Genomic DNA, 60,948 nt, shown 5'->3' on the forward strand with positions numbered 1-60,948 from the left:
ACAACATTCAAACACCAAAACAAATATATCACAAGAGTATGGAGTTTCTTGAAGTCACTTCTAACTTCTGATGTCTTGTCCAATAGGAATTGAGATGCAAAAACAAGGTTTGTATAACAATATATTTAACTTTAAGAAAAAAAATACAAGACTAAAAAAAGAAGAATTAGTATGTATATGTGGTGGGTGAAATGTGAAAAAAAAAAAAATGTTGTCACGGCAGGGTTGTTTCACCTTTCTTCTTTCTTTAAGTTGTGTTATGGTAATGTGAAATATGGTGGGATGAGTAATAAAATTTTGAAAAACAAAATGGTTAGGTGGAGATATATGGTTGTTTATATATTAATTAATTAACAATTAAAAACCCCACACACAACACCCTAGTGCCTGTGAAGCCTTCTACGCCCTAGCGCCCCTCCATGCCCCCTTGTTGCGGTGTGCCATGCCCAGCCACACCTATGCGGCCTTCTTCCGCGCCCCTGCTTTCTTCCACAACATATACTCTTATGAAGTAGCAAGAAAGAGGAAATAGATAACTAAAAGCAACAATTATGAAATTACCAATTGACTTGAACCCAAGAGGACTCAGGCTGAATATAATAAACCTTATCTGGTCCCCAACTATTGATCTCAACTTCCTTATAAACTCTTCCCGGCTCATTTTCTTTCCCTACAAAATCACCACAGAAAAGTAAGCAACACATTTAAAGTATAACACAAACTGGTACAAATGATGTGCCTATATACCTAAACGACTCATGCAAACTGAGGTATGTTGCCATTCAAATCCAAACCTATTTTCTCCTTATTTGTTCTTGATAATATAAGGAATCTGATCATAGATGAAAGTAGAGCTGATTTGTCATCAAGGGCAGCAATCCAAGATCGTCGCAGACCATTTCAGATACTCCTCCCCTAATAAAACCGGTGTGTTCTTTCTCTTGTGATAATACATTTAAAAGTTGAGTGTATCTTGCAGGTGGTATAAGTATTTGACCCGAAATAGCGTCAAACAACGTTGATAAAGGGCATTCCTGGTGATCTAGAGGTGCTTGATCCAATGCTCAGATCCTTTGTTCATGGACATGTTCCTCTCAGATGGATCGGTAATAATAAAAAAATGATTAATAACCAGAAAAAGCTACAAGTTCAAATACCACCTACAAGATCTACTCACTTCTTTAAATGTATTATCACAAGAGAAAAAACACAGCAGTTTTATGTTTTACTAGTAGAGGAGTATCTGAAAAGTTCCCGACGATCTTGGGTTGCAACCATTGATGACGCATAAACCCTACTTGATCAGATTTTCCCTAGGGTGATGTTATGGAACTGTGGCTAGATCTTTCTGAGAAGCAAATTGAAATTACATAAGTTAAGATTCTAGCAGATAGATAATAATCAAAGCCAAGAACCAAGAACCCGACCGATTTGCTCTAAACACATGAGCAACTCATTCTTATTGATTAGAACTTACAAAGAAAAGAGTAACTGAAAAACGAAACCTACAAGGGTTTATATACCACCCTTTTAACTTGCTACCTAAGCAATGAACTTAAAATTCAAACTAACTTGTTTGAATACATATACAATAAATTCGAAATACAAACAATTAAGTGATCAAGTATTGCAATCTTTTAATAGATTCCACAGCTAATCTATTAATGATATTTGGCTAACTAAATGAAGTGATGTCCCTAATAATAATATTAGACTGCGGATGAGCTTCCGGTGCATTGGCAGCCCCATGACATACCAAAGTGGAGTTCGAGTCTCACCTGGAGCAAAATGCTCTAGGTTGAACCAGAGGTTTTATCACAGTGGGTCATCGGGCGATAATTAGTTTCCTCTGGAATAGTGGCGGACCATGTCACCAGCGTCGTCTACCTCCGTAGACGTGGGTGGCCTTTTGCTATTAGATTTACTTGAGTGATTAGGCTTTTGTTGCTCGTTAAATAAAATATATTAGAGTGATTGGCCAATTAATGTCCTTTATACCTTGACTCAGGGCGTACCCACCCTAAGCCAAGGGTGGGTGGGCGCACCCCGTGAAAAAATATTTTTTAGTGTTATTTTTCGCCGGAAATTCTGACCGCACCCCTTGGAATTTTTCACCCGCACCCCTTGATAATTTTCAACCGCCCCAATTAGAAAAAAAATATAACTATTAACCACTTATTCACTTAATTATTTAATCCAATCAAAGCTCAATCTGCAATCAATTTTTACTAACACAAGCCCAAACCCAACCTAAAGAAATTTGAACTAAATAAAATAACCCAAACCCATCCACCCATTCCATTTCCAAATCCCGCCCCCAAAAAAACTCCCAGCGACTTGACGCCACTGCTCACGACCTGGTGACTTTTTTTACTAGAAAAACCAAAATTCCGGTTGGACCAACCCATCTTACGTCAGAATTCCAATATAGAACTAGTATGGTTTATTTATTTATTTATTTATTTTGTTTTATGTGATGATTAGGAGAAAATATAGATGTGTAATGGTTTAATCTTTTTATATTTTTTTGTTGTTCTAGACTTGTAGTTAAATGATTTTGTTGTTTTATTTATAGCTTTGTTTGTTTAAATGATTAGTTACAAGTAATCAACATTTAATATTAGGGCTTGAATGTTTAAAAATATAATTGAAAGTTATGGGCTATGGTTGAACATGATTATTTATTTTGTTTAAGTGTTTAGTGTTGTTTTATAAACTTATGGAGCAAATTATATTTGTTAGGAACAATGAGTAAGAATGTAATGAACTTATGGTGTGTTTAGTATCTTTAGATGATATTTTGGATATATTTCAAAAAAAACTTGTAGGGTACAATTTTAAATACGTTTGTAATTTGTAATGACGTTTGACGTGTTTTTGATGATTTATAAATTTTAGTTTGATGTTCTTTTGTCTTACATGATCCGATCCGACCCGTTATGAACCGATATTTTTACACAGCTAGGGGCCTAAAATCTTTGAAAATATTCCACACCCCCAGAAAAAAATTCATGGGTCCGCCACTGCATTCACTTCCACGAGAAAGAGAACCTTTATGTTTCCTAGGGGTCTTTTTTTTTTCTTTCCGGAATGACAAACTTGCAAACCCATTAAATCTCTCGTAAGCATTATACATGTTGGATATAAGATGTTCAAGTCACGTTTAATTAACGTTGCTAACAAGTTACGATCCATATACATTTTGACGACGAAAAAAGAATAATATGTATTAGAAATATACTATATAATTCACAAATACACAGTATTTAACGGTAATGCATATTAAACGTTCGGTGATACATTTATGAAATTATTAATTATATATTTAGTTGTTTATTTAATCAATAGTTAATTAAAAATAATAATTGAATATGGTGGAATAATATTATTTATGAGATATGTATACATATAATAAAGTAAATCAATATTGGGGGACACATGTCACTCGTTGTAGCTATCTATTTTGTTGTTTTCCCGCCTTTTTCTTCTCTTTAATTATCTCCCACTTAATTATAAATACATATTTTTATATAATTAAAGATATTCATTATCACCTCCTTAATTATCTCCTACTTAATTATAAATACTTATTTTTTATAAAGAAAAATATTAATTATATATAGATATTAATAAATGATAAAACTAAAATGCAAAGATATATAAAAGTAATCTATTCACTTCATAAAAAATTATCTTTAAATTATATAAATAAAATATTAACACATTCGAGTTTCATTATATAAATATTTACTTATAAAAAATAAATAGATTTTATGTTAATTATGAGATATAATAAAAAGATGAAAATAAAAAAATAGATTTTGTAAAATTGATTTAGACTTAAATAAAATTAGGTGTTAGCACCTAAAAATGTTACATTGATAAAATTAAAAAGAATGCAAGGGTACTTTAGTCATTATATTAATAATTTTGGTGTTAGAAACCAAAGGTGTTACAAAATTGAAACCATAAAACCTAAACCTGTTAAAAAAGTTAGTACCTAAAGGCGAAACTATGTATAAATCACAGGACCCATTTGTTTAATTAACTCTTTTTCCTTTTTATTTATTTTGTTTTTACGAGATTTTCCGGTGTTGTTGGTCGCTGATAGTTGTGTAGCATTAGTGCTACTTGGCACGGTCTATGCCCCCCGCCATAATACGGGAGCCCTTAATACTAGTTATAATCAATTTACAATATACGAAATCCAATATAAATATAAAATGTTCAACCAAATTAAACAAAATTATCATAACACATTTTGCTTGACAAAATTAGTAAAGATGTATGGCCTTGCATATAAAAAAAACTAGTATTATAACCCGCAAGCGATGCACCACGAGCCCGTTATAAACATCGAATGGATTGGTCTAAACATTATGTAATGCGTTAATCAAATGAAAACGTGCATTTCGACGTATCCAATTTAACTTAATGTAACCTATATAAGCATTGCGATTGGATTAAAACATAAAGTAAATCGAATTTATATAATTGCATAACGTATTTATATGTATTTATATGTGACCCGACTCATACATAGGAAACATACCTAGAAAAGGAAGCATAGAAACGTGTATAAAGAAAAAATTGGCACGTATAATCAAAAGGGATAAATTAGAGCTTATAAAAAACCCACAAAAGAAAAACATTCATATTAATGAGTAAACATGAGTGTTTTACAAAGTGAAACTTTTCCATCACGCATTTCAGCGGAGTCGAAATGTATAATAACTCGAATTTATACCTTCGAATGAAAACGTATTATATTTGAACCCTCTCGGTTTGGAAAAAAATTTATGTCGGTACGTAGATCAACTCGAGAATACATAAGATAACCACGAAAATGTATTATATTTTTACCTAACTCGTTTTGAGAAAAAAATCGTCGGAACGTATACCAACTTGAATTTTTACCGACACGTACATAAAAATATGCACGTAAATAATAGTATTTTATGTAAATGAACGAAAGGGGTAAACTTAATCAAAATGATATTTTACAAAGTTTTTAAACACATTGTCAGATAAGTTTAAAAACAAAGAAATTAGCGAACGGAAGTTATAAATAAAAAATTAAATTAGTACAAAATTTAATAGGTTAAAATGGTTTATTATATATGGCACTAGGTTATAACCCGTGAATACTCACGGGTTGTTAATCTATCTTTGTAAAAAAAATACATACATATATATTAATAAATGAAAAATTGCATGATGAATAAGGTGGATGAATAAATGATAAGAACGTCTATATGAGTAAAAATTAATAAAATGTAATACTGAGAACAACAAACTTCTCTTTTATTCGTTCATAATCATAGCATAAAGAACACTAAACAATTTAAGCAGCACCTTCTTCATTAAGTTCTTTTTTAACTTCTACTTTAACACGTCCAAGATGTCGTTCAGGAATACGGACCAAAGCTTCTGTCCCTCTAAAAACCATCATATCAAATTTTGACTTAGAAATCATATCGAAGATAATAAAATGTTCATCTTCAATTTTCATGTCTTCTTTAATGCGATCTCATCCGGTAGTCATATAAAAATTGTCACCATGTTTTTCCATAACAACCAACCATGTACGGTTAGGAAAAGAGGTTATAGTAACATGTTTCGTAGGTAGTATGTTCTTCAACTTATGATGAACAAAAAATCTATCGATAAGCTGCAAGTACAAAAAAAATATTTTATATTAAAGAAAGTTTTGTAAAATTTGTCAAATACCACTATAGTACAAACATAAAAAAAATAAAATAATTACCAAATGATCTTTATGTTCAGAGAATTGTGATGTTTGGCAATGTAAGAAATCACCTTGAGCAAGTGCAAAATGTTGATAGAAGTATATCAATCTAAAAGTTAGACTACCTTCGTACTGAAACATAAGCAATGAATTCTTTGGTAATAGTAGTGACTGAATCATATTGAACCATCCGTCGTGAAAAAAGTATGAAGAACCTGCTTTTCTAATTTTGACATTAAAAATTCTTTCATCAAGTGTAATGATTTGAACTATACCATCAGTAGCTAACTTGAAATCAGCTACCCAGTTGTGGTAACTCCTCGGTAAAATCTATATGCAAAGTAAGAATTAATACAAAGATATAATAAAGAAATAAAAATAACTATAACATCATCATACCCAAGAATTCATCTTGTTGTTTGATAGAAAACGTAAAAAATAGTTAAACATCTTCACTGATAATAAAACTTTGAATTGGATGAAGATGCTTTAGGTATTATTTATATTTATAAGAAAAAGTTATTTAAGGACAAATAATATGTAAAAACATGGTTATTCTATTTTCCATATATAAAATGGAGTAAAACTTGTAAAATGGAGTAGTATTCCACGTATTAAAATTGCCATTTGCAAAAGTTAAGGCAGTTTAAATGGAGTAGTAGTCTAAGGTTAGAATTGCCATTTACAAAAGTTAAGGGGGTTTGGTGGGAAATCCAATCAAAATCTGTCTTTAAGATAGTATACAATAGAGTAAGCAACCTTAAAACTAAGCCCATGACACACAATATATCTTATCTATATATATTAATAAATGAGATGATTTGGGCCATGTGTCGTTGGATGGTGAAGCAATTTTGCTTAGGTGGCATCCTATGGTGGAGTAGAAGGTGATTTTGAGAGGGAATTCATCTCAATTCTCTATGCACAAAACAAATTTCTCAAAACACAAACCAAAAACTATGACGCGGGATCCGGGAAAGTTCGGGTAGGAATATCCAATTCGGGTCACTCAAAATGGATCTTATATATATGATTTTCCAAAACCCTAGAAAGCTGAAAGCCTTCACATGCGTTCTCCCTCTGATCCATACTCCATTTTGGCTCCTGTTCGAACAAGCATCAGGTATATTCAATCTTCCTACTACCAAATCTTCTTTCAATTCGATTCATTCTTTCTAATAGTTGTCTACTTCGTTTTCGTGGTGCGTTTCTTGGTTCAGATTTGGTGGCCACGATGATCGGAATTGAATTGATGGTGGTGGTGGTCACCTGAAAAATCGGATATGATGTTATGGTGGTTTCACACCACCGTATCACTGCCACTTCTTTGTCAATTGATCGGCTTGAACCCTAATCTCTTCTTTAGTCGGCTTCAAGGTTTCTTTTTCCATCAATTTCTCACTTATTGCCATTGATTTCAAGGTATTTGGTTTATCATTGATTTGTTGCATATGGTGAACTATTTTTATATTGCGTGAGGTATAATTTACGTTTATTACTTCAGTAAGCTTTTTCATTTTTGTTTGTATCTAGGTTAGAAGTTCAAGAATAGAATATGATTTACTTTGAATCATATGATTTATGTTTCAGATTTATTCATTTCTTCATCGTTTAGGGTCTAAAAAAATCGCGATACAAGAAACAAACTGAACTTTTTGATGTTTACCGACGTGAAATTGCGATTCGTATTTCAAATATGTGAGACGAACACAGGTGACGGTGCTGGGTATTTGTCGGTTCGATTTGGTGAGGGTTTTTTATTTATTTTGGTTCAGTTTGGCGATGTTTTATTTATTTATTTATTTTGGTTCGATTTGGTGAGTTACTTTTTGGGAGTACACACTCTGTCTTCATTGATATTGAAATTGTTGATAGGTTTTGTTTTTGCATCTGGTGATTATTTTGGAGCTTTAGGTTTTCAGAACTATGAATTAGCATAACAAATGATCTATTTAATGGTGCTCTTTTGTCATCTCAACTAACATGGATTTATTTTTCATTAATGGTGATTGATTTCATCCTTATAACTGGAGAAGGTATGCTTTCATTTAAAATATCCAAATACCGTATCTGAAAAGGTTAGATTCAAGTTCATGGACCTTTATATTATTATATTAATTAGTATGTTTTCTGATCGGTTCTCCACAAATGAATTGAAATTCATGCAAACTTATTATCGTTGTTTTTATCATGATATGTTCGCCAGCCTTATCCTCACACCAACCCGTGTCCTTCAGTATTGAGGCTGCCGGAAAAAATGGACTTCCATTATTGCTTTCCCAAGATGAAGGTGTAAAGACATTCGTCATAAAATCTGAATACACACCTTGCGCTTTCTGGTAACCTAATATTATATTATTATTATTAAATATATAATGGGTGAAGTTATTGTTGTGTTTTGCTGTCACTTTTGAATTTAGGGATTATGTAAAGAATGGCTAGAAGCTGGGAAATTGAAGAAAGAGGATTGTCTTTGCAGAGGATTGTCCTTGCAAACAAGATTTCACTACTTCGCTATTAAAGAAAGATTAGCCATTTTTCCATAGTAAAACTGAAGAAAAAAAGGTTCATCGAATCCGAAGTTAAAGATTTTTTAATGTTAATCCCTGGTTGTTTTCATAAATTATATGAATTTATGATGTTGGTGTGTTTAGGTGAGCAAATTCTTGAAGCTTCTAGGGTTGATGTGGAACCCACTATCATGGGTTATGGAATTGCAAGTGGAGGAGTAAGAACTAAGAACCCTAATTGAATCCAATACCAGTTAAAACATGTTGAAAAGAGGTGCATCCATTTTTTTTACAAACACATATGAAAACATGTCAAGCTCATGCACACATGAATGCTCACACTTAAAACATGTTGATGGTTCATAGAGTGGTGGTTGATTATTAGATAGAGAGACAATTGGGAGAGTTGTTGCTGGTGTTGTTGCTAAGAAAATTATCAAGGCATATTTAGGAGTTGAGGTGTGTTATTTTGTTTGTCTAAATCTGTTGTATATGTTCTATATTTGCAGTGTGTACCATAAAATTATATCTTTGTGATGGGAGATAACCGTAATAACAGCTACGATTGACACATTTGCTAAGATATGTTGTATAATTTAGAGCTGGTAATTGTGGCCCATTTACTTTGATTTGTATGAGATCTTATAGTTTGATTCATGTCTTTTTGTAATCAATATTCATGTAAGTTTGGTGCTTCCTGTAAATTTCACCATCCTAGACACAAGGCTGAATCTTTGAGTAATGTGCCACTATTATTTAAGAAAGGGTATTTGTAACTTTGAATTTTTGTTTTCTTTTGCTTCTGTTACATTGAAGTTCTATCATTTTCACAGATAACTTTGCCATATGATGTCCAACAACTTTCTTACAAAGATAAAGAGGTCCTTATTTGGCATGTGGCGTGGACACCTCAAAGGTCTTTTGCGTCTTATACTCTCTTCTACATTTGTATGTTATAAACTGAATTTTGATTCGACATATAGGCTTCTATCTTGGTGCAATTTCATGTCTGTGCTCATGTAGAATTAATGGTGCTGTTGAGCTCTGCTGCAGCAATTGGTTGCTAAATCAGAATAATTGTATGCTGCTCAAACTCTATTCTTTAAATTGTTTTCTATTCATTAATATGTACAGGTGTTGGCATTTGAAGCTAGGAGAAAACATGGAATCTAAAGGTATTGCGCACCGGATCACGGCAACCGACGATATCCAGGTTAGATCGAAGTAGCATCTCCTGTTCCGGGTTAGAAACAATGTTTGGTATGGACTGCTAAATATTTATTTTTGAACTGTTTAAGATTTATTTTTTGAACTTTTAAATATCATATAATGCCAAGAACAAAGCTACTATAGTATGATTAATAGTCTAAAAAGCAAGATAGTCAAACTCTACAATTGAATGAAAAGCATGTTCTTAAGCAAATTGACATATCAACTGCATGGCTAAACTTGAGATTGTGACTTCACCAATTGATCACGCATGACTTTTTACTGAAAATTTTAATTTGTTAGTGACACTTTTGAAATATGTTGTGTGAAATTTTCTAAGAGTGAAAGTGAGAGTTATTGCATGTGGGCTGATGGATTATTTTGGGTCTTTGGGAAACAAAGGGTCTGCGCTAACCAAGCTCTTGCTTTATTTTTGCTCATTTGGCTATCAGTTTGTATTACTTTTTTGTGAATTTTGTTAATTATATAGAAGTTAGTGGAAGTATGTATCTTGCGGACACAACCGGTGTTGGTGATACTTTTGTAGCTAGAGTACTATCAAAACTAATTGGTGCTGATGATGCTTTTGAAGTTACATGGTTTAATTTGAATCAAACTGACTGATGTTAAAATCGGTTCCCATACTGAAAATGATTTGTTTTAGGAACTAATTTCTATCAAAGTGAGTGATGTTAAATTTGAAATGAAGTGATTGGAATAAAAACCTGTTTGGTTAGATACAAGAACATTGATTTTTTTGGTCAAAAATTATTTATATAATTTAAAAGATTGATTTTTTGGTTGAACCATTCAGAGGGTATCCTACAAAGTCAGAAACTTTTTTCCCACTAATCAACAAAACCTTGGATTGAACCAGATTTAAATGCCATGTTAGATATGTCAAGTGATATAAGTCGCCTCCTTAATAAGAGAATGATTTGATCGGAAATAACATCTCCTGTTTACGGAAATAGTATTGGCATACGTCATGACCTTAACTTCGAATTATTTTGTAAAGCTTTGATGATTTATAGATTCTGAGTTTGTTTTATGTATCAGATTGGATCCTTCTATGCTGTATAAAATGCACTGTCACCAAAAGAGGTCAATTATAGATCACCAGCAACAACAAACATGTACTACTTTTTAATTTAACTGTTTTTGCGTAAATATTTTAGGACAATCTGGTAAGTTCTTTACTTTAAATTTATCTTATGTAGGTGTATGTTAGATGCAGCTTATCGAAACTATTCTAATGCAATTTTATTGCTTTCTTATCCTACAAAAATTTTCACTTTGTGAGTTATCTACTAACTAATATATGTAAATATCATTGTCTGGTTTGGTTTAGGGGAGGTGTGGCACGCAGACATGCTCAGATTTATGGAAAAAAAAATCATGATTAAGTAAGCCTTTAGACTTCCATTAACATATTGTTAAACTGGAAATTGATTCCCATTAGTTTATTGGTAGTTTGGCACTCCAGTTTCTCATGATTAGAATTTAAATCACCACCAATTCTATTTTTCTTCCCATCATTGTTACCAAATTAGCTAATTTTCACTTGACCTGTGTCTTTTTTTCTGGTAGATTTTTTTATTCAACCCGTATCTTTTTTCTAATCATTTTTTCTTGGTTTTTTTGTAAATTTTATGACACCATGTGATTAAGCCAAAATAAGTGACATTTTTTTGGCAAATATTTAATTCGTTACTTATGTTTATAAAACCTGTATCTTCATCACAGTGATCCAACTATTTGAAAAAAAAATGATTTATAGATTTATAGTAACATTTTTGAACTTTAAATTGAAATAATAAAAGTTTGTGTCTAAGGCTGTTCCGGGATGTTATACAGCCACAGAAAGCTGAGAAATATAGTCGTAAATTGCAGCGAAAAATGGTTGTACAGGGCTGGGGATTACATCCGTGCAGGGTTAGAATATCAATATTTATGTAAGTTTGGTGCAAGCATGTAGGGCTGGAATATGAATACTAATATGAAGTATTAATGGATTTGTATGAGATCTTATAGAAACCATATGTTATGATTATCGATGGCCATGTTTGAAAATGTCTATGACTTTATGTGGGTTTGGCGTATAAAATGGATAAAAATTAAATCACGTATGGTACTTTCATTTTACATCACATATTTATCGTTCGACATTTCTAATGTCCTATTTTCAAGATGCAATTTATGGTAAATCTTTCTTCAACGTCTTGCTTAAGCCATCATGTTGTGATATGGTATGCATGTTCTTTTGTACATGGCATTTTTTTGTTCATATATGTTTTTTTGTGGTTCTAATTATACATTTTTAATGGCATTTTGTTAGTAGTAGCTGAATGATTTTGTCGATATCTATCTTCTTAGCAAAGTTACTAAAGTCTGAGCCACACTATTTTTTGGTACACGTTCTTGAAAGGTGAAAATGTCAAAAGCAGTGGTCAACACTTTTAAAGTTAGCATTGTTCTTCCAAAATGGCATTCAACTCAGCGTGCCAAAGAATGAACATCACAAACAGTTTGAAGATATTACACACTATTTTGTTTTCATTAACAAGGAAACCTTTAAATTATTTCAATTTTTATGTTGGTTTAAGTTTTTTATTTTCTCATTTAATTAACATCATTATGACAGTTATATGTTTTTTCTACATTTTAGTTTGAAAATGAAGGAGTGTAATAGATGTCTGCAAATGATGTTAATCAAATGGATGAAGATAATGTAACCTCCTTCACTTCCACTGTTACAAGAACGTTTTGTAAGATCTATAATCTTTTTCAAATAGATATTTTTAATCAATAATGTTTGTTTTACACTTTTATACCTATTAACATTTATACTTGCACGATTTTTTTTTTTTGTGTTCCGGCTAAAATTGCTAAGATGGCTGGACTTGATGAACGAATGGTTTTGAATGTCTACTAAATACTAAAGGTATTCTCATTCTTTCTCGTCGAAGTTAATATTATTTGTATGATGATTTCAATGTCAATATTTATAAATTCCAACCTAGATTCAACTTTTGTTTATGCATATTGTTTATATTCATGTTGTTTTGTTTTACCATAGGTATCTGTTAACTAGATGGGTTCACTTCAGTGATGTTTGTGTGTTGAAGTATATGGAGCACGAAAATATGTTGGTCATTTATAAGTAGGTTGGTGTGTAGATTGACATTTTGGCGTTCAACTTCTTTTTAACCGATTGTTATTTTTGAAGTCATGGATATTATCTTTTAATATTATGAATATGTGTATGGTAGTTCAGTTTATAAAACCCATTATTTGTTCGGTTCTTTTTTATGATATGATTGGATATAGCCCATATTTTGTAATAATAGCTTTCTGTTTAAAAAAATATATATATGCATAAACATAATTTTGTTCTCAAATGTAGAAGTTTTTAATTTTAATAGATTTAAAATTTATACATTTGTAAATTGTAAATGTTAATCTTACATTACTACATATGTTATTTTTTATTAAAAATAATTTTAATAATATAACTATAGTTTTTGTATAACACCTATTATTTATGTAATATGTCAACAAGGAAAAAAGTTCGGTTGCAAAGGTTCCATAAGCTACAGTAATAAGTTAAGAAAGTTTTAATCAATTTTTAGAGTGTAGAGTGAATGAGGTATTGTCTATATGTGTATATAAATTTTTAAAAAATAAACCATTATACTAAAAAAATATACATCATTAATATACATTCTTGCTTTTTTATGTTTTTATGGCTCTTTACAACAAGAAAAAGTTTAAGAAACCGAATTAAAAATTTATGGTGGAGAAAAGAGAAAGATGATACTTTGGATGTTAAAAGTGTTAGTTTTATACTTTTATTTGTTGTAAATTAAATTTTCCTACCCGGAAAATTTCCGGGTTATAACCTAGTTAACTTACATTGGAAATCCTAGCCTGCCATGTCCTATACTACCCTAGTAATCTTCTCCAAATCTCCAAGCTCTGTTGCAAGTTCTCCATCGGGAAAAATTACGATTAACATCAGTTTCATTTTTTAACTTTAGTTAAATACTCTTCGTTTTAACTATTCATTCTTTTATGGAGGCGGTGTTAAAATTTCATGAAGGGCGATAAGATTTTCACGTACGTATAACCCTAAATATTTTTTCAACAAGGGTGCATGCCCCTCACCCCACCTTTGGGTCCGACTCTAACAACCACCATCTTTTGTTAAAAAAAATAAATAAATAAAAAAAGTGTGATATACTGGAAAATATAATTTTTTAAACGAACTTGAAAATATTAAAAAGTTAAACAATCAATATATATAATATACTGGAAAATATATATATGTTTTTTTTCAAACGAACTCCGTTTTTAATAAAATTTATATCTTAATGTTCACAAATTTATTTTAGGAAATACGGTGTATTTAGTTTTGTTATTAAGTTTAAATATTAAAAATTATTTGAATAATTAAATTATTGGGGGAATTGATAGTTAGAAAATAAAATAAAAAAAGAAAATTAGAAGATGGAACCAATCAAATTTTGACAAGTGGCAAAAGAATATGAGCAACCTCTTGCAACCTTGGATTGCTTGGCCAACCAGGTTGTGGAGAAAAATAGATTTTTTTTTTCTTTAATTTATTTGGGCTAATTAGGTTGAGAGAAAGTCACTAATGGTGATAGTCTTATAAAAGAGGTCGGTGTCATGGGGCTAAAGGCATTAGTAGTCACTTCTAATCTTCTTTTCCTTCGCCACTGGGGCTGTTCAGCACCCGGAGTTATCTTGAAACTGATCACTGCATATTCAAAATACATACGGATACTCATATTCATGTTCTAAACGTATTTCACATTTGCGTTACCACGAATCTTTTTAAAAGCTACTATAATTGATGTCAATATGTGTAAAAAGATTGGTAGTAACTAGTAATCCAAATGTGAGATATACTTAGAACATGAATACGTATATCCACATCTATCCTGAATATGCAGTCATTGCACCTTCTAAAGTGCATCTTCCCCGCTGACACCTCTACTCGATTGATGCTGCAATCCTCCATATAAATGAATATAATATAATATATCATACCCGATTGCATACCTAAAAACTCGCCTAATTGTGTTCAGTTTTCTACAAATAAGTTGATAAGTAATTGATGTCTAGGACTTTAAAAGATAATGTTTATTCAAATATATAACAATGATATGATCGCAATACCATGTTTAAAACCGTCCGGAATTCTAGTAGATAAAATAATCATGTTGAGTTTTCACAAGTGAAATCAACAATCAAGAACACGATTTGTTCTAAACATACGAGAGCTAGTAATCTTCCTATACCAATAAACAAAAATCTTTTTGTACACATGTCACTCTCTGGTGCCTCTCCACTTTTAATAATAATATTACATATTAATTTTTTATACACAAATTATTATAATATTAATTAACATAGTTAGAGATAAACGTATAAATTCAAATTTAATTAATAATTATTATCTATAACTAATATAAAGGATATAAACGAATATGGAGAAATTAAGATAATGTATGTAAGTAAATTTAGATTAGGATACTTATTTGTATGATTTATTTTATTATTAATTTATATATTTTTAATTTTTTTATATTTAAAGATTCCAAGATCACATTTATTTATTTATTTTTCCTTTTATAACTTTATAACAACTTCAATAAAATTCTGAATATAGTGTTACAACATATTTATTTTAGTATATGTTTGATATAAGTTTTATTAAAAATTTTACTTTTAATTACACATGGTTATAAACTTGTGTATTACACGGGTTTGAGGATTAAATTTATAGAATTTAATAATAATGTATGCACAAATTTACATAAATAAATTATTCTCAACCATGCAACTTGAGGGGCAATGGAGATAGTAAATCATGAAACTTTATTTCTGGTCGTGACTTCGTCTAAATCTTAATAAATGGTCAATTGCAATTTAATAATTAACCACTTTGATGTTATGGTTTTTATATCTGAGAAAAAATAAAATATACTTATAAAAAAAGTTATAACAATATGTAAACGTTATATATAACGAAAATATAACCAGAATCAAATCAAATCAAATCATAACAAAGCCAAGTTGTGTAAAAAAAATAGTAGTAGTAGCATAAAGCAAACATGTATCTACATTGGCTTAGCAACTCCATAATAGACTGGATAGTAAGATGAGAACATAATTATTATATTATGGATGACTTATTAATAATGATTGGATATAATTATAAGAATGTTTCGTGAGTTAAAAAATTAGAAATGTGCAAAATTGTTTAGAAAAGCCAATAAAATCACGTAATTAAGGAAACGAAATAGTTACCGTAGTAAATATGGTATGGTTACCGTATATTTGCGATATTTGATTAAAAAAGTAAATCTGACACCTATATCGGTCATGTATATGAGCATTGCTAAAAAAAATTATGTATCATTATTAAGTTATAAAATTTTATCCTCAAACCCATGTAATACACGGGGTCTATAATCTAGTTGAAATTAAAACGAAAACCTACAAGGTTTATATATTACATTTAAAGGTTTAATGAGCCACTTAAGCAATTCAATTCAATTCAATTCATTCAAATTCAATTCAAATTCAATTCAATTCAATTCAATTCAATTCAATCCATTCATTCAAATTCAATTCAATTCAAATTCAATTCATTCAATTCAAATTCAATTCATTCAATTCATTCAATTCAATTCATTCAATTCAATTCAATTCAATTCAATTCAAATTCAATTCAATTCAAATTCAATTCAAATTCAATTCAATTCAAATTCAAATTCATTCATTCATTCAATTCAATTCAATTCAATTCATTCAATTCAAATATGATAATTGAGAAACTGAATGAACAGTGGAGCAAAAGTGATGTCACCTTCCACGTTTTTAGAAGCCACGTGTATGACTTCTTCAACCCTACTTGCCACGCATCAAAAAACCACCGCGTGAAAAAAGGGGTTTGCTAGCCAGAGATCAGAGAAGAGATGGAGGCAGAAACGGAGTAGCTCTCCGGCGTCGACTTAGGGGATCCACCGCACATCGCTCTTCGGCGTCGATGGTTCTCTGTCGGTGATGGTGGCAGAGGGTGTCGGCGACCGGACGATATTTTTTCCAGAACTCCATCGGGGTTTGAAACCCTAACCTGTGCTCCATCGCCGTTGTCGTGCGGGTTTTCTCTTTCTTCATCTACATGTGAGTCGTTTGGCCGCCTGCCCTCCCGCCTCAGGCGAAGGTTCGTTACTTTGTTTTTGAAATCTATATGAAGAGTGCTAAGTTATCTTGGTTAGTAAAAAGGTATAATGAAGATTTCATTTTATTTGGCCTTTTTTGTATAGTACTACTGTTGGATGATTACTTATAACCATCATCAACAAATAAGAGGCTCACTTTTGATGGGATTTTGAAAGTCCTAATTGGCGCATACACAGAGTATGGAATGGGTTTGATAATTAGAAATTAACCACTTGATGGCACCAAACTTGACGGTACATTTAGTCTCCCATGATGGTGTCCTTTGGTTCCTCTGAGACACTCTTCAATCCATGAGTCTTGCTGCTAGAGACTTATCTAAGAGTTGTTATATTGTGCTGCTCCAGTTACCTTAAACTCCGAAATTCGGAAACTGTGATGATGCAAATTGTATTTTCTCGGTTCATTGTTTTGGCGAGGCAATCGTGTTGGTTGCAGTCGCAATGACCTTGCATTTTGAGCCGTCATATTATTATATGCGAAACTGCAAGCATGAAAAGTTCAATTCTGTAAAACTGAATGCATTACAAGTTATAAAAGGGTTATTACTCAACCCTTTTGTAGTTTTAGCTGCTGTAATGCTGCCCTATTTAACTATGTTTGGCTGCATTGTAGTTGTTTTACGGCTGTAATGCAGCCCTATCTAAAGAAGGTTGGTCGCATTTTTCAGTTGTTGTATTGCAGTCTGTTTAGAGTCCGTATTGTGCATATTAGTTGGTTAATGCGCATAGAGTTGTCTTGAACACGAGGCTATGATGAGTGGATAGATTTAATTGGAAATTTTTTGAAGCTCAAACTTTGGCGTGGCAAAATTACAGGATGGTAGGTTCTCACTTGCAACCTAATTTGCAGCCATGATAGTTTGATCCTTTCAACTCTGAGCCTCATAGTGTATTAATCTTGGTTGTCCACTTAGATCGATTTTATCTCCCTTTTTACCAGGTGGTGCTCATTTCTCACCTCCGCCGCGTACATTCTTTCGTGCATGTTTTCCTTTGCTTCTCTGGTTTCTCGATGCTTTTTGGGCGTCGATGAACCTCCATCATTTGTCACCGGCTTCGTCGTCGGGTTAGAGGTGGTTTTAAGGGTTCTCTGCCCAAACCTGATGCCCTTAAACATTGGGTGGCAATGGTGTGGTGGTGGCCTTCGGTTTGAGCTACCACCAGTTTTGTCGCAAGGTTAGCTCTTTGCCAAAATCACGAACCCTAAGTGGTGATGGTGTGGTGGTGGCCGTTGGGTTGGACCTTACTCCGAGGCGTTGTTGGTTGCGTCTACTCTGGTGACCTGTAGTAATACTATACTATATCTTACTGATTGTTTTTGTTGTTTAGTGTTTCTGGTATGCCTGTTTCATATGAGGCTGTGATGAGTTAGTATCTGATTGTTAAATTGATGATGCACTCGCCTTTGCGTGGCGGGGATAAAGCATGGCAGTCCCTTATTTGCAACATTCTATGTCGCCATGGTGGTATCATTGCCTACTAGAGTCTGAGCATGAGGAAAGCACCAGCACCCTTTAATCCTAGGTAGTCAAGGCTCAAGGTGCAAAGGGTGAGCTTTTCGCCTAAGCGCAAGGTACTTAAAAAGTGAGGGCCAGACAAGCAAGTGGCACGTGTATTCCAGGCCATTTTTTAGCTGGTTTAGGGTGGTTTTGATAGATTACAGGCCATTTTTAGCTCGCTCGGACCAATTTAGGCTATTTCTGACCGGTTTTTCTCCAGTTCAACTAGGTTATCAGACCGGTTCATTGAGCGCCTAGGTGCTCTCAAGGCTGTTTGGCTAAGCTTCACCTCACCTAGGCCCCTCGCCACACGCCATTAGTGCCTTTACCTACTGTGCTTTAAACTACTCTAGACCGAGTTTATGTTGTATGATTGTTGTACATGTTTTAGGAACACCTACGCGAAAAGAGATAAAAAGTATGAACCCAAATTATACTGAATTCAGGTTCCAATGAATAAAGCCTCATCCATGGCACAAGGTAAGCTTCTTTTATGATGCACTGCTGTAAGTTCTAAGTTAGCATCTCTAAACCAAAAAATTAAAACATTAAAAATTAAAAATAGTAAATTTAGAATTAAGAGGGACAGTGGTGAAGTAATGATTTTTTTTTTAACTTTGAACTGCAGGTAGAAGCTTGTGTGCATCCGTTCTTTGATGAACTAAGAGATCCCACTACGGTCACCCGCTTCCTCCGTTCTTCAATTTTAAACTCCAAGGTAAGTTGATTAGCTAACCGGTAGAAATAGATTAGTGCCAAAAAGGGTCATCTTTGTTATTGGTGAAAACGGTTCAGATTGGGTTGACTCACTAACACGTTTTTATACGGTTCTATTCAATTAAAAAACTAGATTATTAGTTTATTACAACAATCTAAATCCATGGAACATAGCTGTTCATGATATGGTTTGGATGACATTTATAGGCCAAAAATAAAACAAACCAAAATGTACATTCTTTCTTCAAATTAACATTACCATTATGCCCTTGCAGTACCGGTTCATCCAGCCCACTTTGATCATGTTGACAGAGATGTCAAATATTTCTTTCTTGAAATTTGAAAGATGCCTTTTTAACTATTCTATTATTTGATGTTCAATAATAAAATTGGGCCAGCTTGGTAGTGGGCTGAGTATCGAGATGGAGCAGGCTGATTTAAGTAGAGGTAGAGGTGTAAATAACGGTTTTGTATCGAAGAACAGATTCCTGACCCAGACTGTTATCACACATGAACCGGTTTCGCCCAAACCAGTTTGGGCTCAACCCCGACTCGGCGGTATGGTATAGGATTGTGTTTTATGTGTCAAAATGGTGGTGCCTAACAGGTTTTGAACCTGACCTAACATTCCATCTTTTTTGCTTTGGGCATTCTACAAGTAGAGCCATCATTCGTAAGGTATGTTGAAAGATTTCTTTTTTTTTAACACCAGATATCTTGATGGATACATGCATGTTTGTATAACATGTTTTAATGAACCAACATACAGGTAGATATTGCTGACTGCGCATTAATATTTATGACGTACTCCACTACTGACCTCATAATCTGCTAACATATATTGCATTACAATTATTGCGGATGACACAACCACTTTTAATGTTCTGAATGACCCACCATAACCCAACAACATGAGCGGTCACCCCAATAACTGGAATGGCCCTCCACCGTCGCAAAACACTATAGCAATACTGCTATACCAGCAACATGGGCAGTGTGGACAAATAATGGAGGCAAGAATCTGAAATGGAACTGATTTGATATTTATCTTGTACTAAACGTTACTCTGTCCAATTCAATACAGTTTGTGTGTGTATGTACATCGTATAAAGTCCAATTCACACGTATTAGAGAGTCGAATACATCATATACGGAACACGGCAAAAAACATATCGTAAATCGCGCAACGCGCGACGATGAATAACACTAGTTAATTTTAAATTCAAACTGACCTATTATTGTATATGTATACTCATACAATAAATTCTAAATTCAAACAAGTAAACAAATAAAACAAATCAAGCAGGGCCGGCCCAAGCCTAATCCAAATGAGGCTAGGGCTTTAGGCCCCAAAATCTATTGGGCCTTAATTTTCAAAAAAAAAAAAAGTTAAGTGTAATATTGGGTTGTTGTACTTTTCTACTTGAGGTTGTGATATAAGCCCTTTGCCTAATTGAGGTTTGTGAATTGTGATTTACTTTTCTACTTGTGATATAGTAAGCTAAAAGACATTAACTGAAATTAATTTGCTAGTTGATTAATTCAAAGAAAGTGTAACATTATATTCGGCTGCAAGTCTACAACAGGTTTGTGTGGCTTTTTTTTTAATCCAGAGAAAGACCCCGAATTTGTAACAAGCTTTGAGCCACCAAAATGGTTGAGTCGGTTAATCAAGTGTTGCAATATTTAAAGGGGTGCTAAACGGGTTGTGTATGTGGGTTAGTGGGTTCAATCCGACCCGAACCTAAAAAACATACACGAACCCGAATACGATCTGAACCCGAAAATCGTGACAGACATATGAATCCGAACACGACACGCATAATAGTGAGTTGACGGGCTCATTTAACCCGGTATTATTTAATAAATTGCGCATATTAATATTTTAAAAATAAAAATTTTACATCAAAAATACAAATGTATATAAAACAGTTACATTTTTAAAGATAAAATCTTCTATCATTTTATGTGTAAGTTATAACTAGTAATTTTATCCTTTGGACATTGTGTCAACATCGAAACGTACAGTAACTTGAATTTAAATCGTCTAATGAAAACGTATTATATTGACTTGACTTGTTTTCGAACAAAATTTACGTCAAAACGTAGAACAACTGTAAATGTATCTAAAAATAAGCATGAAAACGTATTACATTTGACCCGACTCGTTTCCGAAATAACATTTGGTTGAAACATAAACCAACTTATTTTATACCGACACGTACATTATTGATGTTGAAACATAAACCAACTTGAAGAGTTATAAATGTCATTATAAAAAGTTGATGAGACAAAGTCGGTGAGAGAATTTTCCACGGACTTTGGTTTTTAGTATTATTTTATGACTCGTGTGTTGCATGAGAGTTGTTAAACTGAACCAAAAAAATAGACATAAAAACGTTAAACGGTGCACGCGTGTTGCGGGGTATTAACTCGCCAAAGTTAGACTGAAATGTAAAACATTAGCAGAATATAATAACTAATTCAAAACGATAACAAAACCTATCAAACTATTAATAACAAAATAACGAATAATTATAAATATATATATATATATATAGGGTAGGGATATGGTAAAAAGTGTCTAAAATGTAAGAAGGGTAAGAAGTGTTTTAAACCATTGGATATTTGATCTAATGGTTGAGATCAATAGGGTATAAAATGTAAATTGTGTTTTAATTAGAAGGACCTTATGTAAAAATTGAAGGGCAATAGTGACTTTTCCAACGTTTCCAATATGGTAACCGTTTCAAAACTTCCATCAACTTCCTAAAGATCAGCGAATTATATGGTAACCGTCATCAATCTCCAAAAAATCAATGAATTTCTTCATACTTTATCATAAATAGATCTATAATCAGATTCATGGCGTGGTGTTTTAAAACAACTGGATAAATTGACTATGATTCAGGTCATGGTGTTTTATCTGGAGACATTGTTCATGTCGTGGTGTTTTAAACGCTTATGATTCAACTCATGGTGTTTTATCTGGAGACATTGTTCATGGCGTAGTGTTTTATCATTAGAAAACATTCCCAGATTTTAAAACACCATGACTATGATTCAAGTCATGGTGTTTTATCTGGAGACATTGTTCATGTCGTAGTGTTTTAAAACATCTATGATTCAAGTCATGGTGTTTTATCAGGAGACATTATTCATGGCGTGGTGTTTTATCAATACAAAAACATTCCCAGATTTTAAAACACCATGACTATGATTCAAGTCATGGTGTTTTATCTGTAGACATTGTTCATGGTGTGGTGTTTTAAACATCTATGATTCAAGTCATGGTGTTTTATATGGAGACATTGTATAATCAGATTCATGGCGTGGTGTTTTAAAATAACTGGATAAATTGACTATGATTCAAGATGGTCGGAGAAGATGATCTGAATCGGAGATGGAGATGAAACGATCAATCCCTAAAATTTCTCATCGCCAGTTTTTTTTTCAGTTATATTTGTAAATCAATTAAATGACAAAAATGTACAATTACTAATCTACCCTTTTGAATTAATTAAGAGGAGGGACACTTGTCATTCCAAGATTATTTCTTACACTTCTTACAAAAGATGGACTTTTTACAGGATCCTTTACCTATATATATATATATATATAAGAAAAACCCATTTTGGTAGAAATTGGAAGGTAAATTAAGTTTTAATAATTCAAATATAACAAGTGACACCTTTAACTTCCAGGGTGATGAGAGCATAATAATCATAGATTTATCCTTGGTCTATACTTGATTTCCACTCAAAATCGCTCATGAGGAAGGTATGTTTCCCTATCACGCATAATTCATTCATGTGAGTGAAATCGAGTAGTTGCAGCATGAATCACAAAACTGTTTCATGTTTGTTGGCCAGACACCCCTAAGAAAGCCTTAATCGATGGCTTTGGTTATGAAAAATGGCCCGATGTTGATGATCTTGGAGCACCTTTGAGGTTTACGATGCTAAACCCTAAATCGGTGGCTTTGATTGGCGATAACTAAGGGACTTTAGGGTTTACGATACTAAGCCCTAAATCAGTTGTTTTGGGGCATACCCAAATATTGATTCTCGTATTTTGTAAGTTAAGGTTTTCAATACTAAACCCTAAATTGGTCCCTGATACACATGTTAATTGATTAGATTAAAAGTCAAGTCAATATATCGCCAAAGCGTGACAGCTATAGAGGATGGCATGTGCTTACCTGCAACCCTATTGCAGCCATGATGGCTTGGTCCTTTTACATTCCCTGAGCCTCATGAATCTCCTTTGAGGTTAGAATTTGATTTTGCCATGGTGGCATGGTCCTTTTGATCACTAAAATCTGTATGAACTTTTACTTTTAATCTTTCCATGTTTTTTTTTCAACTTTTTATTTCTTTAAGACCATTCATATTGAATTACTTATGATAATTACATTAAAAATCACTATTTTTTCTTTATTCTTTTCAATTAATAATATTTTTATACTTTTTTCATTATCTTTTCTCTCCTCCACTCATAACCACTTTCAAAAATATTAAAAATTTATGAGAATGGACAATGTTTCCCGTGTATTTACAAATGAACACCAACATTTTCTCTTCTCCACTTACAAGTTACAACCATTCCTTATAAGTAACTTACTCACAAACAAAGGGGAACCATTGTGAACGCTCTAATAGATGTTAAATCTAATGTGGGTTATGGAACTCTTTACTTTTTAATCGATCCCTATTGTTTGTAGATTTATGTGAATCCGGTGTGCCAAGCTACACGGTTGTTCATGATACTTCAATTTGTTGTTCACGAGGCTATTCTTTCTTATATCATAAGGTCTCCTTGATTTGTCAGTTGGGCTGTCATGGGTCATGCAGGTGACTAAAAATTAGCTGATGATGGTGTAAGGGTTGGAGGATGGTTGTTTATTAGCCGGCAACCCCCTGCATTCATGGCTAGCTCATTGATTTTCATACTCTGACTTACTATCCGAAACTACGACCATTAAAAAGAGAGATTCAAACAAGGTTTGGGTTTTATTTCTTTTGCTACGCGCTTTTAATCTAGAGATATGTGATTAACATCAAATTTCTATTAAAGTCGAATACCAACATGTGCAGTGGTGGTAAATCAAGAGATATGCGATTACCATCAAATTTCTATTACAGGTTTATCCTAAACTAAACACAAGCAAAAGCAAAATACCAAAATCTAATTCGACAAATGCAAACACCAAAAGTAAAAAACTGTATCAAGAATATGGAATTTCCACCTCAAATTCTTTAAGTCCTGTATCGTCAAATAGAAATGCTGCTGCAAAAAAAAATGTAGCAATAAATTTCAAATTCAGGAAAAAAAAAATATTTATTTAGAACAATCACATAGCTTTCTATTTAATTATTTATACATAATGAAATATAAAGAAAATACATCACTTAACTTTCTTCCAGCATTAATATTGCAGGCCCATAAACTAGTATATAAAAAAACAACAAAACATGAGATTACCATATAGCTTAAGCCATGGCGGACTGAAGGCTGGATATTGTAGACCTTAATATCTGATCCCCAACTATTAACCTCAACTTCCTAATAAACTCTTCCCGACTCGTCTTCTTTCCCTACAAAATCATCAAAGAAACGTAAGCAAAACATTTTGAACACTACACAAACAAATGATGTGTAATCATACCTTAAGAGACTCGTACAAGATATGCACTAGCTTCATATCGTCTGGAGATACTTTATCCGATATAGCTTCAAACAGCTTTGAGAAAGGCATCCATGGTGATTTAGGAGCCCTACAGGCGCTTGATCCAACACTCGGGACCTTTTCCACAGATATGTTCCCCTAAGATGAAAGATAACAGATAATAATAATAATAATAATAATAATAATAATAATAATAATAGTAATAATAACAACAACAACAACAACAACAATAATAATAATAATAATAACAGTAACAGTAACAGTAACAATAACAAGAAGCTACAGATTCAAATATCACCTACATGGTACGCTGAAAACATCAGTTCTATTATTTTAGAGTTAAATGCCATTTTAGTCCCTATGGTTTGAGTCATTTTGCCAGTTTAGTCCAAAGGTTTCATTTTTAACCTGTGGGTCCAAAAAGGTTTCACAGTTGCCAGTTTAGTCCACTTGGTTAACTTCATCCATTTTTTCTGTTAACGAGAAGGCCAATTCGGTCATTTTGTATGTAATTCTGTTAACTAAAAGGGCAATTCAGCCATATAAAATGACCGAATTGGCCTTCTCGTTAACAGAAAAAATGGATGACGTTAACCCAGTGGACTAAAATGGCAACTGTGAAACCTTTTTGGACCCACAGGTTAAAAATGAAACCTTTGGACTAAACTGGCAAAATTACCCAAACCACAGGGACTAAAATGGCATTTAACTCATTATTTTATTATTCGAGAGAAAAACACACCAGTTTACTAGAAGAAGAAGAATCTATCTGCGATGGTCCTTGAGCATCTTCGGTTGTCACCCTTGATGACAAATTAACCCTATTTCCATCTATGACAGTAGTTATGATGTTAAACAGTTAAAGAAGGTTTTAAGTGTCTGCAATTGGAGTTGGTTAACGAGAAGACGTAAACTACTAATACCTTCAGCACTAGGAGAAATCTTGAAACTGACTACATATTCAGGATAAATATGTGTATTTATATTCATGTTCCAAACGACATAATGATTTGGATTATCCAAATTATCGACTCCGGTATCGAAGCAATCATCGCTTGGATAAAACTGTTTAGATCCAGGTAAAACAAGTTCCATATTTCCCAATATCACACGGCATAACACCATGCATCTTACTCCTTTTTCGTCAACATCACATATAGTAGCACTGTAACCACAGCAAAAAAATATTGAAATCCAACAAAAATATATACGTTCATGAACTTGTTCGGTGGGAAGTATGTTTATTTAATATAAACGAACGAACATGAACACACGATTTGTTCGTTCATTTATGTTCGTGAACGTCCGTTTATGTTTTTTTATTTACATTTGCTTCTTTTGTTCATTTATGTCCGTTTATTTACATTTGTTTATACTTGTTCATTTATGTTTGTTTCATTTTAAATACATAAGTAGTTATATTTATAGATATGAAACATGAACTTTCTATCTGCTTATATAAATATAACTAATTGATAATTGGGCTTTTCTAGTAATAAAAATGGGTTTTTCCAATGGAAATTTATGGTAATCAATCACTAAGTTATATAAAATTACTTTATGTTCGTTTATGCTTAGTAAAATATGGTCATTTGTGTTCATTTATTTTGTTTAATTATGTTCATTCGTATTGTTAAATTATATGCGTTTAATTTGTTTGTTTATGTCCATTGATGTTCGTGAATTGTTCGATTAAATTTTAAAAGAACAAACATAAACGAACACAAACATGCCCATTTTCTTAATATACGAACATGAACAAAAAAAATATGTTCGTGTTTAGTTGAAGTTAAATTAAATGAACAAACACGAACATGCCTTTGTTCGTGTTCGTTCGGTTCATTTACAGGCCTACATAGAACAGCTAAAAAAGGCACAATAAAGTTTCTGCACAACTGCTCAAAAATCATTAGTAACAAAAAAAGTAATCAAGTTCACCATATGTTCATCTTCAGATCATAGCTCAGAACAAGAAACATAAAAGCTTATTTGTACCTGTTTTGGGCAGAATCAACAGCTGTAAGGTGGACCCCATACCCATACTTTCCAAGTTTTGGCCCATCATGTCCAAGCCCGTAAACCACAGTGCTAGAAGGTGCATTCGTGGACGATGCAAACCAAGCATACTTCACATTCGCTTTACCACGAAGCTTTTGTGTAATTTCAACTTGCTTCTCGAAAAGCTCTAGCATCGATTCCATAATATCACCAGAACATTTCTTGACATCAATTATATCAGCTTTTAAAGCTGGATTAATACCCTTAATAAACATATTTCTAACGGTTTCTGGATCCAATAGGTTTTTGCAAGTATCATTGACGTTGTGGTCAAGTTTGACCCTCTTAATATTTGACTCTTCGATATACGACTCGTCCATGCATTCCTCAACATTATTGTTATTTAACCCATTTAGTTCAATCTCGACATGCAACTTCACTTCAGGAGTCATGCAAGACTCCGATTCAACAAGTTGTATATCATTTTCTGCATCGGACTTATTGCATTCATGACTTTCGTAACTACTACGATATATTTCAGGGAAAAAACAGTTACCTGTTTCGTCAATCCACGCTATAGGTTTCTGTACACCGGTTTCCATATCTATTTCAATCATATGTAAGATATCTAAAACTATATGACGCCCATTAATTTTAACTTCAATAGTTGACTTCTTTGCCAAGAAATCTTCTTTGACCAAGTCAATAACATCTTGGGAATGATCATCCCATTGACCATCTTGATAAAAAAGCATACGTTGGGGTACTCCAGTTTTCATAAGATTCGAGTAGTACTTGAGTAAAGTTTTACTAGAAGAAGAGATGCATTTAGAGTTGCAGCTTTCATCTCTCTTTCTCTTTCCAATACGGTTCAATACTGGGCTAGGCCTCACAGCCAAAGCTCGGGTACTAGCTTTGACTATTTGAGAAGCGCGTTTCCGTTTAGGATTAAAAATGACTCTAGTTCTACTACCACTGTCCGATACTTTAACCCATTTTGATGCCATATCTACAGATTTAAACTGTATTTACTCTAGTTAACCTACCTAGATTAATATAAATACTCAAAACGAGATGTAAAAGATATTAAAGGTCCTGCATGAAGAAAAATAGCAATCAGTAGCCATCCATTTGATTCCAAATCTTAATTATAAAACATAATATTTACTTACTGAAAATATTAATGCAAAAACTAACGCGTATTCGCTTATTTGTAAATACGCCATACAAGGGTGTATTGACCAAACAAGAAAAATCTAATTGTAAAATAGAAGGGGGTTATCAATTATGGATACTATTATAATCTTAATTGAAACTAGATATTTGTTATAAATCTTTCTATTAATCTAAAATTACTCTCTCCTATCGGTTAATCGCTCGGCTAAGATTATCTAGTTGTCTTCTTTTATTCATTATATTTTCTCAAGTTAACTTTCCTAGCAACACGTTTTATACTCTTCTGTAAGCAGAAGTTCCAAGAATCTAACTTAGGGTTTTATTTAAGATTGTCTAACTGTCTTCTTTTATTTAATATACATCACGTGTGTGTATCCTCGAAAAATCCTGGAAATAAAAGATTGCCGCTTAATAAAAGATTTACAAAATGCAATAAATACTCTTTTGCAAGAACAAATGCTTTGAATTATTTGTAATGATTAACAAAAAAAATCCAACGCTAACTAAAGAAATAGGAGATTAAAAATACTCTAACATAACCACAAGGTGGTCAAAGAAAACATTAACTTGAGCACATAATAACACAACCATTCTCATCATTCACTGGAGTTAAGAGAACATACCATATTTAAAAACCGACTTCACTTCAGCAAAATGTGGCCATTTCCCTTCCATAGCTACAGGTCGACAAATTCCTAACCTTATCATTAAGTAATTACAGCTCTAACAAGTACTACACTAAAACACAAAAGATCCGTCAGAGCTTGTATAAACGTATAGCGAATAGAGCACCATACATATCCACGAAAAAATCATATATCACATTTCTCAACCACACACAATTTACTCAATTCCCAGTAAAACAGAACATAAGAAACATATACTATTTGAACTAACTCTCACATTAATTGACCAGACAAATATGTTTAACCCGTTCACTGCTCGTTTAGGTGAGATCGGAAAGTCTATACGCAGTTTATGTGACTCAAATTCCGTTAATTAGTATGTGTTGTCTTTCTAATCACATAGAATTAAACCAAACACTTGTTCAACTTCCAATGTACAAATCACATATACACGCGTTCTTTCAAAAAATACTATTCTACGAAAACCTAAAAGCATGCATGTCAATTATCAGTGTCTCCAGGGCATTCACCCAATACAAACAACCAAACTTATTCATCCACTTTGGCGATCATGTTTTCGAACTTGTACAATCCACACATACGCTGAATAACCAACAAAAACAATTAAAAACCTATCACAACAAAAAAATAGGTAAATAATCCAATAAAATCCCAAATTTTCATCTCCTAACCCTAGAAAAACCTTACACAATTATCCAAAGCTATTGTTAATCAGACTAACAAAAAAATCTCCCAAAACAATTCAACCACAGATACGTATATAACAAATCAAACGGTGTAATTAAAATAATTATACTATAAAACAAAAACATGTTAATATTTCGATCGATTCAGACTTACTACTACGACAAAAACATCATAAAAATTATAAATTAACGATTCATATACCACATAACAACACAGCACAGTACCGATACTTTACAGATCCAGAAGAAAAAAAAAAACTTACAAGCAGAATCTGATGTGCTCTGATGAACACGATCAGTGGATCGATCGAATGAATTTATGTGAGAAATTGTTGAATAAAAGTTAGCTTGGAGGAAAAGAAACGACGGCGAGGTCGTAATTCGGCTGTGTGGTTTCAGATTTAGGGGTTGTTGTAGAAGATATGTGATACGACGTCGTTTTTCAAATTGTCAGACGGGCCGTTTCTAGATGCGTAACGTTTACTTATATAACCCCTTTCTTTATCATCACGCCAAGATTTTTAATGATTAAAATCGTTCGAGAAATCTTGTCTAATCTTAAAATACGGGATTTTTGTTTTTTTAAGCATTTTTTTATTGATTAAGGATCATGCTAATTACACACGGCCAAAATAATTTTCACACCCCTAAGCGTCGCGCTATGACCAAAGCGGGCTTAGGGCGACAAAAGTTGATACGAGGTTTCGAATGACTGACTGACTGACAGACATAAAGGTGATACGAGGTTTCAGTCGCCCCGTGAACCCTAAGCGCCGCGCTTTGGCCATAGCGCGGCGCTTCGACCCCAAATGCTGCCTTTAAATCCCTGGCCAGACTCGACATTCATAATTCGAATTGTTTTTTGTCGATCTTCTTTGCTCTATTAGTTACATTTTTTGAAAAAACGATGTCGTGGTTCAGTAACTATCTTTTCGGTCAATATTCTGACGAGTCAGTTGTTCCTGATTCTTACGAGGGGACCGCTATTTCTGACTCGTTTGAGAAACCGGTGTCGTCCAACTTGAGGGAGACAGAGGTTGTATCTGGCATTCGTTATCGTGATAACACGGTGCAGCTGGATTTGAATACCCCTGTGGAGGACCCTTACGCACAACAAGGCTATTCGAATTTCGGTTACGGTGGCGACTATAGCTTTGTACAGCAGGAGTGTTATCCAAACGACAGTTACGGTTGTCAACAAGGCTTACAAGGTTATTCGAATTTCGGTTACGGTGGCGAGCAAAGCTTTGTACAGCAGGAGTGTTATCCAAACCAGAGTTACGGTTGTGAACAGAGCTTTGAACATCAAGTCTATTCGAACCTCGGTGACGATGGTGAGCCGGAGGATGTGTCTGTTGACGAGGAAGGTTGTTACCCGGTTACATTTTCGTTTGATACAACGCAGACCTTTTCGTCATGTAAAGAGTTGGTGCGTTGGGTACAAGACACGGCAAAAGACAATGGTTACCTCATTGTGACTAAGAGGTCGAATAAAAGAGGAGAGAATTACAAGATTTGGTTTCAATGTACTTTTGGTGGGGAGCATAAGAGTGTAGCTACACAGAGGAAAACGGGTAGCAAGAAAATAGGCTGCCCGTTCGAGATGATCGGGTTTTCGGAATCATCCGGATGTGTTTGGAGGATCGAGGTGACGAAGGCGAAGCATAACCACACTCCTATTGAAAACTTCGAGGGTCACGCGTATGCGAGAAGACTTTCTTCGGAGGACAAAAAACTGGTTAAGGAGTTGGCAGAGCAAGATATTCGCAACCAAAGTATCTGGCGAACGCTGACAAAAAACAATCCGGCTAGAAAGCTTATTCCGAAAGATATACACAACGCTGTTCAGAAGATCAACGCCGAAAAAAATGTCGGTAAGTCTCCGATGCAAAAACTTGAAAACATTCTTATCGAAAAAAATTACACTTATTACATGCGCACGAATGAGATATCGAACGAAGTTGAAGACGTCTTCTTTGTTCACGAAAAATCATTCACTATGTGGTGTGCCTTCCCGCATGTGCTAATGATTGACGCCACATACAAAACGAACATGTACAACCTGCCATTTGTTCAGGTCGTAGGCATGACGTCGACAAACAAATCGTTTACGGCTGCTTGTGCGGTAATTTCCGCTGAGAAGTCAGAGAACTACCTATGGGTGTTGCAGAGGATCAAGTCTATGCTGACAGGATGTATGGAACCGCGCGTGATTTTAACAGACAGGGATTTTGCGCTAATGAACGCGTGTGAACAAGTTTTTCCAAAAGCGCATAAGTATCTTTGTCGGTTCCATATTCAACAAAATATTAATAAGAACAGCAAGAAGAAATTCTCTGACAATGAGTGGAAAGAATTCGTACGTACATTTTGGACATTGTGCGAGTCTACGACCGAGGAAATATACAGGTATAACTTGGAAAACCTTGAAGCACAGCTGAAAGAAGCTGACCGTGAACGTGAGTATTTCTTACATAATTATGTTCAAATTTTATATAATAACAAAAACTGACTATTTACGTTTTTTTAATTTTAGAGGTTTTTGATTATTTGAAGAAATCCTGGTTGGATCCGTACCGTGAAAAGTTTGTATCTTGCTGGATTAACCAAACTATCAACTTTCACCAGACTACGACCAACAGGGTTGAGAGCATGCATGCAACATTAAAAAGTCACTTTCCAAGTCATCGCAACACACTGGATAAACTTGTACTGTATGTTGATCATGTTGTTGATAAACAATACGCCGAGATTAGAAGTAGCTTTGAAACAAGCCTCAAAAAAGTGATGACGCACCACAAGAATCAGCCCATGCTTGCATATATTCTCAGAAAGGTTTCAATATATGTGATTGAGCTTTTGAGTATGGAACTAAAACGTAAGGAAGACGGGTTGAGAGCCTACGGTGCAAGCTGTGGTTGCCAACTTTTTACCAGCTGTGGTTTGCCATGTGCCTGTCGTTTGGAAAAGTTGGAAAATAAAGGTAATTAATATTTTTGACCTTTCTCGTTATGATTTTGCCACCTAATTTGTTTTCATCCACATGTCAGCAAATCCGGATCACACACATAGACGTGTTTTGGAAGAAGCTTGACTTCAAGCCTGCAAGGAATAACATAGAGGATATCGATGTAGACGCGGAATTTGAAAAATTGAAAAAAACAGATCGATCCAACACCCCCTCAAGTGAAAAGGAGCTTCTTTGAAAAGTTTCAGCAAATCCTCAATCCAGGGAACAGTAACAAAAAACCTCCTGCTGTTCTGAAGAAAACTCGTGGTCGACCAACATTGAAAACGCAGGAAGAAAGAAAGGTTGAAACCGCTAGACAAAGCTCTTACATTCCGTCAGAAGAAACTTGGGTCGATGCCTCAGACGATCTTCCCCGTCACAGCTCGTACATATCAGCCGAAGATTCTAGAAGAGAAAAGAATACCAAACCGCTCAACCTACACCCTGATTTCCCGAATATCAAGCTCGGTCCTAAGACGGATATAGCGATCCGCAACTACGCATCTCAGATTCCCAAAGTGATCCATCCATACATCGTTAGAATAAAGGACGTGAAACCAGATGGTCATTGTGGATTTCGATCGGTGGCTGTTGGGTTAGGAGTGAAACAAAATTCATATTTGAAGATCCGGGAACAACTTCTAAAGGAGTTACGTATGAACGAATCGCTTTGGAGGCAGGTTTTCGATCCGGAAAACATAGGACATTATGATGCGCTGGTTAAACGGATCGATTTCAAGGGGGTGGGACGAGCAGGTATCGAAAATTACATGTCGATGCCTGAGACGGGGTTTCTTATTGCCCAACGATACGGTGTGATTGTTCACACCTTCGACATTCGTGGGAGCGATACAATTTTCCCTCTGCTGGGCGGCCCAAACGAAGCTGAGGAACCTCACCTGGTAGTTGCGGTTGTGTTCGTCGACAATGGGCATTTCATACATGTAGAGCTTGGAGGTTGTTATCCAATGCCTCCCCCAAACCTACTCTGGACAGCGAACATAACAGAGCGCGCAGCAGCCTGGCATACATTATACAGGGATCAGATCAACACGTACGAAATGCTTACGTATCGTGCCCCTGACCTTAATGCAACCCCATATGTTCACGATGTATCTTAAATGTGTTTAATAATAATCACGTTTGTGTTTGTTCAATATACGCGTTACATCACGTTAAAAACCGAATGTCACCGACACGACCCAATCAGATTCAATACGCACTTGTACGACCCGAAATGACAATATACATCATAATACTGCAATTAATGAAAAAATACGTCATGTTCATGTACAGTAGGCGGCTGATACGCATAACACTTCTCACAGGAGTACTTGTGATTTCAAACCTAAATGATACGAGATAACGGAATAAGACATCACACGTAACCGATTTGATCCGGAACTTGCCGTATAGTCCATATATATTAAAAAATGATGTATAATGGAAAAAACGGAAAATTTAGACTATTTATCGACACGTTTGTGAATTAAAAACAATTTTAAAAAATTTAAAAAATGCCCAAAACGCCCCGCTATGCTCATAACGCGGCGTTTTGGACCCAAAGCGCCGCGCTATGGCCATAGCGGGGCGCTTTGGTCCCTCGTTATACACTAAAGCGGGGCATCATCCCCCCCACTTCACCCAAACACCAAAAACACACACAAAGGTGCGATCCTCACACACTCGAGCCGGATTCGAAGATATTTCGAGCTTTCAACCGCTAACAGGTGCGTTGTAAACCCCTTAATCTTTGCTTTCACAAATGTTGATTGGTTCATGTTGATTGTTGTTGATCTTGGCCTGAATCTCCTGCTGTTTGGGTTCTGTTCTTCAGAACGAAGAACCAAAGCGCCGCGCCGAGGCCAAAGCGGGGCGCTTTGGTTCATGTTTATTATTTTTTTTTGTTAATTGTTTAATTTTTATTAATTGTTTATTAATATTTGTTTAATTATTATTAGTTTATTAATATTTGTTTAATTATTATTTGTTTAATATTATTTGTTTAATTATTATTTGTTTAATTATTATTATTTGTTTAATTATTATTTGTTTATTAATATTTGTTTAATTATTATTTGTTTAATTATTATTTGTTTAATATTATTTGTTTATTAATATATGTTTATTAATATTTGTTTAATTATTATTTGTTTAATTATTATTTGTTTATTAATATTTGTTTAATTATTTGTTTAATTATTATTATTTGTTTAATTATTATTTGTTTATTAATATTTGTTTAATTATTATTTGTTTAATTATTATTTGTTTAATATTATTTGTTTATTAATATATGTTTATTAATATTTGTTTAATTATTATTTGTTTAATATTATTTGTTTATTAATATTTGTTTAATTATTTGTTTAATTACTATTTGTTTATTAATATTTGTTTAATTATTATTTGTTTAATTATTTGTTTAATTGATCAACGTGCAGGGATGGATTTATCCGATGAGGAGATTGAGCATATGGAGGATGAGGGAGTGGTGGGGGACGAGGAGGAGCCGGCATGTCTGTATCTTCAGTTTCCGATGGGGTCACGGGCGAGGGGGAGATGCGCTAGGTTGCGCACCATACCGATTGGGGAGCACGTAGGCATAGACTGGGAGCTGCTATCTACCCTGGGAGAGGTCGAGCGGGCGCGTGAGATAGTTGGGCTAGATACTCCTTGGTCGCGCCTATTTGAGTTAGCGATGGAGGACTCGTACCCTGAGCTTACGGTCGAGTTTTGCTCTACGTTTACATACGCGCCGCATCCGGCGGATTACGTGGAGGACCCTCATTTTCCAGTCCACGAGGTTACATTCCGTCTGGCCGGTCAGCAGTTTGATATGAGTGTGCGGGAGTTTGCTGTCCACACAGGTTTGTACACTGAGCCTGAGCTTGATACTGATTTATATACGCAGGCGGTTACGATGATGGACAGGCAGACGCTTATCAGTTTCTGGAGGGTCATTTCCAGGGCTCCCTTTGGGAAATCCTGGCAAAAGGCCACCACCATTAAAGACCCTTTGTACCGATACCTGCATCATGTGATCGCGTCGACTATCGTGCCGCGGGGTTCCAGCAAGGAGAAGGTCAACCTCAGTGACCTTTTCTTTCTATACTGCCTACTACGCCGCCAGCCCTGCGATCTAGCAGCCAGCCTGGCAGAGTACTTTTCTACTGCATACCATCGGCAGCTCCGCGGGTTTCTTCACACTGGCTCATTTATCACCGCCATTGCACGATCGCTAGGGATCGTGCCCGAGCATGATCCGCTTCTGTCCGATCCGGTCCCGTCATCCAGGTTGGGCCGCGCGTCAGTAGCCGCTATGCAGATCACCCGTACCTTTGATGTCGGTCTGAGGTTCAGGGGTGCTGACGGGCTGATTTGGCAGCCAGAGGTGTTGCCGGAGGTCATCCCGGTTGTTATTGAGGTGAGGCCTGGGATGTTAGCCCCTCCTGATGTTCAGCGGGCCGCTCGGCGGGCTCAGCTACAGGCTATGGGCATCGATGAGCCTGAGGCTCAGCCTGAGCCTCAGCCTGAGGCTCAGGCTCAGGATGATCCGGCGCAGGAGGAGCGGGTCGAGGAGGTCCCGGTACCACCAGTTCAGCCAGCTCCTGAGCCGCCACAGTACCCGCAGCACGTTTACGCTGACCTGCCTCTGGCAGCGCGTGAGGTGGCTCGGGACTTCGACCGGCGCCTCAGACGTCAGGGCGCACGCATTGACTGGATCGTCCAGACGCTCGTTGATCTACGAGAGCTCGCTGCGTTGCCTCCACTTCCCCTCTCACCGCACGAGGATTAGTACATTACTTTGTTTGTTTAGTGTTTTGTTATGTATTATGTACTTAGTTGTACCTTTTTGTTGTGTATTGTATGTACAAACTGATATATATATATATATATATATATATATATATATATATATATATATATATATATATATATATATATATATATATATATTGCAGTTAATCTTCTATTTACATCACGTTGGTTCTGGATTGTTTACGTTTAATTCTTATGGCTTTCTGTACATTTTATTTAACGTGTTCGTTTTAATTTAACAAAATAAACAACATTAAGAACTTATATTATACACCTTCTATAAAAATAATGACGTAATTATAAAACAACGTTAATTTAATAAAATAAACAACGTTTTAATTCAAAAAGGCAACATTCAATCATTCAAAAACAAATTCCCATTCACAACGGCAACTCTCACATAAAAAATTTTTCCTCAAAAAATCCCTACCATACTAATTCAACCAAAAATCCCTACCAAACTAACCCACATCAACCCAAATCAACCCCAACCAAGGCTGTTGTCTTTTTGCACATCCAAAGCGCCCCGCTATGGCCAAAGCGGGGCGCTTTGGCTTGGTCAACAGACAAGGTGACTTCAGTCCTTGTCTGTTGACCAAGCCAAAGCGCCCCGCTTTGGCCATAGCGAGGCGCTTTGGATGTGCAAAAAGACAACAGCCGTGTGCGAATAGACCTGGCCTTGATTAAATGGATTGATGATGTGGTATGAACATTAAATATATTGTCATTTGTTCCCTTAGTTTTATTAATTATATACTAGCTTAAAACCCATATGTACACGCGGTTTAACAAATAATGGTAATTTAATTTTGTTTGGAATTAATAAAAAAAGAAAGAAATTTTATTCTATATTAACAAAACATAGTTAAAAATATATAGGATAGTTAAAAAGTACATAGTTTAATATTGTTTGGCTATCCAAACTGCTCGATAATCGAGGATCGCTCGGTGATCGCTCGAAAAAACGCCCCCGATAAAATTTATCTGCGTACATATATTGCACTCTCATTATTTCCTACGTTTTCACACTAAAACTATTAAATATTGTGTACCGAAACAACCCCATACATATGTGTGCACACATATATTAGTTAATTAAACAAATTAAATTTGTAGACTTAAGAGTAGACATATACACAAAACCCATATATTCACAGATTTGTTTTTGCATTATACATTTAGCCAAACATTTTTAGTGTGTGATTGGTTGCTTGTAATTCAACTCAGTTCTTTTCATAACCCGTTTTGCTTATAGTAACATTTCAAATGAATTGTTTTAGACTCTTTCAAATGAATTGTTAATTTTTATCTTTCCTTATGATGTAATTCTAAGGTTCAATATTGTTGTGCACAAATCTCATCCTACATAAAGTATGCTGCTTCAACATATTTCATAAACATTTAGTAAATCAAATCAAAATCAAGCATAAAATTTCGAGAAAAGATTCATTGATTATGATAAAACATGCTGTAAAATACAAAACTAAGTTGTTTAATAACGATACAAGTTTCAAATAAACACAATTTGTACTCATACGATACAAAACTATGCCAGAAATAAAAGCCATCATCCAAAACCGGACATCATAAACTATGACCAATTTTTAATCAATCCGAACGGGATCACTAAGGGTGTAAGAAAAGACGTTTTTAGGTTCGCAAAATCTTGAACAAAGTTATCTTCTAGCGAGCCTGTGTCTTCTTAATACTCTTGCGGAAACGCCACCTGTCAGCCTATCTGGGCCAGCCGCTCATATATGTTTGCAAAGGAAGCCTTTCATCTTTGTTGCTGAAGATCACAGAGCCATGATTACATTTTTGCCCATTAAGAATCATTATATAACATTGTTTTTCATCTAAAAGATTGATCATTTCTGTTTCTAATGCTGCTGAAGGTATTTGACAAAGATAAACACATACTAAATCGATTATTTTAGTATAAATCATATGGATTACTAATAAAAGAAAAGTAAAAGAAGATATATAATATTATTATACCTCCAAGACATGTCCATAAGATCCTCCACATCAGAATCTCTACCGAGTCGACTCAAAAAATTATACAGCCTATTTTCGATTTTGGGCTTAAAACAAATGGGCTTAGGAGATCAGCTTGGGCCCCAAGGTTTTTTTTTTTGAAAGGAGAAGATTACATATTTACCATACTTATCAAAGGCGCGAAGCGCACTCTAGGCGCATACATAGTAGGGCTGTAAACGAGCCGAGTCGAGCCGAGCTAGACCCAGCTCGAGCTTGGCTCGAACTCGATTCGAGCTGGCTCGGCTCGAGCTCGAATTTCAAATCGAGCTGAGATTTGAGGCTCGAGCTCGGCTCGATTAGAATTCGAGCTAGCTCGGCTCGGCTCGGCTCGATCTAGCTCGAACTAACAAAGAACCGCAAAATTTATTACTTAAAAAGCCCTTAAAAATGAATTTCTTCATAGCCTAAGGGCAATAATTGCCATTTAATTTAACCATATGACTAAAGATGCAAGTATAAATAGTTAATTCACTTTCTCCTTGTCTTTACCTTCTTTTATAGGGGAGATACACCCTTAGTTTTTGTTTTCTAAGCGACGTGGGATAAAAAAATGAAGGATGTAAACCTTATCGAGCCAGCTCACGAGCCGAGCCAGACCAAGCTCGAGCTCGGCTCGTTTATAAATCGAGCTGAGCCGAGCTAGCTCGTTTACAACCGAGCCAATTTCGAGCCGAGCTTTCTTCGAGCTTTTTTCGAGCGAGCTGCGAGCCACGAGTTTTTTGAACACCCCTAGCGCATAGGCACCGATTAGGGCCTAGGCGATAGGCGCAAAAAAAAGCGTGGGCCCGAGAAAAAAAAACGCACTTAAATATAAAATAAAAGTTCATTAAGAACCGAATAATCTTGGTGATAACACGATTAGGGCCTATTGATAACACGAACTGAACAGTCCTGATATTAAGAACTGAATAATCTTGGTGATAATGTGATATACGAACTTAAACTTACAGCCCTATAAATACTGCAGAAAAAGTGGAAATTACCAATTAAAAAAAATAAAAAACATGAAACAATAAATACGCATGGGATGAAATGTCTGCGCTATCATTACCTAGGAACCATAAGCGCAGTTAATGCGAGTCGCCCAGAAAAAGCGCCTAGGCGCCAAAAGCCCTCGCTTTTGATAACTATGATATTTACATCAATCACTCCAAGTTATAGACTTATTTTTGAACCTAGATGAGTACCAAAGAAAACCCATATTCTTAATCTCGCTAATGATTATATCCAATTTTACCGGCGTGTTATTGAACTTGGCTTCGTTCCTAGCTCTCCAAATACTCCAACAACAGATCCTTATCAACCCCTTGAGAACCTCTTTTTTTTGGCCATTTAAACCCGCATGGTTATGAGCCTCTAAGAAGAACTTGGATTGGAAAAAGCACGCATGATTTAATAATTCTATAATTCGAATTTTTTACATTGTAATGATTTTTAAAATTTTGATTTATTAAGAATTTTATAACTTGAAATTCGAATTTATAATAATCTGATTTCATTACAGGTAAATTTAAGGTATATATTAATTACAAAACTACCTTGAAAACTTTTGGTTCCATGGCAGTAAATGAAACTTTTCTCCAGCCACATTCCATGTTATCGAGTAACGTACTCTTCTAACAAACACGCTATCTCCGGTGGCAACCCTAAGTTGAACATTATACGAAGAAGAAAGAAACCTTAACTGAAACTTTGCCGACGGTGCGTGACGGACGGAAGGGATCCAGATGGCCACCAATATGCGGAATTTATAGAAACACAGATTCACACACGAACAAAGTTCATACAATAAACAATAGTAAAAAGTATATAAAACGAAAATATGATGCGTCGCTCCAATAGATCTAAACAAATCGTACACAAAACCGTAAAATACTAAAGATGAAGTGATAACAATAAGATGAATAGCTAAAGAAAGAGTATTTACCGGTAAACGAATCAGAAAGTGGTTCGAGCAACGCCGATTAATATGTAAACGTCGTCTCTGAGAGAGAAGATGTGGACTTGTACAGATCGGACTTGTATTTCACTAATACTTGACTGTATAAGATTAAAAGGGACGATAGTGTGCGACTAACGAACTTTTACATTAGGGTTTCTACATAGAAGATGAAAAGGGAAACAGGAGGTGGAAAATAGGGCGAAAGAACGAGTTATAAGAGGTTATATAGGATCTAGATATGGGTCAGGATTTAGATCCATCTGGTACCCATTTAATCAAGGGAGTCCTGATTGAGTGACACGTGATTGAGTGACACGTGTCCTAAATTTGGTTTCTTTTATTATAGTAGAAAGATTTAGTTATATATTTAGTTTACACGATATGGACGGATATTATCCGAGTTGATACTTGTTTGTTGAAATATGTTATTATAATTCATAAGCAAACAGTCTGTTACACATTATAAGTTGTTATAGCAACTTATGGTAATTTATTATAATATTCGTATGTGATAAGTGTGTTAAGTGTGCAGGTCTATAACCTATGAAGGATAACTTGGAAAGGTGACAATGCCTAAGGGATAAAGTGGAAGTTTAGAGGGGTTGAAGTGTAAATGTATTTGATCCTGGTATAAAAGGTGATGTGATGATCAGTTCAAAGCAGAGAGATATTTTCTAGAGTTTTCATTATTCTCTGTTTGTTCTTGTTCATTCGTTGGATTATTGTTGATAAGAGATCTTGTGATCTCAGTAGTTGTATTGTTGATGATCATTCAATAGATTTTGCTGATCAGTCGAAGTTGATCTTTGTATTTGGTCACCGTTTTGTCACTACATTCATTGTTATGTGTTGATTTACATATTTCTTCATGGTATCAGAGCTTAGTGGCTTTTGTTCGGTGTCTTCCACTATCTTTTTTTTACTATTTGTCGTTGATCCTGGCCATTTTCAAAGGGTTTCGGTTCTTGAAACCCTAATACGTGTTGACCAGGAGCTTTCTTGGGAGTTGTGTTAGATGGACAGAAACAAGCGCCTAGAATGTGGAATGAAAAAATAGTACGCGTGTTGCTTGACTATGGTTTCAGTCAAAGTAAGTGTGATTATTCATTGTTCTTTAATGTTGAGTCCAATGTGATTATATATTTGCTTAGTCTTTACTGGTAATTGTTTCTCAGAAATAGTTAAAGTAAAAGACAGCCTAATATCTAAGTCTTTCATTAAAGATCTAGGTGAGTTGAATTATTTTCTTGGATTTGAAATTGTTACAGTCAAAGATGGTTTATGTTTATCACAAAGGAAGTATTGCTTATAGTTGTTAGCTGAGTATGGCATCATAGCATGCATACCGGTTAATAATCTGATTGAGCAAAATCATGTTTTAGTTAATCTGTGTAAAGAAAATTGTGATACCGTAGATAGTATCACAGGATATCAAAAGCTGGTTGGCAAGTTGATTTACCTTGCTCATACTATACTTGATATATCCTACATTGTACATTATTTGAGTCAGTATATGCATGTTTCAACACAAGGACATCTAAAAACTGCTTTTAGATTTTTAAGATACTTAAAGAAATCTCATGGGAAAGGAGTTTTGTTCAATAAGTCACCTCCATTCAATTTAGTTGCATTTGCTGACTCATACTGGGCTAAATGTGTTGAATCTAGAAAATTTGTCACAAGTTTTTGTGTGTTTTTAGGAACTTGTTTAATTTCCTAGAAAAGTAAAAGTCAAGCTACAGTGTCTTGGTCCTCAGCTGAAGCTGTGTACAGAGCCATGTGTAGTGCTGCTTGTGAGTTAATGTGGTTAAAGAACATGTTACTAGAAATGGGTATTTCTATATTCGTCCCAGTTCCTTTGTTTTGTGATAACATGTGCAGTTTCAATAACTGCAAATCCAGTGTTTCATAATCGAACAAAACATTTCGAAATCGATTTTTTTTTATGGACTTGATTTCTAAAGGTATCATAAAAGTGTTTGGGATTGAGTCACTAAATCAGTTAGCCGATTTATTTACTAGGGCTTATTGGTACAACAACATAATGATGTAAGTTCAAAAATTAACATGTTTGACCCATTTGGAAATTAAACTGAGGGGGTGTTAAACTTACATGTGTAAGGTCAGTTTAATATCATATTTTATTGTGTTTAGTGTTATTTTTTGTTCTTATATAATTTTTTGGTTGTAGTTTGAGGTATTAATAAATGGAGATGTGGACTTGTTACTGAGCTGAGCTGATAATGGATCACTTATTATGTTGTTGGGCTTACGGATGATATGGACTTGTATCTGTTCGGCTTAAAGAGATAAGACTTATCAAGACTTCAAGTTTATTATAACAACATAACAACGCGGGTTATCCAAATACACATATCAAACTGGGTTGTTATAAAAGACTTCTTCTCCTCAATTATTGATTCATTCAGATCTTTTACAACCACTTGTTTCTCTCGTTTCTCACTGTAAAAAACTTCCTTAGGGTTTCATTTGATCAGTCTTTAATTCACCTTGAATTAGAGATTTCCTTGTGAGATCTTGTTGTTTTGTTATGATTATCATGTTGATAATCACGTGTAGGTGAGAGTTGAGAGCTTTAGTGTTTTGTGTGGTTCACAAATTTAACGAGTCGTGCTTTTTCAAGCTTATTTTTTACCGTTGACCTCTAGTTGATCACATATGGATTTGAACTTTATTCCAATAGCTAAAATAGAAGAAAAACCTTTTATAGTGCGGTGAAGTTTGGTCACGGAGGTTTTGAATCCATTCGATTGAATTGTTGGCGTAAGTAGATTCAAGGGCTAACCGAATAAGATGAGCCGAGGTGAGTCCGAGCACCTTGGTGATGGTTTCCTCGGACTACGATGCATGTAGAATCAATATTTTACTTTGGTCGTCAGTGACCCATGAAGCGTATTGGGGATTTGAGATGAGTTTGTCACCTTGAGTAACTTCGAAGGCGGGAGCAACAGTCGAACCGTCAACGTGGTTTTGAAATGTTTGAATCGGTTCCAGTTATGGTGAAATGAATTTACTTGACTGAACATTAATGATACAACAAGTATAAATACATCATTGATAAAAGAATGAGAGAAACTTAATGGATGAAAAATAAATACATAAGTAAATACAAAAACAAAATATTGAGAGGTTTCACACCGTTTAATTAAGTGGGTCATATATGGTTGTGTTTAACCTGTTTAATTTGATCCGTCGACCAGTTTAGAATGGAATGAAAATATAATATTTATAAGTTTAACCCATTTAACCGAATTAATTAAACTTATCTAACTTAAAAATAATAATCTAACCGATATAATAAAAGAAACCATATGTGGGACACATTGCACTCTATTGGTTGATCTCGATTATTTTTTCCCACCTAAATAAATAGATATTGTAACTGTTAATTAATTTGAAGTTATCCATATAGGGTAGGGTTCTATAGTGAACACCTTCCCAAGAGTAAACTGTGTGAACTTATATGGACTGTTGATCTTCATCATCTTAAGATTATAAGGGAATGGCATGATCGTAATTCTTGGATTAATTTTATATATTTAATTAAATAAATATAAAAGGATATTATTGTACATATACAATTAACAAATATGGAATCTCTCCTAAAAACGTGCACCTTCAATTCTTTTTCCATATCTAGCATTATCTTTTCCAATTTTATGTTATTATCAAATAAAAGAAGGCAGAGAGATAAAGCATGCGATGAAGAAGAATACAGGGTGTCGACCAAGAACAGTCGTTGCTGACATCAAGGAAAAGCAGAGGAGGACCTTCGAAGCTAGCAAATCGCCGGAATACTCAAATCAAATCAAATCCCTTATTTGTTTCTCTCCTTCTCGGTCAAAGAACACAGACGACTAAAATAGGGTGCCGCCGACGAAGAAGAAAGCTACCGTCGACATTGTCGTGCGATGAAGAAAAGTAAAGTCCGTCGACGAAGAACACTCATTGCCGTCACCATCGTCTTCGCCGGAATCCGAAACGGATTATCAAGCAACCAAGGTACACCGATGTCATCCCCGTGTTTATTTGATTTGTCGTCAATACCAATAGTGGGGTTGGGTTTAGTTTCTTGTTTGAGGCAGGTGTACACATGTGTATTCCGATTATTGGTATTGTTTTTTCGGGAAAATGTGATGAAGATTGTACACTGGGTTGTACACATATGTACAGGGTGTTTTATGTTTATTATGCTGTGTTTGAGGCGGGTGTACACATATGCATTCCGATGATTGGTTTTGTTTTTTTGGGAAAATATGATGAAGATTGTACACTGGGTTGTACACATATGTACAAGGTGTTTATGTTTATTAGGTTGTGTTTGAGGCGGGTGTACACATGTGTATTCTGATGATTGGTTTTGTTTTTTGGAAAAACAATGTGATGAAGATTTTACACTGGGTTGTACACATATGTACATAGTTTTTCAGGTTTATTATGCTCTGTTTAAGGCGGGTGTACACATGTGTATTCCGATTATTGGTATTGTTTATTAGGGAAAATGTGATGAAGATTGTACACTGGGTTGTACACATATGTACAGTGTGTTTTTTTGTTTATTATGCTATGTTTGAGGCAGGTGTACACATGTGTATTTCGATTGTACACTGGGTTGTACCTCACTGTAGTTATTTGTTGATTACCAAAATCAAAGGATTAGTTTGATGCATGTTTTTTTTTTGTTATATTAGTATTTGATGATTGTAATCTTTTGTTCTTCAGACCATTATCAAAGACTGTGAGGTTCAATGTGCTGAGAGTGATTCCAGCTGGATCTGCAAGTGCTGGGAACAAAGCATTTACAGGCATATAAACGTCCAGCACTTTTGCTTGATAATGTAGAAGTTTTTTAGAAAAAAACGTTGTTTTATTGAGATTATTATGCTGTTTTTGACTTGTCTTTTTTTATAATTATGTTAAAAAGTTCATTTGCTTTTGAATTTTATGGTTTCTTTGAGATGATCTTTTGGACTAACGGGTTAGGTTTTGTTAGTTGTATTTTAATTATTAATATATTAAATTAATTAGTAGTAATTGCCAAGTTCTTTTAAATAACAAATTTACAACAAATAGATAAAAGTTTCTAAGCTGATTTTCTTAAAATGCCGATTGGACCGAAAAAAAAAAACTTTCAAAATCCAAGAACACTATTCTAGAGTCCAAACTCATAAGATGCATATGCACATATTCCATATCACGAAAATATCTTAATTTGTTGTAACTGATTTGATATTTACGATTAGGATTTAAAAAATAGATTTGGTAACTGATTTGAATTATTAATATAATGATTTAAAGTTAATTTTATTGTATAATTACAATCCTACCCTTGTTAAATGAATTGATCAGTTCACGCGGTTCACTCTAGGAAATTTGTTCACGTTTGAACCTAAACCTATATATATATATATATATATATAATATAGGGTCGGGATTTAGAGAAAACGGTAGAAAGTGTGAGAACGGTGAGAACGCTTATTGATCGTCCGATCAAAACAATCTATGAACTAGATTGGCGCGGTGGCATTTTAGTAAATAACACCAATTTTATTACGTGGACGCGCGTCATTAAGGGTAAAAGCGTCTTTACACCACTATACCAAAATGCCATACTGATGAATAAAACGCCATTACGGACCAAAACACATCGCTATATAAACAAAAACAACCCAGACATAAAAACACACCCACTAGAACCTGAAAACGCCATATTTTCTACTATATACCATTCATCTTACAAACGCCAAAATCCCCAAAACATCAAACACAACTACTCAAAAAACGCCATATTTTCTACTATATACCATTCATCTTATAAAACGCCAAAGCACTCAAACATCAAAGATTCCAAAAAAAATCGACGGTTCTTTCATATACACTATTTTCTCAGTAAACGCCAAAAATGCCAAATATCGTTTCTTGTATATTCATATATTGTTCTACACCAAAGATTCGGATAATGCATTCTTCCCTGAGGTGTTGTGACTAAAATAACATTTTGCTGCATGAGATGGACAAATCAAAAACAAAAAAATGTTGGGGTCAGACTTATGTCATTTTCTGTGTTTTGTTCTTGATGAATATTTTAATGGCATGAAAAGACGAATAACACTAATGAGTTGTTTGAAGATACATTTTCAAACAAAATACTCATGTCATTTTGTCTTTCCAAACGGCCACAAAAACACAAGCATGGCTAAGCCAAACCACCAGCGAACATGATTCAAAAGAAGAAAAGAGACTGATGACAGTGAAGATTTGGAAGATGAATTGTTTTTATTTTTATTTTTTAATTTTCCTTTTCTGAAGTTTGCTATGTAATTTTCAACTTAGGATAAAAAAATACATCATGTTAATAAAAACGCCAAAACAGTCATAGTGCTATGAAACGCCATAAATGGGGTAAAAACGTCAAAAACTCCCAAACTATAATGAAAGTAATTTGCAGAAGAATTAATTAATAAAAGCTAAAAATGGAAAAACGCCAAAAACTACTTAAACCCATTCAAAAACGCCAAACTTGGGAGATGGAAAGTCTATTAATATCATATATTAAAACAGTAAATATACACAGTAACTGAAAAGACAGCTACTTTATTAATATCATATATTATAAAAAAATCTCGCCTAAACCACGCGCCAAAAACATCCTATAAGAGAGACGTCTCTACACAATCAACTGATCACAACCCCAGAAACAAACGCCATATTTCCTAGAAAGCATTCACTTTAAGAACGCCAAAAAAATAATAGTTAAAAAAGCCACAGATGCAGAACCTCGATTCTGCCATATTGAGTATTGATCTGAATGAAGTTTCACTGAATGAATTCTTCTTTAAGTTGGGTATCTCTATAATCTTTTGCTGAATGAGATGGACAAATATTCAAGGTAAATAGACTTATGGCACTGATATGACATCATGTCACTTTATTCTTAATGGATATATGGATGGCATGAATGGATCAATACATTAGAGCAGGCGTTGATCTTCAACATGTCATCAAACAAGTATATATCCACCCACAATAAAGGATGCCACAAAAAATAAGCATCTTCTAAAGACATTCGTTATGTAGGAAAATAAGGATCTACATAAGGTATTCAAAAACAGGATGAAAACGCCAAAAAGGTCAAAAGTAGAAGAGGCTGATGACAGTGAAGATTTGGATGAGAAATTAGATTATAATTTTTATTTTTATTTTTTTCATTTTATATTGTTTGTTATCTAAATGTTTGTTGTTTATCATTTAATTCTCTAGTATTTAAAAAAGTTTAGTATAAAACGCCAAAAACTACAAACAACAAAACGCCTGATAGTGTGAAAAACTGTGAGAAGGAATGCTAGCAAAGCACGATGTTGCTATATAAAACGCCAAAAACGCAAACAAAGTAAAAAGAAAAAATAAAAAAGACGGTAACATTATTGCCAAACATTATAGTTATATTAATGCCTGTCACATTATAGGCCTGAATCCTACATGACAAAACACTTGGTATAAAATAAAATCAAGAAAATTACTGATGTTTTTATATTAAAGGCCTGTATCCTGATCTAAAAAAACAAATAAAAACGCCAAAACAATACTTAAAACGGCAAAATATTTACTATGATTCTGATCTAAAACAATAAAACGCCGCGTATTTATTAAACGCCAAAAAATGGAAAGATGAAGTGACACGCGTTAAAAAAAAAAATATGAAAGGACAAAAAAGCCCCTCCGTCCTTTTCTAAGCTGTGTGACACGTGTTGGGCCAGGAAGCGTTCTCACCGTTCTCACACTTTTGAGCGTTTTCTCCTGAACCCGATTCTCTCTCTCTCTCTCTCTCTCTATATATATATATATATATATATATATGTATGTATATATGAAAAGGATCGGGAGAGAACGCCTCAAAGTGTGAGAACGGTGATAACGATTCTCAGCCACAAGATCTTATACTATCCACTATCACAACCCAACCCAACTCAACCCAATCTTTTATTAAAATACTAATTTCTCTCTCTTCCACCTACACAACCCAACCCAATTTTTCACCCACTATCACAACCCAACCCAACCTAAACTAATATTTTGTTATATAAAGAAATAGAAGTTAAATAATAAAAAAGGAAAAAGAATTAAATATTATAAAGAAATAGAAGTTAAATAATAGAAAAAAGAATAAAGAATTAATATTATGTTGGTTGTTGGTTGCAACCATTGGTTGCCATACCAACGATTGTCCATAAATTTCAATTATTTAATTAAAATAATTTCCTACAATTTTGTTTTATTTGTCATGTGGCAACCGTTTGTGCAATTTGGTCACCATAGTGACTAGTCTTAGTGATTTGTGGCTGAGATTGATGCAGTGACATTTTTGTAAGGGTCTTGGAAATATCAGGAGGGGTAAAATAGAAAGATTCAAACAAAGGTGCACATGCTAATCACATGTCATTTTCCCCTATCATATTTAAACGACAATAACTTTTTTGTACGTGATTTATTCTTCGAAAAAAATTACACCATAAAACTCAGCGTTTTTTTATCTTTCCAACGAGTATACTATTGATATACTTTTCGAAAAAAAGATAATTGTGTTTTATGGCGTTTTTTCTGAACTGTGTGTTTTATGGCGTTTTAGACTAGGTATTTTAATGGCATTTTTCTTAACCGAGTGTTTTATGGCGTTTTCAACTGAGTTTTTTCATGGCGTTTTTCTGAACTGGGTGTTTTATGGCGTTTTTACAGTACAAATTATGATTTTTCTGAGCTCAAAATATATTAATTTAGACGGATGGCTAAAAAAATAGTTTTTTTGAGCTGTTGTAATTATAGCTCAAAAAAATAGCTTTTTTGTTATGGTGTTTTAACTGGAAACTAGCTCAAAAAAAAATGTTTTTTTTAGCTGTTGTAATTTATAGCTCAGAAAAATAGTTTTTTTTTTTTTTTTGTTATGGCGTTTTAACTTTAACTAGGAGCGCTAAAAAATGGTTTTTTTGAGCTGTTGTAAATTATACCTCAAAAAAAATAGCTTTTTGAGTGTTTTATGGCGTTCAAAAAAATGGTTTTTTGAGCTGTTGTAAATTATAGCTCAAAAAAATAGTTTTTTGAGTGTTTTATGGCGTTTTAACTGTCATGGCGATTTTCTGAATTGGGTGTTTTTATGGCGTTCTATTTGAACATCCAGTTCATGTGAGTGGGTTTTTGGACAATATTACCCCTTAGTGTAATTTAACATCAATGCCACATGTCACCACCAAAAACGTTCTCACCGTTCTCACACTTTTCACTGTTCTCTCTATATCATGACCCTATTGTAACACCTCGAAATTTTGTGTCCAATGATGTGTTAACACGTGTCATTTGTTTACACGTGGCATCTAAAATAAATAAAGGACTAATTTTGACAAACCTTGAAAGTATATAAATTCGAGGGTTATAAATGTCAACAAGGGTGAATATACTGTATAGTATCCCTAAACAATGCTTAAACCTTCAAACAAATAAATTATCGATCGTACAAAACTAAAACGCGGAAGAAAGTGAGAGATTACAAACTACAGGGGTTAACTGTGTCAACATGTTTAATAATACCTCTGAGTGACCCTTTAACGTTCCCAAGACTTTGTAACGGTATTATACCCTCACTAAAATAATATATATGAATTTCGCGAGGTTTCGATATGAAACGAGAAAGTTACGATCGAATTCGTAAAAGAAGGGTTAAAAGCGTAAACAGTGAAAGTTAAGGCTTTCCAATATAATTAATAAATAAACCGGGGACTTAATAATGCGGGTAATTAACACGAGGCCCCTATCGGTAAATAACCGAGGGCCAAACCGCAAAGTTACCCCTTCAAATCCGAAAGGTCAGGCGAATCATTACGAAAGATTTCGTTATTAATGGCCCGATTCTGTAATTATTATAAAAGATTTGAAAAATTCAGAAAATATAACCTTAGGCGACCCGCGTGAAGTTTCAACATAAGTTGAGGCGGGCCGCGAGCCTCCTCTATTTCGCGTCTGATTTTTGAACTTTAGGCGACCCGCGTTAAAATGCATGGGAACTCCCATGCGGGCCGCGTAAAGTGCCCAGATGCAGAAACTTTGCAACTACTTGGCTTTTGGAGCTTGTGAACGATCATGCACATAATTATGGGGCATGGGCACCCTATGCTCAACCCATAACACTTAGGGGACACCTACCATCACCTCTGGTCTGATAGTAGTGCTTGCAATGATCAATATGGCTTGGCATTTGGCTATAAATAGCCATGTTGTAGTTACAACATTCACACAACTCAAACAACTTCCATCTGATCATTCTAAGTGCTCCCAAGTGTTCTTCCCTGCTCCATATTCAAGTCTTAACTTCTGTAAGTTGCCTTGATCATTCATACTTCAGTTCATGCTTAGTATTTAGCTAAAAACCAAACCGTCGTAAGTACGGTTTGACTTTAAAATAACTCAGTGATGATTCAGTCTTATGACGAATCAAAAATGGTTATGAGTTGGTAATTATGTGGGTAATAAACCTCTAAAATGGTTCCCCCTGATCACCACTCTAACTATGTCAATTATCGAGTCAAACGTGCGGTTAAAAAGTCAACAGAAAGCTATTTTAGCGATTTAAGCATAATCTGTAATGTATATGTTATGGAACCTGTTTTGACAATCATAAAACATGATAATAAGTATATAAACATGTTTGCGCTCGTTTGAATCGATCATTTACTATATAGAACCGGTTCGGAGCCGAAAGTCGCAAAAGTTTGACTTTTGCTTTGACTTCAGTTCTGACCCATTTTAGTGAGGTATAAATATACCTTAGGACTCTCTTAGGACCAGGTCACATGTTGGTATAAGCCTCTGTGGTCGGTTCATGAGTTATCCGAGTCTTTTACATATTTCCGTCATTCGCCTAAAAGTTGACCGTAACGGCCTTTTAAAATTTAAACGAGTATTTCGGACACGTGAACGGACCAAAACCTTGCTTGTTAAATTATAAGCATGTCCTTAAAGTTTCACGTCAATCCGAGGTCGAGAATGAGAGTTATGCTAAAAGGCGCACTTTTAAGAAAGTTTTGTATTTTACGGCGCAATTAGCATAACGCCCATCTAACCCAAGTTTTCGTCACCAAAACTTTTACCCACTGTGGTAAAATAATATTTTGGGAATTTTAAAGATTTTTAATAATTTTTACCTTGCTCATAACCTGCGGTTATGGCTACGATTCGGTAAATACCGAATATGCCCTTTTTGGCCAAAACGGGAGTTCTACAAGGTCTTTTGACCCGATTCCAGTTGCTACTGGTTTTAAATAATAAATAAAGTATTTTAAGCTTTATAAGCTGTTCGGGAACTCAGATTTCCTGTAGAACTCGAAAATCCCTATTAAAGTCTTTAAAATGACCGAAAAGCCCCTACGGGGCATAATATAAACTTAAACTCGTTACGGGCATTACGGAAGGTATCCTACTGATACCAAAATACTTTTAAGGCATATTGACTTAGGAAATAAGCGTACGACTCTTATGGTTAACCGTTTCGCCTATTTGCGCACACGGTACGGCCCACGGAACTAGTTTTCGTGCAATAGCCGATATGGGTCAAAGTATACTATTTGAACCCCAAAAATCCAGAGTATGAACTATAAACCCATATAAAACAAGTCTCTGAACTTGTTGGGTCCAAATCATACTCCATTCCCGGTTTTCGCCTTTTCGTGCGAATTAACCATATCTATATATCGGAATCAACCGGTTTAAGCTACGGCTAATACAAGGACCGTTAGGATTCTGAGAGGTTAATTAAAACCTTCGTTCCAGATTAGGAGCCCCAGTAAAAGCTATCGGTGACTTGATCTTAATTAAGGATTTATACTTGCAAAGGTAAATACTTTTGACTTATTTCCCCTATATGGGCTTGGGTTACGGTATATTAATACCGCTTGATTGAGCATTATATTCATCCATCGCTTAGGTGGATAACTAAATAATATGATCGGCTCATTTAAACAGTTTTGTTGCTTATAAGCCTTTGGGGGGTTTAATGACCGTTGTCCCGGATATCCTCGGCATCATTTTACGAAATGGCCACGACCATCGACATCCCGGTGTAGGCGTACACCCGGTATAAAGTGTCGACATTAAAACTAAAAGACGTAGCCGTTGGTTTTTATGCTACGGTTTTACGCAAACGTGGTGTGTCTATAAATCTTTAACCCGGCACGACCCGGGCTACTGAACGCATAAAAGAACATGTAAAACGTTCACAAGATTATTATGAATTTTCCCAAGTTATAAAAGAGTTTGTGCCTTGTGCATTCAAATCAATTTTAATAAACATTTTCAAATGTGTCAGTTGAATGTATTTACCAGTGTAAACTGACGTATTTTCTCCAAAAAGATTAAGTGCAGGTACCTAAACGTAATTGGCTGGTATTAGCTCCCTAGCGTCGGGATAAGCCTCGCAAGCTTGATTGCAGTATCTAATGGAACAATACTTTATCTTTATTTTCGATCCACTGTGGATATTCAACTCTGTAATACATTGATATTATGATCAGAGGTTGAAATTTATATATTTATCTTATGCTTCCGCTGTGCATTATATAATTGTGTGGTTTGACTATATTGTTGCCAACATCGTCACGGTAATCCCCCACCGGGCCCACCGGTGAGACACGTGGAAATCGGGGTGTGACAGGTTGGTATCAGAGCCAACATTGAGTGAATTAAACACTATCCTAATGTGTTTAATCTCAGTGACACAATTGCACATACTTGAGTCTAGACAAGAACTTAGGACAAATTCGGATTAATACTCCTTTTGTCTTTATTTTCGATTTGATTTTTAATAAGTTTTGGAGCAGGAAAATGCCACCTGTTATATTCCGAGGAAGAGGAAGGGGACGAAGAGGCCGAGGAGAAATCGTGACACATCACGATCAAGAAGCTGGACCATCTGGTACAAGACATCCTTCGATGACACGGAGCGAAGAGCCACAACGGCGAAGAGATCTTTACGAACCCGCGAGGCATTCTACTTCGCACAGCTCAACGCCATCCTACCGGCACTCCTTTGGACCAGATTCAGAAAATAATCCCAACAACCCACAACCTTCCTTCATACCTCTACAACGTTCGGTATCGCACCGAAACTACGACGACCCTAGTCCATACTATGTAGCTCAGTTTAATCCGGCTGACTACATACAGGAACCTTCAGGTTTTGTTCCACTAGGGCCACAAGACCACTTTTCTGAAGATCCCATGGAGGAAGATGAGGATCCAACTGAACCAGCTCGTGGTACGCCCACGCATCCGATAGAAGTATCTGATGGATCTTCATATCATGGTCCGCAGTATCAAGGCCCAGACAGCTTTATGGCCTTGTTTGACCGACATGAGTGGTATAACACACCATCTCATCAGACATCGCAACCGAGACATCCACAGGATCCCTCTGAGGATTCACGCTTTGAGGCAGTTACGCCACCACCTCCGCCACCGGCACAACCAGTTATACCTGATCCGCCGAGGCGTAGGAGGACCAATGCTCGTATGTCTACACGAGGAGGAGGGGGTAACCACTTCAGCACTCCTCGACATTCTAGTAGTAGCCACTATCCGCCGCTACATGAAGAAGGACCTTCAAGTCCTATACAAGAAGCGAACTCCGCACCTACTGCACGAAATTCGCCACCATTTGGGTATGACCAACCCATACCAGCTTACACAGGTCCAACGGCTTACAACCCGTTTGAACCGTCACAAGCACAATACAACTACGGCTATGAGCGCGACCCATATGTGGTGTCGGCTAGATATAATGCGCGCTACCCTGACGGAGCACATGGAAACATGGGACCACCGGACTACTCAGCTCATGGGTATCCAATACCTCCCAGACCTCCAGTTCCGCATCAAGCGCCACAACCACGATTTTCTCCTCCTGAACAGGAAGAAATACTCCATCGACTAGATCGTGTGGAGAGAGAGTTCGAAGAAGAAAAGAAAAGCCACCGAGGATTTCTCAAGGGCTTGGCGAATCTGCTAAAGGGCAAAAAGAAGAAACGTGACCACTAGCCCTTAATAGTAGTACGAATGTAATTTCTATTTTGAAATAAGTCCCTGTGTGGACAACTTATCGTATTTCAGTCCCTACGTGGACTTATCTTTAGTCCTTGCATGGACACCTATCTTATATTAGTCCCTGCGTGGACTTGTCACTTATTTTAAAACCTCTATGGAGGTATGTATTATTTGAAAGACCCGTTTAGGGCAATATGTAATTGTATTTGAGATTTCGGAATGTATGTTATGAGTTTTGTTTTAATATATATAAAAATAAATCAAAACCATTCCTTTTATATTGATCTGCCTAATAAAGAATCTTAAGGGGGTGAAACCTAGCTTGGGGTCTTTTAAGATCAGTCAAGATGGTACGACCTAGCTGAAAAGATTCTGATTCCCTGTTAACCTCTGTACGCATGTTAACATTCATGGCAGATGTGATTCGTTATAATCACGCACGTCATTCTTATACAATTATCCTTTGAGGATTTCAAAACCCAACTAAATGATATATAGATCGTGGGTTAAATCACCAATGAAGGTGGTCAATATTATAAAGACGTCCATTTAGCGATGCAATGCCTACGGGCCAGTACTACAAAGACATCCATTTAGCGATGCAATGCCTACGGGCCAGTACTATAAAGACTTCCATTTAGCGATGCAATGCCTACGGGCCAATATTATAAAGACATCCATTTAGTGATGCAATGCCTACGGGCCAGTATTATAAAGACATCCATTAGTGATGCAGTGCCTACGGGCCAAAATTATTAAAACATCCATTAGTGATGTAGTGCCTACGGGCCAATATTATCAAAACATCCATTAGTGATGTAGTGCCTACGGGCCAACCATATGAAGACACCCATTAGAGGTGTAGTGCCTATGGGCCATAATAATTGTCTTATAAAGACAAAAGGCAGTGGTAGTCTATGACTCTCTGTCAGAAAGAGATAAAAGAACTACGGTTCAATTCTCTATGCCTTTGATTCTCTGGAATCTCGGCTAATATTATAAAACATCATCATGATTAGGCTTTATGCCGCCAATACTATTTATATAGTTAAAATAGGATATATTCAAATCCTAATATTTAAAGTAATGAGTTAATAAGTTAACCGAATATGGTCTCTGTACCATGGTTGACAAATTGTCATAAAAGACAATCACATAATAATCTCCTAAATTAAAATTTTGTTATCTTCTGTAACAGATTCAAGTTACAATGGCGGATCCCAACGGAGAGAACAGCCACACAAACGAAGATGACTACGATAATGCGTCAGTACATTTGACAGGCGCACAGCTAAAGGCTCTGATCAGCAATGCTGTCCAGGCAGCTATTGATCGTCAAAATACTGAGTCTCAAGGCAGAACTGTGTCAAAACCACCCTCTAAACCAAAGACACACTCCAAACCACCCTCTGAACCCAAGAAAGATGACGACAAGCATTCGTCTACTGAGCACAGCGTTCATCGCGATAGAGAATACACTGATGCGTCCAGTGCTAAGGGTTGCACCTATAAATACTTTGTATCATGCAAGCCCCGTGAATTTACAGGGGAGAAAGGTGCGGTTGATTGTATCACCTGGCTGGACGAGATGGACACGATTGTGGACATCAGCGGGTGCGCTGAGAGGGACGTGGTTAAGTTTGTGTCCCAGTCATTCAAGGGCGAGGCCCTGGCGTGGTGGAGAGCTCTGGTGCAGGCTTCAGGTAAGTCTGCCTTGTACAAGATGTCATGGGGGGAGTTTATTACCCTCATAAAAGAAAACTACTGCCCTCAGCACGAGGTTGAGAAGATTGAGGCTGATTTTGTCTCACTAGTGATGACAAACCTGGATTGTCAAGCTTATCTGACAAGCTTTAATACTATGTCACGCCTGGTGCCATATCTTGTGACACCAGAACCACGAAGAATTGCCCGATTCATTGGGGGCTTAGAGCCGGCGATCAAGGCCAGTGTGAAGGCCTCTAGGCCAACGACCTTCAGGTCAGTTACTGACCTCTCCTTGTCTCTTACACTTGATGCTGTCCGTCTGAGGGCACAAAGGAGCAAGGAGGCTGAAAAGCGAAAGCGTGAGGATGATACCTCACGAAAGTCCGGTAAAAAGCACCGTGGAAACGGTGAGGGCAAAAGAGGGTCGGAGGCAAGAAAGGAGGGGCAAGCCGATGGAAGACCTTACTGCAAGGTCTGCAAGAAACCTCACTCCGGGAAGTGTAGGTTTGCGTCTGGTTCACAGTCGCAGCAAAGGACTCCACCCTGTGGGCTATGCAAGTCCAAGGAGCATAAGACAGTGGAGTGTAAAAAGATAAAGGACGCAACCTGCTTTAATTGTAACGAAAAGGGGCACATAAAGAGTAATTGCCCGAAGTATGCCAAGAAGGCAGAGGAGACCAAGAAATCAAATGCGAGAATTTTTCGCTTGGATGCAAAGGAAGCGGTTAAGGACGACACTGTGCTTACAGGTACTTTTCTCGTAAATAATATATTTGCAAGAGTACTGTTCGATTCTGGCGCTGATAAATCCTTTGTAGACCAGAAATTTTGCCAACTATTGAATATGCCAATCAAAACCCTTGACGTAAATTACGAAGTAGAGTTGGCAGACGGCACGATAGAAACCGTCTCTACCGTTCTAGAAGGATGTGAAATATCCATTAGGAACCATTCTTTTCCTTTATCTCTACTTCCTTTCAAACTTGCGGGTTTTGACATCGTGCTAGGCATGGACTGGTTATCCCATAACCAGGCCCAAATCATTTGTGGCAAGAGGCAAATAGTCTTAAAGACTCCGAGTGGTGAATCTCTTACCATTCGAGGGGATACGCACTACGGATTGCCCGAAGACGTATCTATGCTGAAAGCTTCAAGGTGTTTGAACAGAGGCTGTGTAATTTACATGGCTCAGGTGATAATTGAAGAACCAAAGCCGAAGATCGAGGATCTTCCTGTCATTTCTGAATACCCCGAGGTTTTTCCTAAAGAACTACCTGGTTTGCCACCAGATAGACAAGTGGAGTTCAGAATTGACATCATTCCTGGAGCAGCTCCGATAGCAAGAGCACCTTACAGGCTAGCTCCAACGGAAATGAAAGAACTGAGGACCCAGTTGGATGAACTGCTGGCGAAAGGTTTTATCAGACCTAGTTCATCTCCCTGGGGAGCTCCTGTCCTATTTGTAAAGAAGAAGGACGGATCGATGCGGTTGTGCATCGACTATAGAGAGCTGAATAAAGTTACCATAAAGAACAGATATCCTTTACCAAGGATCGATGATCTGTTCGACCAGCTGCAAGGAACAAGCTACTTCTCCAAAATCGACTTAAGGTCGGGTTATCATCAACTAAGGGTCAGAGATGAAGATGTACACAAGACTGCATTTAGGACTCGCTATGGTCATTACGAGTTCCTAGTGATGCCTTTTGGGCTCACAAATGCACCGGCTGCGTTCATGGATCTCATGAATCGCGTTTGCAAGCCGTATTTAGATAAATTCGTCATAGTCTTCATAGACGATATTCTGATCTATTCTAAAAGCCAAGATGACCACGAGAAGCATCTCCGTTGCATTCTCGAGTTACTACAACGTGAGAAACTCTACGCCAAATTCTCGAAATGCGAATTCTGGCTAAGAGAGGTTCAGTTTTTAGGGCACGTTGTGAGTGAGCGTGGTATCCAAGTGGATCCCGCTAAGGTAGAGGCAGTCATGAACTGGCAAGAGCCAAAGACGCCTACCGAAATTCGTAGCTTCCTGGGTTTAGCAGGATACTACCGAAGATTTATTGAAAATTTTTCAAGGATTGCTGCGCCTTTGACTTCCTTGACCAAGAAGAAAGAAAAGTACATTTGGGGCCCGAAGCAGCAAGAGTCCTTTGAAATACTGAAGCAGAAGCTAAGCAACGCACCTGTGTTGACATTACCGGAAGGTACAGATGAATTCGTAGTTTACTGCGATGCATCACATACAGGCATGGGGTGTGTGCTTATGCAGAAGGGCAAGGTGATTGCCTATGCTTCAAGGCAATTAAAGGTGCATGAAAAGAATTACACCACCCATGATTTGGAGTTGGGTGCCGTTGTATTTGCACTGAAGTTATGGAGGCACTACCTTTATGGTATTAAATTTGTGATTTATTCTGATCACAAAAGCCTCCAGCACCTGTTCAACCAGAAGGAGTTGAACATGAGACAGCGCCGTTGGATGGAAACCCTGAATGATTATGACTGTGAAATCAGGTACCATCCCGGCAAGGCGAATGTAGTCGCCGATGCCTTGAGCAGGAAAGAAAGGGTAAACCCCATTCGAATCAATGCCAAGAGCATTGAGGTTAAAAATAATTTGATTGAAAGGATATTGGCTGCACAGCGAGAGGCTGTGTTGGAAGCTAATTATCCTAATGAGAAGCTGGGAGTAACTGAGGAGCAGTTGACTCTTAGCAAGGATGGAATTCTTAGGCTGAACGGACGTATATGGGTTCCGATTTACAGAGGACTACGTGATGTTGTTCTCCAGGAAGCCCATAGTTCCAAATACTCAGTCCATCCTGGTGCTGATAAAATGTACCAAGACTTAAAGGCAAATTATTGGTGGATAGGCTTGAAAAAGTCTGTAGCCGCCCATGTAGCAAAGTGCTTGACTTGTGCTCAAGTCAAAGCCGAGCACCAAAAGCCGTCTGGCTTGCTACAACAGCTTGAACTTCCCGAGTGGAAGTGGGAATGCGTAACTATGGACTTCATAACCAAGTTACCCAAAACAAGGAAAGGAAACGATACAATATGGGTCATAGTCGACAGGCTGACTAAATCAGCTCATTTTCTACCCATCAAGGAGACATATAGCTCCGATATGTTAGCCCAACTATATGTTGATAAGATTGTAGCCTTACACGGCATACCTGTGTCTATTATCTCCGACAGGGATACTAGATACACGTCACACTTCTGGAAGAGTTTCCAGCAATCTTTGGGCACGCGTTTGAACTTTAGTACGGCTTACCATCCACAGACGGACGGTCAAAGTGAGCGTACTATCCAAACGCTAGAAGACATGCTTCGTGCATGTGCGATCGATCTAGGTGGTAACTGGGATAAAAATCTACCCCTGATCGAATTCTCCTACAATAATAGCTACCACACCAGCATAAAGGTTGCGCCTTTTGAGGCATTATATGGTAGGAAATGCAGATCGCCTGTTTGTTGGGCGGAAGTAGGAGAGGTCCAATTATCAGGACCAGAGATTGTTTTCCAGACAACGGACAAGATTGTCCAGATCCGGGAACGTCTCAAGGCTGCCCGCGATAGGCAGAAGAGCTACGCTGATCCAAAGCGTAAGGATTTTCACTTCGAAGTAGGTGAAAAGGTATTACTAAAGGTATCACCCTGGAAGGGGGTGATGCGTTTCGGCAAGAAAGGCAAGCTGAGTCCGAGATACATAGGGCCTTTTGAGGTCATTGAACGAGTCGGATCAGTTGCCTATAAACTAAATTTGCCCGAAGAGCTCAATGGAATTCACAATGTGTTCCACATCTGCAATCTCAAGAAGTGCTTCGCCGACGAATCGTTGGTGATTCCACACACAGATGTGCATATAGATGAGAGCTTAAAGTTCATAGAAAAACCCTTGTCGATTGAAGATCGACAGGTGAAGAAGCTTCGCAGAAAGCACGTACCGATTGTAAAGGTCAAATGGGATGCTCGTAGAGGTCCTGAATATACGTGGGAAGTCGAAGCTACAATGAAAGAAAAATACCCCTATTTATTTGAGTAAATCTCGGGTCGAGATTTATTTTAAGGGGGTGAGGATGTAACACCTCGAAATTTTGTGTCCAATGATGTGTTAACACGTGTCATTTGTTTACACGTGGCATCTAAAATAAATAAAGGACTAATTTTGACAAACCTTGAAAGTATATAAATTCGAGGGTTATAAATGTCAACAAGGGTGAATATACTGTATAGTATCCCTAAACAATGCTTAAACCTTCAAACAAATAAATTATCGATCGTACAAAACTAAAACGCGGAAGAAAGTGAGAGATTACAAACTACAGGGGTTAACTGTGTCAACATGTTTAATAATACCTCTGAGTGACCCTTTAACGTTCCCAAGACTTTGTAACGGTATTATACCCTCACTAAAATAATATATATGAATTTCGCGAGGTTTCGATATGAAACGAGAAAGTTACGATCGAATTCGTAAAAGAAGGGTTAAAAGCGTAAACAGTGAAAGTTAAGGCTTTCCAATATAATTAATAAATAAACCGGGGACTTAATAATGCGGGTAATTAACACGAGGCCCCTATCGGTAAATAACCGAGGGCCAAACCGCAAAGTTACCCCTTCAAATCCGAAAGGTCAGGCGAATCATTACGAAAGATTTCGTTATTAATGGCCCGATTCTGTAATTATTATAAAAGATTTGAAAAATTCAGAAAATATAACCTTAGGCGACCCGCGTGAAGTTTCAACATAAGTTGAGGCGGGCCGCGAGCCTCCTCTATTTCGCGTCTGATTATGCGGGCCGCGTAAAGTGCCCAGATGCAGAAACTTTGCAACTACTTGGCTTTTGGAGCTTGTGAACGATCATGCACATAATTATGGGGCATGGGCACCCTATGCTCAACCCATAACACTTAGGGGACACCTACCATCACCTCTGGTCTGATAGTAGTGCTTGCAATGATCAATATGGCTTGGCATTTGGCTATAAATAGCCATGTTGTAGTTACAACATTCACACAACTCAAACAACTTCCATCTGATCATTCTAAGTGCTCCCAAGTGTTCTTCCCTGCTCCATATTCAAGTCTTAACTTCTGTAAGTTGCCTTGATCATTCATACTTCAGTTCATGCTTAGTATTTAGCTAAAAACCAAACCGTCGT

General features: G+C 35.8%; 1 protein-coding gene and 2 long non-coding RNA genes across 10 annotated transcripts; 2 read left to right on the top strand and 1 right to left on the bottom strand.

Moving 5' to 3' along the window:
- Positions 1-16,309: 16,309 nt before the first annotated feature.
- Positions 16,310-20,085, top strand: LOC110921586. 2 transcript variants are annotated; one of them, XR_002582469.2, is made up of 4 exons: positions 16,310-18,721; positions 18,870-18,959; positions 19,234-19,636; positions 19,728-20,085. It is a non-coding gene; the product is annotated as an uncharacterized LOC110921586 (long non-coding RNA). The 2 variants fall into 2 exon arrangements; XR_002582468.2 differs by having other exon boundaries at positions 16,317-18,721; positions 19,357-19,636.
- Positions 20,086-23,990: 3,905 nt separating this feature from the next.
- Positions 23,991-29,627, bottom strand: LOC110925966 (inactive poly [ADP-ribose] polymerase RCD1). 7 transcript variants are annotated; one of them, XM_035986686.1, is made up of 9 exons: positions 29,418-29,626; positions 28,445-28,559; positions 27,202-27,740; positions 26,643-26,832; positions 25,571-25,812; positions 25,390-25,478; positions 24,627-24,785; positions 24,443-24,555; positions 23,991-24,244 (listed from the first exon to the last, which is right to left on the bottom strand). In XM_035986686.1, exons 3-8 carry the CDS (start codon positions 27,650-27,652, stop codon positions 24,451-24,453), a joined length of 1,236 nt encoding a protein of 411 aa, XP_035842579.1. In that variant the 5' UTR covers positions 27,653-27,740; positions 28,445-28,559; positions 29,418-29,626; the 3' UTR covers positions 23,991-24,244; positions 24,443-24,450. The 7 variants fall into 7 exon arrangements, with proteins under 7 accessions (XP_035842579.1, XP_035842578.1, XP_022025442.1 ...); XM_035986685.1 differs by having other exon boundaries at positions 23,991-24,247; positions 29,418-29,625; XM_022169750.2 differs by having other exon boundaries at positions 23,991-24,247; positions 26,643-27,740.
- Positions 29,628-43,593: 13,966 nt separating this feature from the next.
- LOC118489095 lies at positions 43,594-44,915 on the top strand. The gene is made up of 2 exons (XR_004886184.1): positions 43,594-43,991; positions 44,712-44,915. It is a non-coding gene; the product is annotated as an uncharacterized LOC118489095 (long non-coding RNA).
- Positions 44,916-60,948: the final 16,033 nt, after the last annotated feature.

The sequence above is a fragment of the Helianthus annuus genome, chromosome 17, assembly GCF_002127325.2.
Source record: "Helianthus annuus cultivar XRQ/B chromosome 17, HanXRQr2.0-SUNRISE, whole genome shotgun sequence".
In the NCBI taxonomy this organism is placed as follows: Eukaryota; Viridiplantae; Streptophyta; class Magnoliopsida; order Asterales; family Asteraceae; genus Helianthus; species Helianthus annuus.

Bases quoted from the DNA above. Each gene is read 5' to 3' on its own strand.
- LOC110925966 (XM_022169750.2), bottom strand. From the start codon at position 27,652: ATGGCATCAAAATGGGTTAAAGTATCGGACAGTGGTAGTAGAACTAGA. The intron at 25,813-26,642 runs GTACAAATAAGC...CTGTGGTTACAG, and splicing joins GTTGATTCTGCCCAAAACAG to TGCTACTATATGTGATGTTG. The intron at 24,556-24,626 runs GTATGATTACAC...ATGATTTTGTAG, and splicing joins TCTTGTACGAGTCTCTTAAG to GGAAAGAAGACGAGTCGGGA.